At 43.6% G+C, this 60,948-nt stretch overlaps 1 protein-coding gene across 1 annotated transcript; it reads right to left on the minus strand.

The window, feature by feature from the left end:
- Positions 1-26,324: 26,324 nt before the first annotated feature.
- Positions 26,325-44,784, minus strand: LOC104029710 (myosin heavy chain, skeletal muscle, adult-like). Its single transcript, XM_075719478.1, has 38 exons — positions 44,581-44,784; positions 44,354-44,497; positions 44,104-44,260; positions 43,741-43,768; positions 43,531-43,642; positions 43,345-43,437; positions 42,394-42,457; positions 42,129-42,227; positions 41,922-42,025; positions 41,706-41,844; positions 40,376-40,494; positions 40,130-40,279; positions 39,230-39,400; positions 38,152-38,461; positions 37,975-38,060; positions 37,368-37,455; positions 37,156-37,273; positions 36,861-36,984; positions 36,639-36,775; positions 36,283-36,538; positions 35,053-35,295; positions 34,669-34,845; positions 34,437-34,582; positions 34,258-34,348; positions 33,779-34,168; positions 33,502-33,628; positions 33,240-33,358; positions 32,590-32,786; positions 31,996-32,179; positions 31,744-31,909; positions 31,445-31,569; positions 30,927-31,235; positions 28,101-28,304; positions 27,607-27,732; positions 27,341-27,511; positions 27,150-27,254; positions 26,911-27,006; positions 26,325-26,480 (listed from the first exon to the last, which is right to left on the minus strand). Exons 1-38 carry the CDS (start codon positions 44,782-44,784, stop codon positions 26,325-26,327), a joined length of 5,835 nt encoding a protein of 1,944 aa, XP_075575593.1.
- Between the last annotated feature and the right edge of the window lie 16,164 nt (positions 44,785-60,948).

Below are 60,948 nucleotides of genomic sequence, written 5' to 3' on the forward strand. Positions count from 1 at the left end.
TTTGATTTAATCACTTTAGTACCAATTTTACTTTTTGGCATCCAAAGAGCTGTCTGGCAATGAGATTTATAGTTTAAATTCATTTATTGAAAAATACTTTCTTTACTTTAGTGGTGCTTATTTCCCTGTCAATCCCTAGTTCTTCCCATAATAGAAAAAATCAATAATCCCTTGCCACATAACAAGGCAAATAGCATGTATCTATTTTATCTCTCCTTGTATGGAAATCATTATTTAGTTCTCATTAGCTTTGACATTCTCCCCTATAATTTTCTAGTTCTACCTTCTCTCTCTCAAGGTCTGATGACATGCAGTGTTAATACTGCACCTCCATAGATCTGAACATTGTCCATCACTATGTTTGATAGTTAGGGTTTCTTCTCTTACGTACATTGTATTTATCAAGATTTTTTTTCCCAGTGTAAGTATCGCAAAATTCTTTCACAGCTCTTCTCAGACTGCCTTTTGTCACTGAAAATAATTTTGTGTCATCAAGGACATTCTTGAAATGCCTAGACATGCTTTTTCAAGGCCGGAAGTATTTCATCCTTAGCTGACAGAGCTCTAATATGTAAGACTCAAATATGTGAAACTCCATGCGTAATGACAGGTAATTTTACCATTTGCCTTTATTGAGGCACATGGTCAGGATGGAGTAATAATTCAGGTAATGAAAATGCCAGGAGGACTGCATGGATGAATAACGAGCTCATGGCAAAACTCAAGACACAAAAAGGCAGCACAGAGAGGGTGAAAGCAAGGACAGGTAACCTGGGATGAATACAGAGACACTGTCTGAGCATGCATGGATGAGATTAGGAAAGCCAAAGCCCAAAAGGGACTGAATCTGGCCAAAGATGTCAAAGACAGCAAGGGCTTCTGTAAGTACATAGGTGACAAAAGAAAGATTAGGGAAAATGTGGGCCCATTGCTGAAGGGGTCGGGGGCCCTGGTGACACAGGACATGGAAAAGGCTGAGGTACTCAATGCTGCTAACAAGACCTTCAGGAATTCTAGGTCCCAGAGAGCAGGGAGAAAGTCTGGAGCAAGGCAGACATACCCTTGGTGGAAGAGGATCAGGTCAGGGAATACTTAAGCAAACTGGACATAAAAAAGTCCATGGGCCCTGAAGGGATACACCCACAAGTTCCAAGGGAGATGGCTGGTGTCATTGTGAGGTCACTCTTGATAATCTTTGATCAATTATGGCGATTAGCAGAAGTGCCTGAAGGCTGGAGGAAAGCAAATGTCACTCCTATCTTCAAGAAGGGCAAGAAGGAGGGCCCAGAGAAATACAGGTCAGTCAGCCTCACCTTGATCCTTGGGAAGGTGTTGGAGCAACAAATCCTGGAAATAATTTCTAGGCACCTGAAGGACAAGAATATCCTCAGGAGTAGTCAGCATGGCTTCACCAAGGAGAAGTTATGCTTGATCAACCTTATCACCTTCTATGATGAAGGTGATATGACTGGCCTGGTAGATGAGAACAGAGCAGTGGATATTGTCAGCCTTGACTTCAGGAAGGCCTTTGACACTTTCTCCCATGAGATTCTTGTAGAGGATCTGTTGAAGTGTGGGCTGGATGAACAGACAATGAGGTGGATTGAAAACTGGCTAAATGACCAGGCTCAGAGGGTGATGAAGAGTGGCACAAAGTCTAGTTGGAGATCAATAATTCGTGGTGTACCCTAGGGGTCAATACTAGGTCCAGTCCTGTTTAACATCTTCATTAATGATCGAGATGATGGGGCAGAGTGCACCCTCAGCAAGTTTACTGGTGACACAAAACTGGGAGGAGTGGCTGATATGCCAGAGGGTCAGGCTGCCATCCAGAGGGACCTTGACAGGCTGCAGAAATGGGCTGACAGGAGCCTTATGCAGTTCAACAAGGAGCCTGCCACCTGCAGAGGAGGAACAGCCCCAGGTGCCAATATTTTCCAGCGGTGACCCAGCTGAAAAGCAGTTTTGCCGAAAAGGACGTGGGGGTCCTGGTGGACACCAAGCTGAACATGAGCCAATAATGTGGCCTTGTTGCAAAGAAGGCTGACAGTGTCCTAGGCTGCATTAGGAGGAATGTTGTCAGCAGGTTGAGAGAAATGATCCTGCCCTTCTGTTGCATCAAGAGAGGCTTTGGAAGGTACCCAATTTATCATTATAAGTCCGGTCACGTTCAGTACACTGAACTATCATGATTACGGATTCACAAATAACGTAGGCACCTTTTGTCTAGTCTTGCTGCATGAACTATCATGGCCACACTTAAAGCGTCTGGTCGCGTTCAATGACCACTATCATGGCTAGACCAATAAATCAAAGCAATTTATTAAAGCAACAGACACACAGGTTCCTTGGATTACCGGTGATAAATTCACTGACTGCAAGGCACATGTAAATACCAAAGCTTTGTATAATACAGATGCATCAAAAGACATAAAAGTGACTCTATAGAAGTTTCTAAGTTTCCCAGGGAGGCACTTGGTATAACCAAGTGTTAGATTCTTACCCAAAGGCATCCTGATGCGGGGGAAGAGAGGCTCAGCCCGTCGACTGATCCCAGAGGTCAGAGTAGTACACGGTGGTATCTTCCCCAACATCCCCTCTCTCTTTAGGCTAATTTATATTATTTTTTTACTTTTCAGGTGGAGCTTGAGGGACTCTAGTCATACATACTTTGTTACAATTGGTGTAAAGTTTTCTCGCTTCGTTTTAAAGGTATAGGCTCAGAAAAACTCAGAGCGCAGGCTCAGTGAGGAGTGGTCTCACCTTGGAGATGGGTAGGTTTTGGGATGGAGGTGTGTTTTGGTATTATAGTGATATTATAATGAGCAAAGTTTACCAAAAGGACAGCATTTTGTCAACATCATGACAGTTTGTTGACTCAGGGTATCACTTATGCAGCTTACCAGTGCCGTGGTGCCCCTCCGAGTTCCCTTATTGCAGGGCTTGGCCGTGATGTCTCCACACCACTCCATCCCTGGGGCAGTTCCTCTTAGAATCAGCACACCAGGCTCCCCTGGGTTGCGACATCCAAGATTACAGGCTCAGGGAACTTCCAATTCCAGCTGCATACCACCTGGGCAGCTTCTTCAATGCTGTGTTTTTCTTGAAATCGTAAATCTAAGTTTAATGTCTAAGTCATCTCCAGCAATTACTCCACATAATCCACCCCATGACTATAGTCACTCAAGCTTCACGATATTTGGAATGTATTGGGTGCATCACATGTTTTTGTAGTGAGGATCGTCAAGTATATACACATCTTGTGGGGATACTAGATGAGACAAATGTTTCATCATAATCCAAAGCTTAAAATATAAAGCAATGGTTAAAATGAGACACGATACAGCAAGTATTAGTAAAACGACTACAGGGTGAAGCATCCTATTTAGAACTCCTGTTGTGGTTGGTGACCATCCAAATAGAGTATCCCACCAGTGGTGTTCTCCGTCTTTCTTCACTCTTTCCAAAACATGGTATATCTCCTCAGCATCCTGATGAACAGTGATGAGAGTTCTGTGTCCATTTTTTTAGATGTGTTTTAGCAGTTGGTCCAGGTCATCGTGTTGCAACAGTTTCCTCACCAATGTGAGATTCATTCCAATAGGAGTAGGTAGTAAATCGATAATGTATAGTTAGATCATAGCAGTTCATAAGACGTAACAGGAGCTGATAATTGAAGTCACATCCTACAATTTTAGTAAAGTTGCAAACACAAATATTTGAGTAATTGCTCATATCTACACTAATGTCATCTACTAATAAAAAATCATAAAGGGTTCTCATACAAACATATCCTTTCCCAATATATACTAGTACAGTTTCAGGGGCTTCATTGGGTTGTATTTCAAAATGACAAACATTTCGTTCAGTGTCAAGACAAATGTCCTGAGCTTTGATGGTATTACTCTCACAAATGAATCCTTGCTGTTCGCGTACAATGCATGCATTGACATCAACAGTTTGTCATAGAATCATAGAATCATAGAATCATAGAATCATCTAGGTTGGAAAAGACCTTTAAGATCATCCAGTCCAACCATTAACCTACACTACCAAGCCCACTCTAGACTAATCAAGGGTAGACCAGACTAAACCATATCCCGAAGTGCCACATCTACCCGTTTTTTAAACGCCTCCAGGGATGGGGACTCCACCACCTCTCTGGGCAGCCTGTTCCAATGCCTGACCACCCTTTCCGTAAAGAAATTTTTCCTAATTTCCAGTCTAAACCTCCCCTGGCACAGCTTAAGCCCATTTCCTCTTGTCCTATCGCTAGCTACTTGGGAGAAGAGACCAACACCCACCTCACTACAACCTCCTTTCAGGTAGTTGTAGAGAGCGATAAGGTCTCCCCTCAGCCTCCTCTTTTCCAGGCTAAACAACCCCAGTTCCCTCAGCCGCTCCTCATAAGACTTGTTCTCCAGACCCTTCACCAGCTTCGTTGCCCGCCTCTGAACACGCTCCAGCACCTCAATGTCTTTCTTGTAGTGAGGGGCCCAAAACTGGACACAGTATTCCAGGTGCGGCCTCACCAGCGCCGAGTACAGGGGGACAATCACCTCCCTGCTCCTGCTGGCCACACTATTCCTGATACAAGCCAGGATGCTGTTGGCCTTCTTGGCCACCTGGGCACACTGCTGGCTCATGTTCAGCCGGCTATCTACTAACACCCCCAGGTCCTTTTCGGCCAGGCAGCTTTCCAGCCACTCCTCCCCAAGCCTGTAGCGTTGCATGGGGTTGTTGTGACCGAAGTGCAGGACCCGGCACTTGGCCTTGTTGAACCTCATACAGTTGGCCACGGCCCATCGATCCAGTCTGTCCAGGTCCCTCTGCAGGGCCATCCTACCCTCGAGCAGATCGACACTCCCACCCAATTTGGTGTCGTCTGCAAACTTACTGAGGGTGCACTCGATCCCCTCATCCAGATCATTGATAAAGATATTGAACAAGACTGGCCCTAAAACAGAGCCCTGGGGAACACCGCTCGTGACCGGCCGCCAACTGGACTTAACACCATTTATCACTACTCTCTGGGCTCGGCCACCCAACCAGTTCTTTACCCAGCAAAGAGTATGCCTGTCTAAGCCGTGAGCTGCCAGCTTCCCGAGAGGGATATTATGCGAGACGGTGTCAAAAGCTTTGCTAAAGTCGAGGTAGATGACATTGTCATTTGTTTCCATTTCGTTGGGCCCACACTCTATGCTCTAAAGGATAGAGTATGGTACCATTGTGATTCAACCCTAACGCAATGATTGGGTATATGGTGTATACCGAAGCATCGTGTATTGTTAAGAAAAAAGCTGTGGCTTTGCCATCAGTAGGGTTATGGGTGAAATTAACTGGATACCACAAGGACTGGAATTTTCTCTCAAATTCAGTTGCATTATCCCAAATGACCTTTCGGATTTCAGTGGGCAAGGTGCCTTCCTCACCTTCCCGTATTATTGCAACTACTATAGATTGCATCCACAGTTGAGTTTGGATACAACTAAGAGCTAGAGAAACATTATTTTGGGCAGTGCCGAGTACCTCTGCAATCAACTGGTGGTCTTTCTTATTTACCTCTCCCCACTGAGGCAGCATGTCTGATAAGAGCCATTGGTTAGTTCCTAGAGCTGAAAGAGAAGATTGTAAGGGGTGTTTCAGTGCACTTAAGTCACTGGTTACTGTGGCTAATTCATTAGCAAGTATTTCAGCATCTATGCTGTTTAGGAATCCTAGTCCTGTTCCTAAGGCACCAGTCACATCTCTCCTTGATTGTTCAGGAGAGATGGGAGTCCGTTTGCATAACCATGCTGACCATCCTGCATAAGATGTATTCGGGAATGGTGAGCAGGTAGGTTTAATTGCAGAGATATTAATCTGCACTGCTAATTCCACTCGTCTGAAGGAGTATGACGGATTAAACACCATTTGTTGCTGACCCGTATTTTTAATTATGTAAGGGCCTGCATTGAAGATGAAAGGAGTTAGACTAATGGGAGGCCGAGTCGGTACATTTCCAGAATCATAGGTTTGGTATAGGTGAGATTATACCAACAATCCGAATTGAGTTCAGTTATTTTGTAACAATCGGTATTATAATTTTTTGGTCTGGAAGAGTCAGTGTAGATTGTTTTAATTTCAGTCGGCCGACGGTAAGTAGATCCATTAGTCACTCGGCAGCCAATTTGTATTGTCTGTCCTGGGATGGCCTGAAGTTTAGCCATCTGAAGAGAGTTATCCCAACTCCACTCATCTCTGGAATATACCTCATTTCCATGTATAACTAGAGTGGATAAGTTTAAGTTCCTTTTGTTTTGTAGTGTTCCAAAGCTTGCACTATATTGTGACAATGCATGGCTCCAAGGATCATCATGTTCAATCATGTCTATTTTGAACTGGAATGACATCCCTGTACAGTGTTGTTTTGACAGCCCTGGCCCTTTACAGTGTTGTTGCCATATACAAGCCACAACAGTGGGCTTTACCAGAGTAAAATTGTACCAGCAATCCCACTTGTCAGTGGCACAAGACTTTTCTGTTATTGGATCTCCGGAAGCGTTGGATATTATCATGAATGTGACTTTTTCATGGGCTGATCCGTTGATCATTCTACACCCTACTTGGATTTTTTCTCCTGCTTTTCCCTTCAGGAGTGGAAGCCATCTACTGTCCCAGCCCCACTTGTGCTTTGAGAATACCTTGGCTCCATGCATAACTACAGTAGCTATGTTTAAATTTTCTTTGGTGGCACATGTTCCCATAATTCCAGTGTATTGAATATGGGCTTGGGACCACGGCCATCCTGGGTCTTCTTGGCTACACATCAAAGGGAGTTGTATTAGAATCAAAATGAAACCCCACATCATATTTTCATGCATTCACAAAATCAACAATCATAATATACAATGGATTCAGCAGTATGCCAGGGCATCCACTTCAGTCGGAGTCTTCTTTGAAATTCCTGTGAACACAAAAAGAAACAAATGTGCTCGGTTGTATTTAATCAGCAGGGTTAAAAAGAGGGTAAGATCCACCGGGTGCTAATCCGGTGTATTTTTCCAGAACAATCTTTAGCTTCCCATGCATAGGGGTTTTTGACGGTAGTTAATACCATTGGTACCATTCCAATCTGAGGCATTTTCACCAGTACAGGTTGTCCAGAGAAAAATTCTATAGAAGGTTCCTCTGGTTTACTATGAACTCTTGGGGTGATTGTATAAGCAGATGCACAGAAGGCTTTCATTTTGGTGCAACCATCTCCGCTCCATCGGTTATTTAACTGGTAGATGGCATCATACAACCACAAATGCCACCCAGGTTTATGAGTGTTTGCAAAATGCTTAACCAATCCGTTGGTGTGTTCCACAATGCCATTCGCCTGCGGATAGTAGGGGGTGTGAAATACCCACCGAATCCCTTCTTCCTTGGCCCAGTCTTGTACCACTGTAGCTGTAAAGTGTGAGCCATTATCACTTTGAATCTATTCTGGCAGGGGAAGTGTGCTGAACCATCCTTTAAGGCCTTTTACAGTGTTTTCCCCAGTAGCTGATGTGAAGTCAGCAGCCATGGTGAGACCAGATATAACTTCTACTCCCACCAGGACACATCTTTTCCCACCTGAGGGTCACAATGGGCTAATATAATCAATCTGCCAAGAGTGCCACAATGTTTTCCTGTCCCGAATGTGCAGGGGCAGCGCTTTACTTGGATGGTCTTTGTTAAGTCGTAAACAGCACTGTGAACAGGCAGTTACTACTTGTTCACATAGTTTAACTGATACGGGCCATCCTCGGGCTATCCCTTCCTGATATAAGTCGGCCCATCTGGTGTGACCACACTTAACATGCAGCCATTTGAGTAAATGCTCCCACTCTTGGTTATCATTTACAACATCAATCTGTCGCAGCCGCGTAAGGCTGTCTACCTGTTGATTGAACTGAGCAGAGATAGAATTTGATTGATCATGTCCTTTTACCCATCCAACATGTAGAATCCACTGCTCTCCTATCTCTAACAATTGCTTCCAGCTATCGGTTTGCCAGACTGGAATCCTGTTCACCTGCCAATCATTTGCTGCCCAGTGACCTATTCATTCAGTAGCTCATTTAAAGACAGCATACTAGTCAGTGTAGATGTGGCTAGCACCCTGTTGCACGGCTAATAGGACTGCTGTAAGTTCTCCTACCTGTGCACTACCTTCACCTGTTTCAATCGATTTTTCTCCTGTTGCTACTTCTAGTGTTACAGCTTTGTATTTCCACTTATTGCTCTCCCTATAGGATGATGCATCAGTAAACCACACTCCTGTAAGATCACCACCTTCCTTTAAAGGGGGTGCTTCCCGAATTGGGGATGGTTTGTTTGGTGGGGCCTGGAACAAGAGAGTACTATCTATGTCTTTTTGCAGTTTAGATATTTTAATGTTACCCTCAGTGATTGGCATAATTTCATTAATGCCCTCTAGATAGGCATACCACTTACGAACTGTGGGCTTCTGGGCAATGCCGGCAGGCGGTATTGTTCCCTTATGGACTTTATCCAGGAGGCCAAAAGGTCCTCGAATGATCATATTCTGTTTTCTCCTTATTTGTTCTGTATGTTTCATTGCTCGCACCAGGGACAGCAAACCCTTCTCAAGATCTGAATATCTCCTTTCAGTATCATTAAAAGAGTGGGAGCTAAATTCCAGTGGTTTTTCTGGTCCCTCTGGCCCCCTTTGCCACAGGTTACAATGGGAACCATGTTCACTGAACCCCCATTCCACATGGATAGGGTCAGTTGGATGTATAAGACCAAGTTGCTGGAATATCCTCAGTTCTTTTATTAACAATTCTAATGCACTTGTATGGTGTTCGGTCCATTCCCAGGATTTTCCCTTTCTTAACAAATTGTACAGGGGATGTGCAATAATAGCAAAGCTGGGAATATGTTTGCGCCAGTAACTTAAAGCGCCCAGGACTTGTTGTAATTCCTTTATGCTAGATGGCCTTTGTCCATGGTCTATTGTTTCCAGGGTGTCCGGAGGAACAGAAGCGGCTTCTTTAACCCACCAGACTTCCAGGAATTTAACTTCCTGTGCAGGTCCCTGGCACTTTGAGTCTGGGATTTCCAGTCCCAAGTCAACCGGTGTTCCCTGAATGCTTTCCATTGCGTCTCTTACACTGTTTTGGCTCTCTCCCCCTATTAAGATGTCATCAACATACTGATATACGGTACTATCGGATGAGATAGGAATCTCTGCTAAGATATTAGCCAGAGCATTGCGAGCAACAGTGGGGGAATGTTTATATCCTTGCGGCAGCCTGTTAAAGGTGTATTGGATCCCTTTCCATGTAAAAGCAAACTGCTTTATCCTGTTCAAGGAAAGGAATCATAAAGAACATATCTTTAACATCTAAGGCAGCCATCCAAGGATGGGCAGCTCCTTGTATCAGTGTTACTATTTCTGCTAGGTTTGGGGCTGCGGCAGTCAAAGGGGCAGTATTGGCATTTAACTGTTGGTAATCCACTGTAAAATGCCATTGCCTGGTTGGTTTTTTTACTGGCCACACTGGGGAATTGTAAGGCGAATGAGTCCTTTTAATAATGCCTCTTTTTTCTAAATCCATTACCACCCCGTCAATCCCCATAAGTGCTGCTGCTGGCAGCATATATTGCTGAACATTAGTGATTTTAGAGGGGGGTAGGGGTATGGATGTTTGCAACAGACTCAATTTCACTATGCCTGATTCTTTTTCATTTCTCGCGAAACTCCACACAGTTCCATCAGGGAGTTTCCACATCCATCCACGTAATATATCAAATCCTAGAATGTTAGTATTTGAGGCACCAACTAACACCTCTTCTCTGGTTAATCTTTGTTCCTCTGGCAACCAGAGTGAAATCTTTGCAGTAACGCATTCCTTTTCCACACCATTAATTCCGGTGAATTTAACCCTATGTCAGTGTCCTGGTTTTGGCTGGGATAGAGTTAATTTTCTTCCTAGTAGTAGGCATAGTGCTGTGTTTTGGATTTAGTAGGAGAAGAATGTTGATAACACACTGATGTTTTTAGTTGTTGCTGAGTACTGCTTATGCTAGTCAAGGACTTTTCAGCTTCCCATGCTCTACCAGGTGCACAAGAAACTGGGAGGGGACACAGACAGAATAGTTGATCCAAACTGACCAAAGGGCTATTCCATACAATATGACATCATGCTCAGTATATAAACTGGGGGGGGGGGGTTGGACGGGGTTGGACGGGGAGCAGCAATCGCTGCTCGGGAACTGTCTAGGTATCGGTCGGCGGGTGGTGAGCAATTGCATTGTGCATCATTTGCTTTGTATATTATTATTGTTATTATCATTATTATATTGTTATTATTACCATAACTATTTTACTTTATTTCAATTATTAAACTGTTCTTATCTCAACCCAGGAGTGTTTCTCACTCTTACTCCTCCGATTCTCTCCCCCATCCCATCGGGGTAGGGGGGGTTAGGTAGCGGCTGCATGGTGCTTAGTTGCTCGCTGGGGCTAAACCATGACAGTCAGCCAGGTGTTATGCCCAGAGTTTGTGCTGTTTCATTTGTGATTACTGACATTTGGGCCCCGGTGTCAATGAGAAAATTTACCAATATTTTTGGGGGTCCAACAGGAATAATAATAATAGGATCAGAGTATTCATTCGAGAGCCATTGAATTGCTAATACCCACCGGGCAGGGTGGCTCACTGCTCTCCCCAGGGATGGAAGTTTTTTTGCTGAGATTGCCCCTCACCAATCAAGCTTGGTGCAGGGGATGTACTTTCTTTATGGGTTGGAGGTTTTCCAGTCGGGCAATTCTCCCAGGCTGGGTTATTCCTTTTACGCAGAGATTGGATCAATGTACGGAGGTCCTCTGTAGAGACGCCACGCAAAATTTGTCAGGGTATACCCAAATCTAGGGCTTTGCACCTGTCCTGGTTTCGGCTGGGATAGAGTTAATTTTCTTCCTAGCAGCAGGCATAGTGCTGTGTTTTGGATTTAGTAGGAGAAGAATGTTGATAACACGCTGATGTTTTTAGTTGTTGCTGAGTACTGCTTATGCTAGTCAAGGACTTCTTCAGCTTCCCATGCTCTGCCAGGTGCACAAGAAACTGGGAGGGGACACAGACAGAATAGTTGATCCAAACTGACCAAAGGGCTATTCCGTACCATATGACGTCATGCTCAGTATATAAACTGGGGGGGGGTGGCCAGGGAGCAGCGATCGCTGCTTGGGAACTGTCTAGGTATTGATCGGCGGGTGGTGAGCAATTGCATTGTGCATCACTTGCTTTGTATATTATTGTTATCAGTATTATATTGTTATTATTATCATTACTGTTTTACTTTATTTCAATTATTAAACTGTTCTTATCTCAACCCAGGAGTGTTTCTCACTCTTACTCCTCCGATTCTCTCCCCCATCCCATCGGGGTAGGGGGAGTGAGCGAGCGGCTGCGTGGTGCTTAGTTGCTGGCTGGGGCTAAACCATGACAGCGCCACAGCTCACCCCGTTCCTTATTAGGTTTGAACCTCCCATTAAATTTAGGATTCTGTGCGTGGACTTGGTGGACTCGCCAGGCTTTGCTGGTGACCATGGGATTGTTCGCACAGTAGTGCGGACTTCATCATCATCATCAACAGTGGTCTCAGTTTTAATCAAAGGTCGTAAAGAAACCAACTGAGGCTCAGGGTCAGAGGTCCCTTCGACCTCATCATCATCACTGTCAAACCAAATATCACCATCCCAAGTTTCAGAGCTTGCACTATGCATCAATCTGTGAATCTGCTTAACCGTAGCAGAAGGCCGATCTAACAGCCAATTAACCCTTTCCAGCAATGGTTTGAGATTATTATTCTTATTCATGAGTTTATCAACTCGGGTTCCTAGCATTTTTCCTGTCTCCCTCTCAAAAACCAATGATGACTTCAACACCTCATTTTCCAATTTTAAGGCTGTATATTCCACATCAGAAACTAGTTTGGGAGCAGGGTTTTCTTTAGCCTGTTGCTGAGCACAAGATAAACAAGCTCCTAACACTGCACAAATCACACCTTTACCCTTTTTCACTCCAAACCTTTGCGCCACCTGACACTGCTCAATACGTTCTATCACTTTCTTTTCATCCTTCCAAAATTTCTGAGCCCACTCCTTCCAAAATTTCTGAGCCCACTCCTTCCCAGCCTGGGAAGGGGCACATTTGAATCTTTGCAGCAGTTTATCCATGGTAATCCTGCCGACTACACCAATTTTTCTGTTGCTTTAATAAATTGTTTTGATTTATTGGTCTAGCCGTGATAGTGGTCATTGAACGCGACCAGATGCTTTAAGTGTGGCCGTGATAGTTCATGCAGCATGACTAGATGAAAGGTGCCTACGTTATTTGTGAATCCATAATCGTGATAGTTCAGTGCACTGAACGCGACCGGACTTATAACGATAAATTGGGTACCTTCCAAAGCCTCTCTTGATGCAATATCTTCTGCTCAGCACTGGTGAGGCCACATCTGGAGTACTTGTTCAGTTCTGAGCTCCACAGTACAAGAGAGACATGGACATAGTGGAGAGAGTCCAGCAAAGGACTGTGAAGATGATTAAGAGACTGGAGCATCTCTCCAATGAGGAAAGGCTGAGACAGCTGGAACTGAGGGTGCCTGGAGAAGAGAAGGCTCAAGGGGACCTCATCAAATATATAAATACCTAGAGGCAGGGTGTAAAGAAGATGGAGCCAAGATCTTTTCAGTGGTGCCTAGTGACAGGGACAAGAGGCAATGGGTACAAAGTGAAACACAGGAGGCTCCATCAGAACTTTAGGAAACACTTTTTCACTGTGAGGATGACCAAGCACTGAAATAGGTTGCCCAGAGAGGTTCTGGAGTCTCCATCCTTAGAGATATTAAAAAGTCATCTGGACATGGTCCTGGACAGCTTCTAGGTGTCCTTGCCTGAGCAGGGGGGTTGGACCAGATGACCTCCATACATCTCTTCCAACCTCAGCCATTCTGTAATCCTGTGATTCTGTGAATGATTCTAGGAAAGTGAGTTTTCATACCTGACAAGCTGGTTAAATCTGTAAAAACTCATTTTATGGAAATAAAGATAGATATAAAAGAGAAGAACATTTTCCTTACAGAGGAAATCTATGCCTCATAAAAGTGGATTTTTTGAAGGAATACACAAGCACATAGAGAATAAAATCTGTTTGAAATTGTGAGGCTGGATAGTCAAAACATTTTCAATGAAGTCCCTCATCATAATCAGTTAAAGAAAGAAGCCATCATGCGAAAAGATGAAAGGTTATTCTCAGGATTTATGACATTTAAAATGTAGGAAACTGGATATAAATAAAATTGTAAAGCCTAATAGAACTGGTTTTCACAGTGGAGGAAGATTTTCAGTAGAATTCCACAGGAAGCTGTGCTGGAATATGTGTTGTTATGCACTTATTTATAAATGACAGGTAGGTAAATAGTGAAATAACAAATTTTGCTCATGACAGAAGCATTCAAGATACCCATAAATAGAGATCATGGTAGATTTGCTTGACCTATAGCTGAATATGTCCTTCAGTGGCCTTCAGTGGCCTTCCACAACTGCCCGGTTTGGGGAAATGAGGTGCCAGGCCAAGAACAGAAGTATCAGACATAAGTGTCCTCAAGGAGACTGTGGATCCTGCTGTACTCATGAATATCTGATGTGTTTTCCAGTGCATTCAATCCTGTTTTCCTTAGCTGCATCCTGATGGAGGAAAAGTGGGTATACCACTGCGGCTGGACTGCCTAAGTTTCATGTTCTACTATTTCATTTGTTTATTCCTCCGACATTAGATAGGACCCCTCTTCATGGAACAATACTTGATGGTGGTTGCTTTGGCTGCTGAGCAGTTCAGCCAGTCATGAGTGGTCTTACTGACATTTGAATGGTGCTTGTCCAGTCCAGCAGAGGTGGCAAGAAACAGTTGGAGCTTTTTCTTATTTTCTATACTTGGACATTCTCTGTGGGGTGTTCACCAGCATTGGTCCAGACATCACTCAGCTTTCAACTACAAAGAATAAGTGCAATTTTTCAGATCCGTTTGGCCCACAGTTTGATCTAAATGCATGGGGATTTCAATGTTTTTCACTTCTTGCAGTAGCCTGGCTTTGTTGCCCATGACCATCTTGCATAACCCAGGGGAGTCAATGTAATTTTTGTTCCTCAGCATGAACTACAAGGTTAGAAAGTAACATAAATATGTCTTTCCTAGCATCTAGGCACCACATCCAGCCATCATTTCAGGGCCAGATAATAAGGAACAAGAGGCTAGATCTTGTTAGTGAGGGATGTAGGGAGCAATAGCTTCATTCTCCTCATGTTTTGCACGGAAGGCTTGGAGGCTTCAGAAAGGCTGAGAGACAGAGAGAACTGGTGCTTGAACAGTTTTGGCAGATGGTGTCATGCAAACTGAAATAAACAATATGGATAAGATGGGTTGCCATTACTGTTGTTCCAACATTCGAGTTACCTGGAACTGCTTCTCCCCAAGCAAAGGGAAAACCTTTATGTGTGCCCTTGAAAACCATAGAAAAAGTACAAACATTTCCAGCAGAGTGGTACACTTCCTGCTGCATGCCAAATGCACCCTTTCAGCTATCAATGCTATATGCTGCCATCAGCATTCACTGCTTGTATCACACCCTGATATAACATTTATCCAGTCTACATAGGAATAGTTAAATTTACCATTGCTGTGGTGTTTCATGCCTTGCAACCTCTTGTTCTCCCTCAGGATGTCATAGTTGTCACCATTTTGGTTAGATTAACCCTATACCCCATTTTTCTGCTTTGGCTTGCAATTTCAATCCCAAGGAATTCTCTGCTACTTAACATGTGCCTTTTCTTCATAAAGTGTGACTCTACTCTTTTGTTTCATGCTTCCCTGGTGTTATGTGCTATGCCAGTGCAGGGTCCTTTCTTTTTCCTGTCTTTTGCAAAAGTCCAGGAATCCCTAAGGCCTCTTATGGGCTACAACTTTCTGTTATTTATGCTTACAAATGTGTTTATGGCTTTCTCTTCTCCTCCTGGGAAGATTCAGTCAGATTGTTCACCATAGGGCTACCATAGCCACTATCTCTCACTATATGTCACAATCTGTTTACCTCCCCATTGGATAAACTTAGGTATTGCTAAGATAATTGTGACAGTCTACTGAGCCACTGGAACATCTTACTTCTGATGAAAAAAAGGAGATTTTGTTCTCCCTGTTCTTTGCCCTGCTCTTCATCATTTTTGTTCAATCCTGGAAGGGGAGGAATTGGAGAGAAGTGGGATCTCCCACTGTATGCAGACGCAATTTGCCATTTCAACCTACTTTATATTGAGGAGCTGCTTCTTTAGGTTCAGCTAAAGTTTCAGTGTTTACAAAATCTCTGTCATTGTTAGCTTTAAGCAGCTAAGTGAGGTTGAAAGGCCAAGTCAGGTTCATTTGTGAGAGTTCCCACTGAAACAGCAAACATTTAGGCTTTTTTCTAAACCTACTGAAAAAGAAAAGAAGTCAAACATTTATCACTTAAAACTGATGCATTCATTTGAGCAATGTTTCCTTTCATCTTTTAATTCTCTTAAATGGAGAAGTTAAATTCTGTTAAATGTTTAAGAGGAGTCTGCACTGTTACTACACTGAAGTGTAACTACCACTGCTTGTTGTGTTTCCACACTTGTATAATGTGATTGAGCACAGTGGGATAGTAATGGGGAAGCAATGACTTACCATGTTTATAAAATGCACCTAGGTAAAGGGTGACCAAACAGTACATCAGCCCTCTGTTATGGGAAGCATCTAATGAATGAAACAAACTTTGAAGCAAAAAGAAAAATGAAGTGGTTCCTGCCAACCATTATTTTTCTGCCATTGTTGTTTCCATCCACCTCTGCAGGGCTGGACTCCACCAACACTGGAAGCAAAACACAGCACAGCTGAAAAAGAAGAGGCAGATTGAAAGACATCTCTGGATATAGACTGTCCTGATATTCCCCATGGAGGAGAGGGTATTCAGGCATGCTGAAAATAAATCCTTCTTGAGAAGATCACAGAATTACAGAATGACAGAGTGCTTGAGGTTAGAAGGGACTCCTGGAGGTCATCTGGTCCAACCCCCCTGCACAAGAGGGCCAATTAGAGCCAGTTGCCACCTAGAGCCAAATCAGGCAGCTGCCTCACTTTCTGCCAGACACAACTGCTTCTCTCCCATGTTCTGTGGTAATTGAAGAGATTCTGAGAGTGAAAGGCCACATTTTAGTGCAAGTTGAATCATGGAAGTAAGTGGAAATGTCTCAAGAATGCCTGTCTGACCCCGTGAAACTCCCCCTGTCACATTTGAGTCCTAGTAGTTGTTGATATTATGGGAAGGAATAAGAATATCTGTATCAAGCTCTTCCTAGCCCAGGATCTCACCTCTGACACTTGCCAAGCGGAGATTGCTAGTAAGAATATGTGAACACAGCAAGTGTGTAGTAATCTTGCTGTGAGTACTCCCACAGCCCCTCTGATTTGTTGCTTGGAGACTTTCTGAGCCAGTGCCAGTGTCTTTGTATTTTACATCTAAAACTAATTTTTATTCTATGAATTTGTCCATTTCCTAGAATTGGGTAGTTTTATACCAGAAGGACATGTTGTACACCACTCTGGTGCAAAACTTAATGTATTCCATAGCAAAAGTTCTCTGTTCTCTGTTTTGTGAACCGGTGAAAAAAAAAAAAAAAAAAAAGGAAATCACAGTTATACAGTTTCAGCATGGCAAAGAACATGGAGATGTGACTGAGATGGAGAGATACAGCTACATCTAGCTGTGTTATTGTTTTAAAGCTCCCAGAAAACCCAGAGGTTGTCAACTCTAAAAAAGACTCTACCACTACAGGTGCAATGATGGGCCAGTGCACACAAGAATGTTTTCAGCCAACCCTGGAAGTGGAGGTCTGATTGGATCCATAGGTGAAGTAATTTTGCAAAATTCTTGCCCCAGAAATCATATCATGGAATTGTCACTACAGCTGCTTATACCCAGTTCACAAAGTTATTTCTGCAACTCTGAGGCCTGCAGACATGTCTTAAATAAAAAAAAAAGAAAGAAGAGAAAAGGAGAGCAGGTATAGCTGTTGGAGAGCTATAACTGAGCTTCCTGCTCTAAATGATAAAAGGAAAACATAAAGAATAAGGTTGCAGGTGTAATAATAGTAATTATTTTAGGGCAAAAATGCATGGAATTGTTCATAAATATAACCATTACAGATTCAGAGAAGTCAAGATTATAAGATTATAGATTATAAGATAAGATATATAAGATTATATCTGCAAGAAACTGGAACAAGTTAATGTCAAGAAATTCAGAATCCCAGGCATGGGCACATTACCTCCAGCTTGAAATGAGGACATGTAAAAATTGTGTGATTCTTATTAAGGTATTAATCTGACTGCAATCTCTGGGATAACAAAGTAGGTAATTTTTCCTATTTCTCAGGAACTGGGATATTGACAATCACTGTATCTGAAGAGTATTCTGGCATGAATAAGACACAAATATCTTCCTAGAAGCAAAATTCTGTTTTTCCTGGAATGTGTATATACTGAAGGCTAAAATGAGAGCTGAAATGATAACTTGATATTTGTTCCATGTGAGCTGTGTGACACTGGGGTAAATACTATCCTCCTATATCAGTTCTGAGGTAGGATGAGAGCTCGTCAGCAAGAATGGCAGAGAGACTGAGTTCAGAGCATCAGTGGAAGTCAAAGGAATGCTACAGGCTTCACAAAGATACAGGACAATGCTGAGTGCATCAGATGACTTTTGGAAACTGCTGGTGTAATGGCACTGTATAAAACCCTGATGATACCTGCTCAGAAATACTCTGTACAATTTCAACCAAACCTACAGGAGGGATAAGACATCCTTGAGCTTCAGCTGACCCCATACAGCAGCTGCTCACCAAACTGCTGCTCAGCTCCAGACCGAGGGCAATGTGCTGCAGGGTGACCATGTCTGCCCAGCTGCCACATATTCATGCCGTCATACTCACTCCTGCCTCTGTCTGATGTGGCACTTGCTGGCCCCTCAACACTCCCAAAGGCAGTTGAACATGTCTCAGCCTGCCATCAGTCCTAGTCATTCATCTTCTCCTCTCTCCATGATGTGCTAGCATAGCGTCCCTCCTCTGGAGCTGCTCCTTTGCTTCTTGGTCATGGCCAGTACCCAAGAGGCACTGACAAGCCACCCACTTGCTTTCAGATGGGACAGATCCTTACAAAGCAATCCTATGGGGTGTTGCCTGCCTGGGCTCTCTGTCTCATGCACTTCACCTTGATGACTTGCCAAATTTTAAATCAACAGCAGCCTGTAGCCAGTATCACTGGGCATGGCACGAGCTGCCTTGACCAGACGAGAGCCCCAGCTAGCCCTGGCTCCAGTAGCTTTGCTGAAAGCCCTGCTGGTGTGTCTCCACTGCCCGTAGGAGCCCACGAATGGGATTTTCTCAGCTGTGAGCAGGCCCAGCTATGCTGTGGTCACACATTGGCCAGTGAGAACCCAAGACTGTGGCTCGACAGTCATGGGATGGAGGCATCAACTGTTTCACCTCCCATGTACACACTCTGCCCAGAGCCACAAGCAGTGGATGTGTCTGATGCTGCCTGTACTCAGCCTGCCTGCCTGTGCAAACAGAGAGGCATCCTCCTGCCCAGGGACCAGAGCCTGCCCTGGCTCTGGAGCAACAGCACCTGGGCTCCAGGCGCTTAATGACATGGACTTTTTGCCAGGTGCTGACCCCAAGGGGGACCTACCTACCTTGCTGCAGCATGTTGGCTGGTTGTGACAGGCATGCCAGGACACGGCAATTGCTCTGCATCAACCCAAAAGCCATCCCAAAGTAGTGTCTCTCTAGCAGTGGCTGAGAGCCTCACTGGTGTTTGAGGCTGTGTGGCAATGTATAGCGGTGCCTGCACACACCTTCTACATCTTCTACTGTCTTGAAACAAATGCCTTCCCATCTCTACTGCTACCTGCACTGCCACCTGAGGCTGAGCTCTGTGTGCAAATGCATGTGAATTTCACTTGGAAATTACATTTTAGTGTGGTTTTCCCTTTGAGTGCTTGTTCTTTTCATGTGGACCTGGGAAATGTCCCAAATGAACAAGTCTGGATACCCTGTGCCAAAGGTTTTTACCAATAGTTCTCTCAGGGCATATTGGGCTGGACACTGATCACAAATACACCTTTTTGGTCAGCTTCTCCCCCTTTTATTTTGATCAATTTGCTTTCCATCAAGCTTCCTCCTTGTCAGTGCTGAGCAAGTAACACATGGCTAATACAGAAAAGGAATAGTGAAGTTTGTGCCTTCCCAGACAGGTCAGCCAGAGGAACTTGCCAAATACACTTGTCATTCACTTGTTATCTCAGACACTGTCAGAATATTTTGAGCAGCAAAAGCCCCTGCAGCCCTTCCAGCTGAAGGGGGTCAGCTGGCAGGCTGGCTGGCTGGTAGGGAAACAACTCACAATGCTTAATACCTGACTGTTTTCCACCTTAACAGCAGTTTCCCTGCTGGCTTTGTTCCGGAGCCTATCTGTTTTAGTCCAGCTAGATCAGAAATGTCACAGCTCCTTTGCCTGGAGAGTTGGACATCTTATCTGAGGAAGATGACAGGTTAGTCTGTCTTGGCCTGCATTTGACTAACTGCCTTTCATCCACTTTTTCTTGTAGTGCAGACTCTATTACAGAACATTACCTCTTGCTGAAGGCCAGAGCACGTTCCCTGACCCTCTGGACAGTCATTCCTTCCCCAGACCTTGTCATTACTAGGCCTTGCTCCAGCCCATGCATGGTGTGTGCATGGTGTAAGAAGGCAGCTCTGGAAATTCTTCCTGAAGATTTTTTAAAAATTACGTTGGAAATGTGGTTAAATGCTTTTTCACCCCTGAAGTGAAATGCAATACCTAGTAAACAATGGTAACTTTCTAAAGAGGATTCTTTCACATTGGGCAGGTGTCAACTCAAGGTATGGTTCCACTAGAACAAAAGTTCTCCCCACCTTGTCTTCTGTCCCCACAGAATGTTGAACTCTAGCCTGGCCACTGTAATGGCCACAATAGGTCCCCACAGGAGCACTGCACTCCAGCAAAAGGAGTTTTCAATGGGCAGCACTAACATCCTCTCATGATTTACAGAGGCTGGCATGACTGGTGTGAGAATCTTCTCCAACCTCACTGAGAATTCCTTGACATTCAGGATCATTTAGGCAGTCTGATGTAAATTTGAACCAGAATGGAGTTCAACCAGAACAGGGGATGTAGGGAAACTTCTGTCTTTTTGCTAACAGGCAGGCAGAGAGATTTGGCAGCAGAAAGGAACTGCCTTTGTTATCATGAAAGTTTACTTATATTTTTCATAAGAGACTTTCACTACATATGCCTAAGCCTTGGACTTCCTAAATATAACTCCCAGCCCTGAGATAACTCTAAGGGGTAGAATGTGATTAACCTTAAATATTGTCAGTGATTGGTGAACAGTGATGTTTTGTTTGAATGGGAAGCAAATGCTATGTCTTTCCAGGGGAGGAACCATGTATGTATGCTGTATGTTAGGGGCTGATGTTGTGTGTGGGAGGGATTAAGGTGTTTGCGTTTAGTGTGGATGCAAAAGAGACTGTGTCCTGGAGGAAGAAGAAGAGTGTTTAACGTACCCTGGGCAGGGTAAGCACTTTTCAATAGCACATCTCCAGTGTACTGTTCTTTGTAGTGTAAGGTTTGTTCTTGCCTGAGTCATATATTTGCATACACTGCATTATCACTCATCTCCCATCCTTGGAACCAAGGCCTTTGGTAGAAGGGGTAGGAAGTGGCAAACAGGTATTCTGGAGTGTATTATCCCACTGTTTACACCTCTTTCTGCAATACCTCACCTGATGATGTAAGTCCCACAAGCCACCAGTGGTGGTAAGAACTCATTAGAACCTTGTGGCTTAAAAACGAAAGGTATGTGCAACCTTGGCCTATCATGCCTTGTTGAAGAGGCAATGCCTGTTTTGGTAACTCCATATGACTCAGGGAAGGAGGGGATGCATGCTATCACCACCACACACTGTGGCACTTGGCAATTGCAGGGGCTGCAGACATTCTCAGAGGAAGGTGATGTTGACCTATCTGTGGAAGAAGTTGATCAGAGAACACAAAGCATCATTATCATAAACTTAGCTATTCTATAGTTGCATCACCCATTAATTTTCTATAATGCACAAAGGCCGTATAAAATAAGATAACAAAAGGCCTTTCATTTCTTTACAAGAGCAAAGCAACAGTGCTGCAAACGTAGGAGTATATCACCCAGTGGGGGAATCTTTTCTAAGTGAAGCTCCTAACAAACTCATACAGACCACAAGAAAAAGCATGGTCTGCAAGATGTCACCCACCAGTAGGCTTATGGTGGACTTGCTCATCCAGTCAGATCAACACAGGTTCTTGTGAAAGACACGCCTAGGCTCCAGAAAAGAACTCACATTTCCATGGAGAATAGAATCACAGAATCATAGAATCATAGAGTCATTTAGGTTGGAAAAGATCTTTAAGATCATCAAGTCCAACCATTAACCTAACACTAACAAGTCCACCACTAAACCATTTAAGGGTCAAGTAATAATTAATTTCATGTTTCCTGGCTTGGTGGCTGGATTATTTTTTAATGAAAGTAAAACTAGGAACCATTAAGGTTGGAAAGGACCTCTAAGATCATCAGTCCAACCATCAACCCAACACCACCATGCCTACTAAACCATGTCTCAAAGTGCCACGTCTACACGTCTTTTGAACACCTCCAAGGATGGTGATTCCATCACCTCTCTGGGCAGCCTGTTCCAATGCTTGACCACTCTTTCCATGCTTATAATAGACATATAAATACAAAGATACATATTGATGCTTGAGATGAGACCATTTGGATCATCTTTTAGAACCTTTGCTCACATTGGAACAGATTTGTCCCAATGATGCTGTTAATGGGAGCACTCCAGTGATAGATTTTGTCACTTTCAAGGTTAAATGTTGAAGCTGTCAGAAATGTAGCAAACACTCAGACATGCAGAGACATATCTGCTTTGTAATAAGCTACATTAAAACGCTCACAGTTAACGCAGACAGACATACTAACATTTCCAGTTAAATTGAGTTTTGTACTTCTTGGGATTATCTGATACATCAGATTATTTTATTAAAAAATGTCCCCCATGGGATTTGCAGCTTGCAAGTCCTGTTGTCGTCCACTCTCTCAGTATGAGAGGGCATGCTGGAAGTATCAGTGCACCCTGTAGACCCTGATTAACTCTCTGACAGGGAATACCCAGCCTCTGCTGCAGCAGCATTTCTGCTGCCCTCTGTGTAAAATGAGAGCTCCCATGAATGTTAACACAAGCTGAAAAGAAATGCCAATGCTCTAATCTGCTAGAGCAAAACTTCTCATCCCTACCCTTCTGCTAAGATGCAGCTGAGTACTGGACTGTGGCAATGGTAAGAACATACTTTACGTATAAAAATAAATAAGAATTAGGTCAGATTTAATTAAAATGAGGGAATCTTTTTTGCATTTCTTGCACGCTGTTTGTGTGCTATACTATGACTGGTACGAGGTGTTTCCTGGTAAGGAAACATTTTTTAGAGACCTGCTCTGGCATCCCTAATAGAGAATTCCATGTTGGTACAGAAAAAAACAGGTGGGAAACATAAACTGAAATGGGTGAATGGACAAGTACGTTCACAAGAGCAGTGTGGATCCCCCTTCTGGAGTGTAGGTACAGCTGTTACAATCACTCCCAAGTGAGTTCCCTGCATCCCTGTGTTCTTATCACACCTCTGGCAACTGAAGCCATGATTCTGCAGGTAGGAATAGCAGCTACCTGCACTGTGACACAACTACTTGAAGAGGGTTGATGTTGTAACAAGCAAATGCTCTCACAGATGATCAAAAACAGCAGAGTTAAGCCCAGGGTCAGGTAGCAACAGCTAGATGACATTAATTTGGTTGTTCCCTCCCTCCCTCCCTCCCTCCCTCCCTCCCTTCCTTCCTTCCTTCCTTCCTTCCTTCCTGTCTCTTTCCCCCTCCCCTTCCTCAATCTTTTTCTCTCAATCTTTCTTTATTTCTTAATAATTCTTAATCTCTTCCTCTCTTCCTCTCTTTTGTCTCTGTCTATGTTTGTTTGTTTGTTTGGTTGGTTGGTTTCTTTGTTTGTTTGTTTGTTTGTTTCTTTTCTTTCTTTCTTTCTTTCTTTCTTTCTTTCTTTCTTTCTTTCTTTCTTTCTTTCTTTCTTTCTTTCTTTCTTTCTTTTTCTTTCTTTCTTCCTTCCTTCCTTCCTTCCTTCCTTCCTTCCTTCCTTTCTTTCTTCCTTCCTTCTTTCCTTCCTTCCTTCCTTCCTTCCTTCCTTCCTTCCTTCCTTCCTTCCTTCCTTCCTTCCTTCCTTCCTTCCTTCCTTCCTTCCTTCCTTCCTTCCTTCCTTCCTTCCTTCCTTCCTTCCTTCCTTTCTTTCTTTTTCTCATTCTTTACCTCTCCTATTCTCTTTCTTCTTCTTCCTCTCTCCCTCTCTTTTTTTTTCTCTTTCTTTCTCTGTTCCTCTCCTTTTCTGTCATTGGGCAGGAATGCACTTTTTGATCAAGGCAATGTTTCTGTGGCCTGAACACAGGGCCACTAAATACCTAGAGAACTGGAAAGATGAGTTTGGCATTCTTGGCAAGAAGTGTCTGTAAAGGAACTTCTTTCTGCAGGTCAGAAATACTTTCTCCATGTCTTAGTGGCTCTTACAGGGCTGATGTTTTTGTGCTCAAGAGACACACCTCACTCTTTCATGCCCAAGCTCTTTAAGGTCAGATAACTCCATAGTGCACATGCGACAGCAGCTTTACTGGGGATCATCAGCTGCATCTGTTTGAAACCTTCTCCTAGAGATGTTCCTTTATGTCTATTATGGACCCGTGTTTTTCCCAAGATCAGTTACCTTTGCATCAGCACTTATCAGGTCACAGGCAGTCTGACTCCAGAAATAGTGTGTCAATGCAAAATGACTCCTGCCCTCCCTCTAAGGCAGCAAATCACAAAGTGAGGAGAAATTAGTTTTCCTTACCCCTCCCATTAATATTCCACTCTGATTCCGGGAAGTCTCCAGTCATGCTTTCCAGGATAGCCAGTGGCAAGGCCAGCCCAGTGCAATGTGTGGGACTTGTCTCCATTTCCCACACATGCAGTTTGAAGTAGATAATCGGACCAAGATGTTGTCATTTAAGGAACCTGCAATGTTACTTTTCATCGGTTGAGCATTTAGGAACAAATTCTCAAGCCATAATTTCTTACAGGTGAGAGAAGAGCCCTAACATTTTCAAGTGCTTCAAGTGCATCACGCTTCTTCCACAGTCAGGCCAGGATGGTCATCGTAATATTGTCCAAGGGGAACAGGGATTTTAGGCGTCAAAATATGGTCCCCAAAGTTGTTGCGGCATTTGCCAGTCAGCAGGTTTATAAAGGTATCCACGGAGCTGGAAATACTTCTCCATGCTTTTACTGAGCCACAGTTGCAACACACTGACTTTGGAACTAAGCTTTTGCATTTGGTATCATTCGTTTGTTTGTTCATTTAAAGAAATATGTGCTTTAGTACAAACAAAATCCTTTTGCTTCCTTTCAAGGTGTGGAAACAAAGGTTTTGTCTGGAAAGAAAGAATCCCACCTATTTCTTGGGAGCATAGTGTGGGAAGGGAGAGAGGAGAGGGGTGGTTTCCCTTCTTTGGTGCCCAGATATTGCTGGCATTGATGCAGATTTCACAGCTTCACACATAAAGATGCTGTCTCTCAAGAGCATCACTTACAGTGACACAAGAGTCAACACAGGGTGTCATCTTTTCCTTAAACATATTTAGCTGCTGCCCAGCGAAGTAATTCCATATTTAGGTATAACATGGGAGTTTTCCTTGGGTGTAAGCCTCAGCATGCCTGGGAGGAGGACCTCCTAATCCTGAGTGCTGTTGCTGCAAACACACTGACCACTGCAGTCAGTGCAAAAGGTTTCCTTCCTGTTGTCTCCTCCCCACCTCCCCTCCAACAGTTCCAGCTCCTTTCCCCAGCAACTTCACAGCTTCTTGAAGTACTCCCTGGAAATGTAGTGGTGTAGAGCTAGCCAGGAACCTCGAGGGACCTGTAAGTGTCCCAGTAGTGAGAGAGAGGCAAGTCTCCTTTACCATTCCTGACATCTGCTTGTAGAATCTGCCCTTAGCAGCTACACAATGCACCATGGTCCAGTGCTGCCAGAATGGCTGTTCCATATTTTAAGCTGCCGTGCTGCTTCCTGTGCAGGTAATTAGGCAGTTGCCTCTGTTAAACACCTATTCCAGCTAAATGAAGCACTAATGTTAGAGTCATCGTGATCTCCCAGTGGGTACAATGCTCTCTGCTTCAGGGTGGAGGCACCAGTGGCATCCAGACTTGCCATCTGCTCAGACTGCACAGCCCCCTCATTCATGAGAATGCCTGGGGTCAGGAGCCATCTTTTCTGCCTTGAAGCATTTCCTCATGGTCAGCTTTTCCTCATTTTTGTCCTGCCCACACATTATGTTCTGATTTTAGTTGTTTGCATTGTTACCCCCATGTGGGATGAAAAGAAAAGTCATTTACTATTGGCTACTTCTTTCCACCCAGCATTCAGTTCACTTCTACAACAAAACCCATTAATTGCTGCAAAAGGCAGACAGGAAGCACTGGTTGGCAGTGTGGAGCTGCCATGTTTAGTGTTTCCCTATATTCTCAGAGTGTCAGGCTCGGAGGTTTCTTTCATGCTGTCATGTTCCCAGAGTTGTTCTCATTTCCAGTTTTAGATAATCAAAACCAGTTCCTTTTGATATGTATCCTTGTAAACCTTGTAAGACATTGGTTTACAATTTCTCTTCTTATAGAAAATAATTCTAACTTTAAATTACAATTCCATTGCTGGGAAACATGCACTACATTGTAATGTAGTGCAAAAAATGTTGTTTGCTCTGATGGCTGTAACTGTCACAGTAGCTGGAGTAGTACAGTTTCTGGATTTTACTCCAGAAAACAAATTGATTTCTGGAGCTTACGCCTGAAAATCAATTGTTTGAAAACAACCAAAACTTAAGTAACTGCAGAATTGAATTCTAACAACCAAAAGCACTGCTTCTGCCGTGTATGCAAAGGAATCTATGGTTTTTATTCTCTAGACATTGACATAGTTACAAAGACTAATTACAGAGGAAAGTGACAGAGGGTTCACATTTTGTGCTTCCCTCAGGTCACTTTGCTGCCTCATGACGTCCTCACTCTTCCTCTCCTATCTTCTTGCTGTGAAACTCCCGGCTCTTCACTCGGAGCTTGTTGACCTGCGACTCTGCAATGTCAGCCCGCTCCTCGGCTTCCTCCAGCTCGTGCTGGATCTTGCGGAACTTGGAGAGGTTGACGTTGGACAGCTCCTCCTGTGCGGGGAGAGGCAGTTGGTGGTGAGGAGCCCAGGGCGGGCGTTTCGCTGCTGCTGCGCCTCGGCCTTGCAGGGCTGCGGCTCTTCCCGGGGGGAAGGCACAAACTTCCATCCCCCACCCACCACTGCTTACACATAAGCCTCACACAGACCGCCTCATCCCCCCTTATTGAGGACCCCACTGTGACGAGCTTCACCAGTACTGTGTCTCACTTCAGGAGCTATTTTGTCACTTGGATTTGTCATTTGTGTACTTATTCTCCCACTTGTTTGGTGCTCAGGTATCGGGGGGGTTATCTGGACAACAAAGACCCTAAACCCCTCGATTGTTGATCACCAGCATTTTCAAAATTTCTGATATTCATCTCCTCAGCACCTGTGTGACACCCACAGAAAGCAACGCTTGCCTATTCTCAAGCAATACTTACAGCCTCCTCAGCTTGTCTCTTGTACGATTTCACCTTCATTTGCAGCTTGTCCACCAGATCCTGGAGCCTGAGAATATTCTTCCGATCTTCCTCAGACTGGAGTGGTTGGTAAGCAGGAAAGAGAATGAATTACTGGTTTCCCACCACATGAGGTTAACAATTCCCCTTGGGGATGGTGTGTGCAAAATTTGACTTGCTGTGAGAAAACTCTGTCAGCCCAAGGAGGCCTCCTGCCTTACCTGGTAGGTCAGCTCCTTCACCCGCCTCTCGTACTTGCGCACACCCTTCACGGCTTCAGCGCTGCGCTTCTGCTCAGCATCAACCTCCCCTTCCAGCTCCCGCACCTGCAACGAGAAGCCCATCTGTGGAGCTCCCCTGGTCGTTACTCACATGACATGCTCACTCATGCACAACTGAAAGCCCTACGCACTCTGGCCTCCAGCTTCTGGATTTGCTTCTTGCCTCCCTTCAGCGCCAACTGCTCAGCCTCATCCAGACGGTGCTGCAGGTCCTTCACTGTCTGGTCGAGGTTCTTCTTCATCCTCTCCAGGTGGGCGCTGGTGTCCTGCTCCTTCTTCAGCTCTTCTGCCATCATGGCTGCCTGATGAGAGCAAAGGGTCAAAGCCGTTTTGGGGCTGGAGACGGTTTGGGGGAGAGTATATCCACCATCAGCAGTGAAAGGAGCCCCCAACTCACATCTGTGATGGCCTTCTTGGCCTTCTCTTCAGCATTGCGGGCTTCCTGGATCGTATCCTCCATTTCACTCTGAATTTGGGCAATGTCTGTTTCCAGCTTCTTCTTGGTGTTAATCAAGCTGGTGTTCTGTTGAACAACAAAAAATACTGTCCAGTTAGTTCCAAAACAGAGCACTTACTTAGAAATTTACTGTTAAATTTGAAGTTATCATCTATATATCTAATACTAGCATCCTCCTTCAAATTATGCATCTTGTCAGGTCATACACAGCTAGATAGCAGAGAGTCCTTAAAATTTTAAGCAGCACTTCTGACTCCTGTTAATGCAAACCTACTCATTTAGCTGTAATCCAGTTCTTTGTACAAGGGTAATAATTCCAGCCCAGGTTAAGTTTTTCATCACAAGAGATTATTTAAGAATTTACACAGATGAAAAATCTGGAAAGGAAAAAAAAAAAAAAAGGCTCTTGAGATTTTGAATCTCATTAATCTAACCTGAGTGTGGAGGAGCTGAACTCTCTCACTTGCATCCATCAGTTCCTGCTCAGCCACTTTCCTTGACCTCTCTGTCTGCTCCAGGGCTGCGCGTAGCTCCTCAACTTCAGCCTGCAACAGGTTTGCTCTGCGCTCCACCATGGCCACCTGCTCCTTCAGGTCCTCCTGTGTCCTGAGAGCATCGTCCAAGTGTATCTGGGTATCCTTTAAGAGAGGAAAGAGAAATTATAAGGTGGCACAACACTGTTGCACAATGGCAATTACCACCAGTCTAATAATTATTATGTCAGTATAATATGTGTATTTTTAGATATAGTATATATTTATATGCAGAATGATTATGTCAGTATATGCACAGTTATCTAAGAATGTGAGCATGAGACCGATACATGGTATTGCACACTGCCCCAGGCTGAGTGACAGCCCTGCCTAAATTTAAGGCTGTGCAAGGGGAAGGTAAGCCTGAATTCAAACTCCAGCTGACTGACACAAGCTACTTACAAGATGAAGGAAACTGGACCTTTGTCCCTGCTTGTGGCAGAAGAAAGAACCTTCTCCCATCCTCTGAAGTGCCCCTACATAACAGACATGGTGACAGGAAAAGTCAACCATGTAGAGCTGATCCAACCACCACCACCCACTTGCATTAGAACTAGTGCTACCAGAAAGGTACATAAGGTATTAGTAATTGGAGATTCCCCACTGAGAGGCACCAAAACACACATTTACCATCCAGACAATTTCTCTAGAGAAGTTTGCTACCTACAAGGACCTCGCATTTGTGATGTCACTGAGAGGCTGCCAAGTCTGGTGAACCCTCAGATTATCATCTGCTCCTACTATTCCATGTAGGCTTTAACGATATTGCAACTTATAAGCATCAAAAGAGACTATATGTCCCTCGGAACAATGTTAAAAGGATCTGGAGCACAGGTGGTGTCCTCCTCTATCCTCCCAGTCAGAGGAAGACGTTCAGGAAGGAATAAAATATTGAACAGGTTGTCTAGCTGTTGACCTGGCTGTCTAGCTGGTGCCATATTCAAGGTTTTGGCTTCTGATGATCATGGATCTACCTTTGAGGAGCTCAGTCTGTTGGGAGCTGATGGGATTCACCTGACCAAGTAGGGAAAGGGGGTCTTTGCCAACAAGCTGGCCAGAGCTTTAAACTAGACTTAGTGGGGGAAGGGGATGGAGTTTTGAGTAACAGAGAAGAGCCAGGGGCTGCTGATGTGTTAGGAAGCAACAAGGAAACATCTGTGAAATGCCCCAAAGGAATTAGGGTTTGTTCCTCTAAAAAGGTAATACAGTCGACAGCCAAACTGAAGTGTCTCTATACCAATGCACATAGCATGGGTAACGAACAGGAGGAGTTGGAAGCCACCATGCAGCTAGAAAGCTGTGATCTAATCACCGTCACTGAAACCTGGTAGGATGAATCACATGACTGGAGTGCTGCAATCAGCGGCTATAAACTGTTCAGAAGGGACCGGCAAGGAAGGAGAGGTGGGCAGGTTGCCCTCTGTGTAAAAAATGGATCAATTGCCCAGAGCTGTCTTTGAAGAACGGTGATGAGCCAGGTTGAGAGCTTATGAGTAAAGATTAGAGGTCAAGCCAACAAAGAAAACCTAGTGGGTGGTGTTTGTCAGAGGCCACCGGGCCAAGGGGAGCCTGTTGACGAAGTGTTATTACTTCAACTATGGGAAGCATCACGCTCGCAGGCTCTGATCCTGCTGGGGGACTTCAGTCACCCTGACATCTGCTGGAAAAGCAGCATAGCAAGCTGTAAGCAGTCCAGGAGACTCCTGGAGTGAATCAAGGGCAATGTCTTCATCCAGGGGATAGACAGCCCAACCAGAGGAGAAGCGTTACCGGACCTGTTGCTTACCAACACAGAAGAACTAGTTAGAGATGTCAAGATTGGTGGCAGCCTGGGATGCAGTGATCACACCCTCGTGGTATTCACAGTCTTGAGGGATATGGGCCAGATGAAGAGTAGGGTCAAGACCCTGAACTTGGAGAGCGGGCTTTCAGTTGTTTAAGGAATTACTGGGTGGGACCCCCTGGGAAACTGCCCTCAGGGATAAAGGAGCAGAAAAGAGTTGGCAGCCCTTTAAGAACATTTTTCTCAGCGTGCAAGAGCTCTCAGTTCACATGTGTAAGCAATCAGGCAAGGAAGGCAGGAGAACAGCATGGCCGAGTAAGGACGTCCTGGTCAAACTGAAGTGTAAGAAGGAAAAGCGTGGGCAGCAGAACCAAAGACGTGTAACCTGGGAAGAATATAGGGATGCTGCCTGGATGTGTAGGGATAGGATCAGGAAAGCAAAGGCACCGCTGGAGCTGAATTCCTGTTGTATTAAGCTTTGGTGTGGCCTCACCTTTAGTATTGTGTGCAGTTCTGGGCCCCACAATTTAAAAAGGTTGTTAAGGTACTTGAATGCATCTAGAGGAGGGCAACAAAGCTGTTGAAACGGCTGGGAGGCATGTCCTCTGAGGAGCAGCTGAGGACACGGGGTTTGGAGAGAAGGGTGCTGAGGGGTGACCTCATTGCTCTCTTACAGCTTCCTGAGGAGGGGAAGTGAAGAGGGAGGTGCCGATCTCTTCTTCCTGGTATCCAGTGACAGGACATTGTGGATGCCCCATCATTGGAAGTGTTCAAGGTCAGGTTGGACAGGGTCTTCAGCAGTCTAATCTAGTAAAAGATGTCCTTGCCCACGGCAGAGGGGCTGGACTAGATGATCTTTGAAGGTCCATTTCAACCCAAACTGTTCTATGATGCAATGATTAGACAAGCTAGACACCTACAAGCACGTCCTTAGCCTAACACACCTTGAGCACTGCCTGTGTGTTTCTCAGGTTCTTTTGTGCCTCTGCAGCCACGCGGTTGGCATGGCTCAGCTGGATCTCCATTTCATTCAGGTCTCCCTCCATCTTCTTCTTCAGACGCAGGGCTTCATTCCTGCTCCTGATCTCAGCGTCCAGGGTGCTCTGCATGGACTCCACAACTCGGAGGTGGTTTCTCTTCAGCTGGTCAATTTCCTCATCTTTCTCTGCTATCTTCCTGTCAATCTCAGACTTCACCTGGTTGAGCTCAAGCTGGAGGCGCAGGATCTTCCCCTCTTCATGTTCTAGGGAGGCCTGAATAAGAGAGAAACACTGTATCAATAAAAGGATTTTTTCCTACAGCTGTTCTCTTCCAAACTACCTCCTACACAGAAAAATGGGACTATTTTGCGCTGGATGATGTGGAAACTGAGGCCTTGACTTTCCTTGACAGTCCCAAGCTTTTATCTCTCACACTGCTCCTCAGTACCCCTCTCTGGAAAACAATGATAATGGGCATGTACCTCAGCTTCCTCCAAGGCAGCCTGGATTTCAGATTTCTCCTGCTCAATCTGCTTCTTTACTTTCTCTAGCTCGTGAATCGCTTTTCCTCCCTCAGCAATCTGCTCCGTGAGGTCGGAAATCTCCTCTGCAAGGAAAGGTGAAAAGTGGCATGGTCAGGCACAGTGCCGAATGGGGAATGGCCCTGGTGCACCAAGGTGACAGGCATCTTCTTGTCACTGCAAGGCCCAGACCCACCTAGTGTGGTAGATAGACAAGCTTGTGGGAAAGCCCTGCCAGGAGCAGAGGGCCAGGGACTTACGCTGCAAGTTCTTGTTCTCACGCTTCAGCGTTTCCAGGTGATCCAAGGACTCCTCATAGGCATTCTTCATCTTAAACAGCTCCGTGCTGAGAGAGCGAGACTCCTTCTGGGAGGCTTCCAGCTCAGCCTGCGTTTCCTCATACTTCTGCTTCCATTCTGCCAGGATCTGGAGAGAAACAGGGCCTCAGCATGGATGTGGCAATCAGGAGGGGATGCTCTGCCCAGGAGCCCCAGGTCTGGAGCCCAAAAGACCTTGTCAAAGTTCTTCTGCTTCTTATCCAGAGCTGCGCAGGCAGCATTTGATCGCTCCACGTCAATCATCAGGTCCTCCACTTCATTCTGCAGCCGCTGCTTTGTCTTTTCCAGGGAGGCACATTTGGCATTGACAGCTTCGACGTGTTCCTCTGCATCCTGCAGGCGCTGTGCCAGCTTCTTCCTGGGAGGAGATAAGCACAGCTCCAGGTTAGAGCTTAGAGGGGAGCCAATTTTGTACTGTTCATGAGAGGGCCTGTTTGGGGGCTTTGAGCCTAGCGCTTTTCACAGTGTTTTTTCTGTTCCAAGACTGCGTGCAGCCTAAAGGGTCTATCACTTCTGTGTCCTAGCACCTACTGAGTATTCGGCTCATCTTAGCCTTTCTAGCCCTAATGGCTACGTTTGTCCTTCCAAACTACACTTTTTCCACCACACACTTTTCCTCTCTCTCCCTCTCTCCGCTTTACCACACAGACAGTATATCCCTGCCTTCGTCCCACTGCTGTCCCAACCCACTCTCAGAGACTCCAATTTCCAGTTTCCCTTGACAGTCTCAGTCTTCTCCAGGCATTCGACTTCCCACTTCCCACGTACTTGGCCTCCTCCAGCTCCTCTGTGCGCTGAATAGCATCTGTCTCGTATTTGGTTCTCCACTGGGCCACTTCGCTGTTGGCCTTGGACAGGGCACGCTGCAGCTCCCCCTTGGCTTCCTGCTCCTCCTCATATTGTTCCCGGAGCAAGTCACAGTCATGGCGAGCAGACTGCAAGGCGTGGGCCAGGGCGTTCTTGGCCTGTGGGGGCATTGGGGTTGGTAACCTGAATACTTGTCCTGAGATGCCTCTTGACAGTGAAATTAGAATGAAACTCTAATTAGGCAAATGCAAAGCTGGGCGCTGATGAAGCCTTCATCAACGTGTTCTGGAAGACCAGGATGTGTTAGTGACAGGTGCACTGGGGACAGTAGTCTGCTGTTTCTGTAAATGTTTTGACATATGTGTCTGAATCCTGTCTTAGAGAGTATTGCCAGATTCTCACAAAAGCCTTGTGGACGACTGCCTCCAGCATCAAAATCATTACGCGTCCTTCCCCCTCTAGCTTATGAGTTGGGGTATGTGCATTACTGGTGTTCCATCCAGTACTACGTGTGTTTGGGTAAAGAATATTGAACCGATCTTGGGTAAGACAGGATTCCCCAGATGCGTTTAGGGGTGATGTACGTTGTGGACAGTAGGGTACTTCCAGACCTTTATTTCTTCCTCCAGATGTCTCTTGAGTTCCTCAATCTGTTGGGTAAATCCTTGCTTGCCCCTGGACAGCTGAGAAATCAGAGCGTCCTTTTCCTCCACCTGGCGTGAATATTCACCTGGGAAGGGTAAAGTGAAAAGAGTAACTAGACTATTAATAATATGACGGTTTTTGCCTGTAAACCCATGTAATCAGGAGTGGCCTGGTATCCTCATGGAGTGCAGATCCTCGCATTGCACCTCAGGAATGCAGATGTCTCACCTGATTCTGTCTGCAGACGAGCTCTTTGAGTATTGAGGTCATTGATCATACGCTGATTCTGCTCCTCCTTAGTTTTGATCTCACTCAGCTGGTCTTCCAGAGTGCGGCACATCTTCTCCAGATTTGCCTAGGTAGCAAACACAAGGAAGGAAAGAGATGAACACCTGGACTCTACCTTATCCTCACAGCAGGGATTATTTTATGAGAATGTGGCTGGTAGATGTAGCCTGTGTGCCGTACCTTGGCCCTGTGAGTGTGTTCTACTGCAATTCTATACCTTGGCTTTGGAGACTGACTCCATGTTACTGGCCAAGTCGTCAATCTCCATCTTCAGCTCACTCTTCTCCTTCTCCAGCTTCTGCTTCACTCGTTGCAGGTTGTCGATCTGCTCCCCGAGCTCAGCTGTGCTGTCCGCATGCTTTTTCCGCAGGGCGGCAGCCGTGGCTTCGTGCTGCAGCGTGGCCTCTTCGAGGTCGCGGCGCATCTTCTGGAATTCTGCCTCACGCTTCTTGTTCATCTCGATCTGAGCTGTGGTAGCCCCTCCTGCTTCTTCCAAGCGCTCACTGATCTCCTCTAGCTCCCTCGAGAGGTCAGCCCGATGCTTCTCTGCTTTTGCCCGAGAGGTTCGCTCTGCCTCAATTTCCTCCTCCAGTTCCTCAATGCGAGCCTGGGGAACATTTAGGGACCCTTCACACCCATGGCCTCCTCCTACCTGACCTGAGACTGGGTGGGAGAGGGGAAGGAACACAGACTTGCCTGCAGCTCCTTGATCTTCTTCTGCAATTGCATGCCCAGGGCTTGCTCATCCTCGATTTTGCTCTGGATCTGGCTGATTTCAAAGTCTTTCCTTTGCACAAAGCAAACCGTGTTAGTGCCTGAACACAACCACCCAAGTGCGCCAGCCCAGCACTCAGGTGCCCCACAGCCACACTTACTTCTTCAGTTTCTCATCCAGCTGCTGCTTATCATTTTCCAAGTCCATTATGCTGTCATTTGCCAGCTTCAGGTCTCCTTCGAGTTTCCTCTTAGCTCTCTCAAGGTCCATGCGCAGTTTCTTCTCTTGCTCCAGGGACCCTTCCAGCTAAAAAGAACAAAGCCATCAGTGCTCTGCTGCCTACGCTTTCCTCTACAAAGTTTTCCGTTTCATTTAGCTATACATGTGCTTACATCGTCCACTTGCTGCTCCAGCTTGGTCTTAGCTTTGGTCAGAGTATTGACTTTGTCCTCTTCTGCCTGCAGGTCATCCAGTGTCTGCTGGTGGGCCTCTTGGAGGGCTTTCTTCTCTTTTGTCAGCTTGGCAATGGTCTCGTCCAGGGCTGCCATCTCCTCTGTGAGGTTTTTCACCTGTTGATTGTAAGAAAGTGCCAAAAGTCTGCTAGTGCAGTGACCTTTTCACTTTGCAGTGCTTAGCCAGGAGCTTGTTTTTTATTTGGGCTGCCCAGCTGCCCCGCTGTGACGCTCCTGGTACGCTCCAAAGCTAGCTTCATTCTGAGGATACAATGTGGGAGGCGTCTGTCCCTTCACCCTTTACGTGACTCCCTGTGTGTGTACCTTGTTTTCAGTGGCATGCTTTTCCTTCTCCACTTTGGCCAGCGTTAACTCCAGGTCGTCAATATCTTTCTTCAGCTCTGAACATTCATCCTCCAGTTTCCTCTTCTTGGCTGTCAGCTCAGCATTAATTTCCTCCTCATCCTCAGCCCTTTCAGTCACCTCCTTAATTTTGGCTTCCAGCTGGATTTTGGTTTTGATGAGCTGGTCACACCTTTCCTCAGCATCAGCTAAAGCATCAGCTTCCTGGTGGGAAAATACAGGAAATTTTATGTAATGCTGAAGTAATAGGTGTGCATCAGTAAGAACATCAGGATTACTTTTTGGGGAAAAGGTTACTGTGCAATTACATTACACATTGCAAATTTAGAATAAGTTTTTAATCAGTTTTTTGTTGGTTTTTTTTTTTTTTTTTTCCCCCACGACCTTTCTCATAATCAGATACTGGTCCTAGCTCCATTACATTTCACCTTGTTTATTTCAGGTATGTCAGTGGGTTACTTGGGTTTAACTGATGTTTCCCTTTTCTCCTTTAGAAGTGATTGTATTTTATAATGTATTATATTAACATTTATGTGGAAGTATTGAGAAATGTAAATAATTCCATCATTGAGAAAATATTTGAAACTCCCATTAGTAGATTTATACCCAGCCAATACAGTCAGCAGCCACTAGATTCATCTTTCCCTGAAATGGACACTTCAACTCAAAGGTATTACCTAAATGTTGCCTAAATTTCCGAGAAGGCAAATGGCATTAGAGACAAACATACAAAGCTGGCATTTGTGTCGTAGGATGTAACGGGCATGTGTGCCTTCTGGGAGCAGTAGCTACAGGACCTCAGGTGAGATATGCCATAAGAAATGGTGCTAGGCTCTTCATTTTGTCAAATGAATTAAGGCACAGTATTTGGTCAATTGAATCACTGTCCCCACTCCACTAAATACACTACAGTGACTATAATAAGGCTTTATGTCATGACAATCACATAGAGACATGTACATGTAGGCATTAAGGCTAAAAAGTCATTCTTTAGATTAAACTCCAGTTTAAAATAGTCAGACTGAGTGGGGAAGGAACGTGGACAGAATTTTACATTTAGTTACATGATATTCAGCTTAAAATATTTTGTAAGACAGTTTAGTGTGCAATTTGAGATTTCTGTAGCATGAGAGAAAATTGAGATCTTATTTACTTATTTCCCCTATTAAAAAAAAAAAAAAAGTTACTCACAGCCTGCACTTGGAGCTGCAGGTCATTTTTTTCCTGCAGCAAAGAAACCATTTTCTCCTCCAGCTCCTTCCTCTTTGCCTCAGACTTTGCAAGATCTTCCTTGGTTTTCTCAAACTCTTGTTTCATGTTGGCCATCTCCTTCTCAGATTCTGCACTCTTCAGCAAGGGCTTGATCTTGAAGAACAGCTTCATCCAGGGCCAGTGCTTGACGTTCATGAATGCACGAATGTTGTACTGGATGCAGAAGATGGATTCCCTGAAGCATAATTAAAATGTAAATTGCATATTTTCAGTATGATGAGTGCCAACACTTTCCCCCAAGTACAGTAATTTAACTGAAGATGAAGAATGTCTACCTCCTCTCCACCATTCTCTGGTACTCCACTCTCATCAGGAAGCCCCTGCACCTGGCCTGTGTGCGAGTGATGAGCTGTGCCAGTTTCTCATCCCTCATCTCCTCCAGGAGTCCCAGCAGCCCAGCTTTGAAGAACACCTTGAGAAAGGGAATGTTTCCACACATCACTGTCAGGTAGAGCAAAGCAGAGGCACACAGTGAGTGAGTCAAGGAGGGTTTGTACCTTGGTGTGGCCAAATTTGTACTGGGTGTGGTCGACATCGATTGACCCAAGAAGCTTCTCAGAAGCCTTCTTGCTATCAATGAACTGTCCCTCTGGGATAGCACTGGCATTAAGCACCTTGTATCTGTGAAAAGAGAAAGAAAGATAAGGCTGGTTTTTCCCAGCCAACACACACTAGCTAGTGAATACTACCAGCTCATATGTAGCTATTTTTACAGAAGAGTCCAGCCTGAAAGAACTTATATGAATGAACTAACATTGCTTTTAGTGATGCTGAGAAGTGCAGTGCTCTTACCTCTGTTTGAAGTCAGCATAGAGAACTCTGCTGGGGAAACCTTTCCTGCAAATTCTGATGCCTTCCAGCACACCGTTACACCGCAGCTGGTGAAGTACCAGTTCATGCTCCATGGCTCCTAACAATTCAGAGCATAAGTGAATACCACGGTTTCCACTGTAGAGGGGAATGGTTGTATCAGAGGAAGTTTTCTTTCTGCCTGAGCATCTTACCAGGTGTTTTTGTTTCATTTGGGATGATGCAACGGACAAAATGGGGGTGAGTGCTCCGTAGATTGGTCATCAGCTTGTTTAGATTCTCCTGTGGGACCATGTGTAGCACCTTACATTAAAAGAATTTACTTCTGTATACTCTCTATCTAGATGCCAAGGAACTAATGTAATGAATCGTAGGAGGAAGAAGCTTTCAAATTCAAAATTTAGATTTAATCAAACCTTCTATATACTTAAGTATTCACATTAAAAGAAAGTTTAAAATTCTGCACCTTAGTCTGTAGGAAATAAAACACTACTCTATAAAAAATTTAAGACAAGCCTTTATAGGATTAATATTTATATTATATCCTGGATTCTGAAACATGTTTTTCACAGAGTGTAAGTGAACTTTTAAAAGAAATTCTGGGGGTCAGCTGAAGACTGCTTGAAACATATTCCAAATGTGAACAGATAATTACTAGGAAAAGGCAGTGAATAACTTCCTCTCACTTCATACTTACTATTGTTTCATCATAAAACCAAGGTAATGAGAAGAACAGTTTATATAGCTCAGATTTTAAAGTATGTTCATGTCACTTTACAGATAATGAAATTCATACTTTACCCGGAAAAGAGCCGAGACAGTCTGGAAAGAAGAACCCTTCTTCTTGCCACCCTTCTTTCCACCACCAGCACCACCGCCACTAGCCTCTTCAAAAGCAAAAAGAGTTTTTTAATATTATCTTTTTTGTTGCATCTTTACATACCATAAAGGCTGGGAAAAAATAATTTTAGACCTAACCTGTTTCTGCTCCACCATAGGAGGCAAAAAGTAAAGCCAGTGTCTTCACAGATGATTTCTGGTACAACCCAATAACAGTTTCGTTCAAGGGATCCTTGTTCTTCTCAAGCCAGCCAGTGATGTTGTAGTCCACTGTGCCAGCATAGTGCACCAGGGAGAAGTGGGCCTCAGCCTTGCCTTTGGCAGGCTTGGGTTTCTGGAAGTTACTGGACTTGCCCAGATGCTGGTCATAGAGCTTGTTCTTGAAAGAGGTGTCAGTTGCCTTGGGGAACATGCACTCCTCTTCCAGGATGGAGAAGATACCCATGGGCTGGAAGATAGTACAATAAAGAAGAGAGAATGCCTGTAGAATAACATGATCACAACTTGGTCTTAAAAGGAATATAGTAAAAGACAAGAAGCTGAGAAACAAACAAATACCCTTGCCATGAAGAAAATTTCTTTCTACAAAGTGAGTTTAAAAGATTCACCTGCTTGACTCACACTTTGACACAGTGATTCAGGAATGGCTTTTATGCCAAAACCCATGTTAAAAGATCATGAGGAGAAAGATTATATTTAAAAATGTCTTTCACAAATGTGTACATTGTTTATTTACTTCAGGTTTTTTACTTTTAATCAGCTCCCTAAATTGTATGGAACTACAAGAAATCTCTTTCAGTTTATTGCCCTCAGAGGTCAGGCAGCGACTCTATTGGCCTGTACTTACTTTACTATGAATGATCTAGAAGAAAATGTATTGTCCAGCTAACTTGATTCCAGAATCTTAAGAAAATATTTTTATTTTATATTGGGAGCTGCTCTGTTTTTGAGAAAAATATCCTTTAATTAAGCAAATGGAGATACCTTTCACACACAGAAGGTGTGTGAGGTATGACTTCCATAGTTATCTGTGGACTTTGCAGTATCTCTAATGCATAATAAGCAATAGTACAGATCAGGAGATATTTCAACAACTAAAACTGAATGCATGAAACTAACCATGGAAGACACCTTTTTTTTTAAATAGTATTTAAGCATTTTCAATTTAAACTAATGAGTTCCTGAATATACAAGGTATTTTGAATTAAAAATTTACCTTTTCAATGAGCTCAATGCAGGCAGCCAGGTCCATCCCAAAGTCAATAAATGTCCATTCAATTCCTTCCTTCTTGTACTCCTCCTGTTCCAGCACGAACATGTGGTGGTTGAAGAACTGTTGCAGTTTCTCATTGGTGAAGTTGATGCAGAGCTGCTCCAGGCTGTTGAACTTCCCAGTGGAAAAAAACCCAACAACCACCCATCATCAAATGCACAGTTCTTGATCATTCTCAACCTTTTATAAATCTCTTCAGTTAAAACAAACTGTATTATCAGGATGACACCATAGCAGGACCTACATACAGCTCCCCAGAGAAATACCTACATAATGAAAATGGAAATTTTTCCAGAGCAGATACTCCTAGTCAATCTCCTAAAATTCACAAAGCACTTCGGCATTTTCTTCTTCAGCCAGAAAGATGAGTTTATGCCTTCATCTCCAATTTTTAAACACTTGATATCTCTGATTAAACATTTATCTAGTCATTCCTTGGTCTTTTAAACAATTTACACATCTTTAACCTGTGTTATATAACATATAACATCTGTTATATGGTTGTCAGTGTTCTCCAAATCCTAGTTCTGCTCTACAAGCTCTTACATAAAATTATTGTAATTATGTTCGGGTTTCTTTAATCATTAATGTTAAGCTCAAACTGTTAAAATATTACAACATATAGAATTCTATTTGCTACTTCTACACAATCAACATAACTCTGTTCTTGTACTGATGAAGCTTCTTAGGGTTTTGGTCTATGCTACAAAAGAAAATGAAGACTTTTTTCCCACAAGATTGCAAATGACTAACATGTTAAACCTTCAGAACTATATTACTTGGAAGCCCTCTAATATAACAATCTCCCCCTGCAAGTGCAGTCTTCAAAACTGGAATCCTTACATCAAAGATCTCGAAGCCAGCGATGTCCAGGACACCAATGAAGTACTGTCTGGGCTGCTTCGTATCCAGCTGTTGGTTGATGCGAACAACCATCCACAGAAACATCTTCTCATAGACAGCCTTTGCAAGAGCACCCACTGAATTGTTCACCTAAAACAAAGAAGAATGCAGCAGAAGAAAAACAATATCTGGAGCAAATAATAAGAGACACAAGCCAGAGGTTCTCAGTCACCAGCTGTTTGTTACCTGCTGCACGGTTTGACCCTTGGTCACATATTCATTCCCAACCTTGACTCGGGGGTAGCAGAGGGCCTTGAGCAGGTCAGCTGAGTTCAGACCCATCAAGTAGGCGGCCTTGTCAGCAACTAAGTAGAAGGACAAGGAGACAGAAGAATTAAGACTAACAAGACATGAAGCATTTTGAGTGATGAACCCTTTCCAAAGCAACTACAATAGTGAATGTCCTTGCAATCAAATTCTGCTTACTGGATCTCAGAGGAAGCATGACAGTCATTAAAACAAAAATCATCTTTGTTTTGAAAGCTTTTCAGAGTAGTACACCTAAATGCTATTTGTGCCTTTAAAAATCTCCACAGAAGCATCTCAAAAGAATGTATTTATTAAAAATTCCTCCTGAAAGCTGAACTTCATCACTTCAGTCCAGTGCTAATTGGTGTCTATAAGCCAGGCAACAAAAAACCAAAGTATTAGCAGGCTGGCCACCTGAGTGTAATCCAAAACATACACTTAGCTACTTGGGCTACCTGTATTCTTTGGCAGCAGCTATAACCCTAAAGGGGAATGTATTCCAAAATTAGAGGTAACTATTAAGGAGTGCCCCTTTCTGGAGACTTATTGTTATAGTCATAGCAGAAAGGCAGGCATATTCATTCATTCAGGATCAAAACCTAAAAATTCAGTCCTGAAGCTGTCCATCTGAGGGTGTTCTTTGGAAGAAGTAGACAGGGCTTAGTAATTTTAAACCATGTATGCATTATATAACATTTAAGTGATTAAGTAGCCAGCTGAGAAGTAGAAATTTAAGTCAGTTCTTCCCTAGCATAGTGTACCTATGCTTCACTTAGACTGATGTTCAAATAATAATACTATGTAGTGACAGTTATGGGTTTGAATCTCCAAAGATGAAAGAAATTGAAGTAAAGTTCCCTTTTACCTGGACAAAATTCCTAAATAACATGTGATTTATGAAAGAGAAGTTCTAACACTGAATTTAATGCCTCCATTTTCTTTAAAAAAGCAACCAGAAATATATTTTCTGAAAAACCTTTCTCTTCTCAGTAGGTCTTTAGTCTAAACACACTGAGCAGGCTGTACTGTCCAGAACTGTGGTATCCCAGGAGAGAATTATGGACACATATGCAATTTATATTTAAACTAAAGATTAGGTAGTAATTGAAAAAAGAGTATATTTTGGATGGCAGTTTCATACCTATATACTAGCTCCACGTAAACACTTTTTTACACATTTCCACTGTTCTCTTTCTCCATCTTCCAAATACTGAATTATTATTGCTACTTCTAATTCTAACAGGTCAACCACAGACTTTGCTAATACCTTCTGTGCCATCTGGCTCTGCCTGCTCCTCTCGTTGTTTCTGCTTGAACTTCAGGTTACCATAGTGCATGACAGCTCCTGTCAGCTTGTAAATGGCTGTTTTTTCATCAGCAGTGAAACCCAGGATGTCAATGGCGCTCTGCAATGTGAACAAGAAAAAAAAATCTTTGTCTGGCAGAGATGACAATAGGTACAACTTTTTAAATTGTTACTTACATCGGTAGCCATCAGCTCCTCCTGGTCATTAATGCTGGCAACAGTGATCTCACCCTGACTCACAAAGTGGTAGTCATATGGGTTGGTGGTAATGAGAAGCATGTCTGAAAGTAAGAAGAGGGGACAATGCAGGCTTAGTTTAATCAAGCAAGTAATAGTGTGAGCTGATGTTCAGCAATCTTCCTCCAAGTTAGTCATTCTTCCTACCTATGAGTTCTGGCTTCTTGTTGGACATAATCTGATAAAATATGTGGTAGCTTCTTTCTGCTTTGAGCTGGAAAGTGACTCTGGACTTCTCCAGCAGATCTGGAGGGAAAGTTTAGGTAGAAACAAGAAGAAACAGCAAAAAAGAAAGCAGGGAGAAGATAGGAAGAAAACCAGGGAAGGCAGTATAGAAGGTTGGGTGAAAAGGTGTTGTATGGATAGATGGGCGAAAGGATGGATTTGCAAACTGTTCAGGAAAGTGTCTTACATGTTTCAATATCAGCAGAAGCTAGTTTTCCTGTGGCACTGAAGTGAATTCTGATGAATTTGCCCTTTAAAGGAATAAGAGTGTCTTAAGATTTACATCATAAAAATATATCTGAAATTAAGAGTTTTGCCATTTACTCCACTGGGTACAAGATTTTTACTTAGAGACATTTTGTTAAGAATCAGCTGTATTTCCACCTTTGACATAATCTTTTACATTTTTGACCATGAAAATAATCAACAGTATCACAGCTGTATATTTTATGTATGCTGAATGTACAAATGGGAAGGAATGGGTGGATTTCATTAGCCAAACTCTTCTAAATATATCTTGCATACAGAAAGCAGTCATCTTAATGATATGGAAATAGGCATTTAACCAGTTCAGCTGCTTAAATCTGTCTTGCTATCAAATAAGCCTTTTAACTTCTGATTAATTAGATTTGACACAAAGCAAACATATTATTCAAGTAGAAAATCTCTCTCCCCACACCCCATTTCTTTCTCTCTTTCTTTCTCTCTCTCTTTCTTTCTCTCTCCTTCTTTCATTCTTCTTTTTCTTTCTCTATCTCTCTTTCTCTCTTTATTTCCCATCTCTCCTAACCTCTCCCCACTTTCTTCCTGGCATTCTGTCTGTCTTTCTGTCTTTTAGCAAGCGAACAGAAATATAAGTAAAAATAAACAAAACTATTGTTTAACACTGCAATACATTATCAGAGAAAAAGCATGTAATATGTTATTTTATTTGCATCTCAATGCAAAATGGAATTAATTTTTTTCATGGAATCACTGTTTTTGTAATCTGGAGAATTACCTTTAGGATAAGTGCTAAAGTCATGATAAGAAAATCCAGTCTTACTCTCGAAAACACAAAGGCTGAACAACAGGAAAGAATGACTGCCATACACACCTGTTTACTATTTTTCAGGAATCATTTGGTTAAGCAACTTACAAAGCGTGAGGAATTGTCATTCCTCACGGTCTTGGCATTTCCAAAGGCCTCCAGCAGTGGGTTGGCGCTGATGATTTGATCCTCAAGCGTTCCCTACAGGACAATAATTATTGCTGGTTATCCTTTCTAAAAATCATGTCGGGAACAGAGAAAAGCATTGATTCAAGCCAATGTCTATTAATTTGCCTTCATTTTGCCTGACTGCTCCTCTTTCTTCTTATCCCCACTAGCTGCAATTGTTGCAAAGTACTGGATGACACGCTTTGTGTTCACAGTCTTCCCTGCACCAGATTCTCCACTGTGAAAACAAAGAGAGAAGCAGAGGGAGTGTGGTCAGGCAGGACCTGCCTTAGCACCTGGCAGCCCCGCAGGGACCTGAGCAGGGAATGTACATACGTGATCAGGATTGACTGGTTCTCGCGATCTGTGAAAGAAGCAGAAATACAGTACCTAAAACTCAATGAACCACACAGAAAGAATGAATTGTAGTCAGGTAAGTTTAATATTTTCAACTCCATGCTGTCAGACTGACTTAAAAAAATCAACCAACCCAACAAAAAACCCTCCACAACACCTCACTGGAGGGATGTCTTTCATTTAAAATAGTAGAAACAATGTGTGAAGATAGCAAAATACACAATAGTACGTATTTGTCAGAACCATGAAAGCTTTGAAAAAGCCTCCTCATCTTACTGAGACAGGGTATCCCTTCACAGAATTTCATGGTACAATCCCTCTGAGACAGATAGAGCTACTCACCAGTTAGCATGAACTGATAGGCATTGTCAGAGATGGAGAAGATGTGTGGAGGGGCCTCCTGGCGCTTCTTGCCTCGGTAGGCCAACACCACTGCCGGGTTGTACACCGGCAGCCACTTGTAGGGGTTGACAGTGACACAGAAGAGACCCGAGTAGGTCTGCAAGGAAGGGAGACAGCACATGGGCTTCCACTTATCCTGGCAGAGCAGTTCCTCCTAGCTACCCAAAGGAAGACTGCTGCTGGTACTTACGTAGATCATCCAGGCTGCATAACGCTCTTTGAGGTTGTACAGCACAGCGGGTTCGTGAAGGTGGGTCATCATGGCCATGTCCTCAATTTTATCGTACTTGGGAGGGTTCATGGCAAAGATTTGATCTTCCTTCACGGTCAGAGTCTGTCAGAGGAAGAAGGAGATGCATGTATGTCAACTAAGCTGTGACTGGGAATCAAATGGTGTCCTTCAGCCTTGTTTCTTACCTCTCCTGCTTCAGACTTGACAGTGACCTTGCCTGATTCTTTGCTCTGGATTGTTCCTTTCACAAAGGATTCCTTAGCATGTACCACGAAGACAGATGTCTTGGCATCAAAAGGTTTATTCTGGGCCTCAATTCTCTCCTTTTCTGACTTTCGGAGGTAAGGAGCTGCCTCCCCAAAGATGGCCATCTCAGAGTCTGATGACATGTCTGCACTTTATGGAGGGGCTCGTCAGCAGAGATCACTGAGGAAGAGCAGAAATATTGCCCAAATGTGTCAAAAAGGAAGTGCTTGTTAGTAGAAAATATGGGAAAAGAAACATACTGTATTAATATTATTCATAGCGGTTTTCAAAGTAATTGTATATTTTTGCATTGGTGTGATTCAACATTTATGGAAAATGTGAATATTATATTTTGGGAGATCTTTTGGGTTAGGGTCCACTGTGCTGAAATCACATTTGAAATACTCCATGGTCACTTAGTAGTCAAGTATTTAGGCACTGTAACTGTGGAGTTAAGAACCTCAAAATTCCTTTCAGCTGCTTAGGCAATCTTTTAAAATTCACTTGAAATTATTATAATGCAGTTTCTTCCCAAGTGATACTAATTCAGAATGGTTAGAACGCTCATACACCACTGTCTTGAGTGGCATACAGACAATTGGAGCATCTTAATGGCTCAGTTTCAGTCTCTAAAACATTTGTATCACTATATGAATGATACAGTTACTTGCTAATTCTAGTGAGTTCTTTAATCCAGACATAAATGGCTACAATGCCTGTCAAAAGAAGAGTAATGCTGTTCCAGAACACACTGACATAGCTCCATTTCTATTATTTTCTTTTCCTTTTTTAAAATTAATATAATTTTAGGGGAAAACAAAGTTAAACACAACGATTCAAAGCTCAACTCAGGAATTTAAAACATAATGAATTTCATATCATAAAGATTATCTGAAAAATTGCTTTTTTTCTCCACCCCCCCCCCCCCCAAAAAAAAAAAAACACCAAACCACCAGTGGGCAGCTTAGGAAAACATTTATTTATTTCTATCCTGTATAGAGACAGGTACTTAATATTTACACAACCTTTAATATTGTGTTATATTTGTACTAAAATGAGAGAGGAACATGACAATTCTTTATTTGTCCCTGCACAACAGGTGGTGGCTTACAGAGGGCTGCAGCTTTCATTTCTTGTCAGGTACAGAACAGGCAGAGCCGTAAGGGGAACAAACAACAACATTGTGTTTTACAAAGATGATTGCTCATACTGCAGCTCTTTCTACTCTTGCTTCTTTAGTGATTTTATGGCAAATTTTGGACAAAATAATATATTAATTCATATGCTCTGAGACACAATGTTGAATTTTGCACTTTTTCCTACTGTGTTCATCCAGTTCTGCTGCTGTGACAGCAAAGATGGGAAGCCAGCATACCTCACTCCTTGTTAGGTCAGTTAAGCAGAAGTGAAGAATGTCTCCATGGAGATTTTCTGGTCTGGCATCAGCGGTCAGAGACTTCAAACACAGCCACTTAAAGATTGGACCAGATGATCTTTCAAGGTCCCTTCCAACCTGGGCTATTCTATGATTCTATGATTCACTTGAAAAACTTACCAGCCTTGGGCACCCCACCACCTTCTATTGTGACCACACTGGGTTTGAAAATATGGGGTGAAACAGTGACCATTCACTTAGCCATACAGAAATCCCACCCAACAGGATCTTTCTCTGCCCTCTAATAATTAATAAATCAGGTTCTTACCTCTCGTGACACCAAGAGGGGTGGCTTGCGGGCTGGCAGCTGGTCAGTACTGTAAAACAGAAATGGCAACTCCCTAGTTGCTGCTGCACAGAAATCCAGAGTGAAAATGTGCAGGTGCCTTGAAAGCAGATTTAAAACCTGAGCTGAGAAATTGAGTTCCCTCCTGGAAATGAGCACTGGAGGCAGCAGCAATGCTGTAGAACATAAGGGCACCATCCCCTTCCTGCAAGCCTGTGGACCCCATACACTTACCTTCAAGCTTTCTGTGGAGACAGGGCAGACTTGTCACAGGGACATTTTATACCATCTAGTCTGCAGATGCTACAGATGCCTACTCTTTCTTCGGTCAAAAAATTTTTGGCAAACCTTCTTTGGCAAAGCATTGTCTGGCAAACTGAACTAAGGGCATAATTGTCATTTGACATGACTAGATATAATTAGAAAATTTTGATGTCTTAGTAACTATATGAATACATCTCCTATAAATAATTTGACAAGGGTGTTAAGGAGGGAATCTGGACTAGTCAAGGCACTTAGAGAACTTGGATGCAAGACTTATGGATTCTATTGCTGGCTTTCCCACCGACTCACTGTATGACCCAGGGTGGATTGCTTGGTATGTCTGTGCTGCAGCTATCCCAGCTGTACAATGGGGATGACAACATTTATCTTCCCCATGTGATGGTGTGAAGCTTATAATAAATGCCTAAGGGCAATATATTAAGCAGGCCACTAAGAGGGAAATAAGTATTACTAAAAGCATTTGGTGGTTGTGTGGGTAAAACTCTGAAAGTAGAAGAGTAATCTGGGTCCTTCAGTGTACTAGTGCTGGTGCCTGACAGTCACAGACATAGCAAGGTGACTGGCCAAGAGACAAAGATTTGGGCACAGCAATAGAAGGCTGGGATCTAGCTGAACTACTGGGTTGGAGTCTGAGAGAGAGATGTGAGGTCACTTCTGATGTATGAAGGAGAGCATACATACACTCGTGCACATGTGCCCACCTGTACACTTGAAATTGCAGAAAAGTGGGAGATTGTCCAAGAAGTGTTGTTATAAGCCTGTGCACAAATTTGTGCTAAGGGAGATGTCATAAGGTATGCTGTGATTTCTGCTACCTAGGTCACTACAGCTGAACAACATAGGCTCCTTTCTTAAAGATGTTTTAATACATCAGAAAGTACCCATATTGGCAATTCAGGAAAGGACCTCCATTCTTTCTTATGTCCTTTTTCCAAGTCTGACCTGTCAATCTGTACCATAAATAAAGCAAATTGCTGAGGTAAAGATTTGGGCCTGTAGAAATCTATGCCATTTGAACGTTCATTCCCCTTTTGAACAAGGAGCAGTTACAGCTTGTTACAGAGTCTAGATATCAACCAAGTTTTTTTCCATTCCTGCATAAGTTTCTGTTCCTGCAGAATTCCAGAGCCCTTCCACCATCCCAGAGCTCAGCTCACACATCCAAAAGACAACCTATGTAAAAAGACTTGCAGTCCTCAGTTTATCCATCAATACACAGCATTTATTTCCAATTCCTCTAACATAAACAAACTACAGTCTCAGCTAAAGCCTGTCTCCCATATGCATGCTCCCACTGTCAAACTCACCAACTGGGAAAAAAGCAAAGACCCGTTCAGCCCTTCCCTACCCACAACTCCCAGAAACAAATATCTTGCGCATTTACACATCCATACAGTTCCTGCAACAAAAGCTATCAACATGTTGCTGCCTATATCAGAACACTAGAGGTGGTAGGCAGTCCTGATACTCTGAGAAAGGGGGATTTGCTGGTAGTCCTGGAGAGTGGCTCATCTAGTTTTGGGGAAAGGGCACAGTTATTTGAGCTGCTTTAAATGCTGTCAAATCTAAGCACACTCTTCTCCTGGTCACTGGCATTTTGGTTATTGAAAGAGGTCAGGGACACAAGGACAAGGTTAGAAAAATGATGCATGGGGTCCAAGGTAATATCCAGCATCAAGCACTACCCTGTGCATGAAGAGTTTGCACCAAGAAGGGCTCTGACATTTCAGCACTCACATTTTGGGTGGCTGGGCCCCAAGCCTGGAACCCAAGCCTGTTCCAAACCAAAGTGCTGGGGTGCCAAGTGGTGTCCAGCAGCCCAGTGGATTATTGGTCCTGGCTGAGGAGGGAACAGGAGGGCCTTGGCAGATCAGAGCATGGGGTTAAGAAGACCATGGGAGGGGCAGGGATGGCTGAGACCTCTCCCACGATGTGAGAGCTGAGTGTTTTCTCCCATAGGGTTGGGGATGGAGCTCTGGTCTCCTATTCCCAGGAAAGCTGTAATATCTGAACTGTAATGGCAGCATCCTCTGGCAGCAACAGGTTAAGTATTAAGTAGAATAATAGAATGGCTTACATTGGAAAGGACCTTCAGAGATCATCTAATCCAACACCCCTGCCGTGATCTTTCACTAGATTAGGTTGCTCAAAACCCCATCCAACCTGACCTTGGACACTTCCAGTGGTGGGGCATCTGTAACTTCTCAGCGAAACCTGTTCCAGTGTCTCACCACCCTCATTGTAAAATATTTCTTCCTTATATCTATTTGAAATCTATGCTCTTTCAGTTTAGAACAATTGCTTCTTGTCCTGTCACTACAGGCACTGACAAAATGTCTTTCTCCATCTTTCTTATAAATCCCCTTTAAGTACTGAAAGGCTGCAAGAAAGTCTCCTCAACCTTTCTCATCTCCAGGCTGAACAACACCAACTCCTTCAGCCTTTCTTCATAGGAGAAGTGTTCCAGCTCTCAGATAATTTTTGTGGCCTCCTCTGGACCCACGCTAACAGTTCCATGTCTTTCTTGTTCTGGGGACCCCAGAACTAAAGGGAGTACAGCAGCTGGGGTGTCACAAGAGTGGAGTAGAGGGGGAGAATCACCTCCCTCAACTTGCTGGCCACACTTCTTTTGATGCAACCCAGGATGTGATTGGCTTTCTGGGCTGCAAGCACACATTGCTGGCTCATGTTCGATTTTCATCCACCAGTATCCCTGAGTTCTTCTCTGACTAGCTGCTGTTGCTTTTCTGTGGGGTCATGCTCTCAGTAGTACGTAGCAAGCCTGTCTTATGAAGTGCTGTCAGGCTGGAACAAAGTGCCCTCAGGATGTGCCTGGATCTCCAGGGGCTATATGGAGAGTCTAGCTGAGTGTGACTGTGAGGACTGAAAATCTTTGACTTCCCAGTGGCCAATGACAAAGCCAGTCTTCTCAGTAGAGCTCTTCTGGGGTTTTGCTGTTGTGTTGCACAGGAAGTGGACCCAGCTGTGTAACAGGCAGGAATGAGGCACGTGGCCAGGCAGCTCTGGGCATGCAGACAGCCGAGGAAAAATCTGGTTTAAAAAAGAAGCAGCCAGTGAGTCGATGTGTCTTCAGGCGTTCACAGTCACTCAGTGGTGCATTTAGGATGGTGAAGTTCAATGCAGCATCAGGACTGTTCACAAGACTTTAGAAACCAAAAGTCTTCTGTAGAACCGGTCCCAACACCACAGTAGCTTCTCACATGTGAGCCAGGCTGTGGGAAAGAATTCCTTCCTCACTCCCTAATATTCTCTCAGTAGTTAGATGACATTTCCTCTTGCTGCAAATAATTCAGGATTTTTTTAGTTAAAATTCAAGCAGGTTTGGTCAGTGTTCCCAGGAGGATATAACTGTATGTTGTGTGCTTTTCCACAGCTGTATGGCAGAAAATATCCATACGTACTTTTATGAAGGTATTGCATTAAAGGTATATGAAAGATATGCCAATTCCCAGCTTTACTTAAGGAAAAATTACAGTATTGTGTATATTTCTTTTCTGTGTAGTATACTATGAATATCAGGGAAGATAATTGAAACAATATTCATAAAATTTCTGGAAAAATAGTTAAATATTATATCCTTGTGTTGTATGCCACAGTCCTACAATATCTAGATGTAAGTATATATGGATATTCAGGTCTTCACTATGGATATTCAGGTCTTCACTGTTATATTGCTTTACAACTTACCTGTACATGAGCAACATGCTGTTTGCCAATATATTTCACAGTCCTAAACTCCGGTGACACCCTGTATTGTTACAAATAGAGTTACAGTGCTTTTTCTGTCTTTTCAAATACTCTAAATTCTCTGGAATTTTTTTCAGTCTTCATCTTTACTTAAAAGTCTAGTTTACATAACTATTTTTCTACTGACTTGTGTTATCACATTCAAACTATAAACAGTTTTCCCCACTCTGGTTGTCTTATATTGTCCAAAGACAATGCAAAAAATTCAAAGTACAAAATTATGAAGAACTTTTGGCTAGCTTATGGAGCCTCACACAATTTCTACACATTGAGTGAAATGGATTTGGAGGGAGTAATAACAATTTAAACTTGAGGTGTATGTGCACTCAGGCACAATGCCAAATTCAGTTGATTTTGAATCTTCAGGGAGAAGAATATAATTATCTGTGCTCTGCCAGCAAAGTTGAGGAAAATCCTATATACAGAGCTCATCTAAAATATGACAGCTTCTCATAAAAGAAACTGTCTTGTTGCCTTTTCCAGAAGCCACAGGGTGGTCAGTGCAGCACTGACCTGTCTTCTCAATATCACCTTGTCCTGGTTTCATCTGGAATAGAGTTAATTTTCTTCCTAGTAGCAGGCATAGTGCTGTGTTTTGGATTTAGTAGGAGAAGAATGCTGATAACACACTGATGTTTTAGTTGTTGCTAAGTACCGCTTATGCTAGTCAAGGACATTTCAGCTTCCCATGCTCTACCAGGCGCACAAGAAACTGGGAGGGGGCACAGCCAGAATAGTTGATCCAAACTGACCAAAGGGCTATTCCATACCATATGACGTCATGCTCAGTATATGAACAGGGCGGGGAGGTTGGCCGGGGAGCAGCGATCGCTGCTTGGGAACTGTCTGGGTATTGATCGGCGGGTGGTGAGCAATTGCATTGTGCATCACTTGCTTTGTATATTATTGTTATCAGTATTATATTGTTATTATTATCATTACTGTTTTACTTTATTTCAATTATTAAACTGTTCTTATCTCAACCCAGGAGTGTTTCTCACTCTTACTCCTCCGATTCTCTCCCCCATCCCATCGGGGTAGGGGGAGTGAGCGAACAGCTGCGTGGTGCTTAGTTGCTCGCTGGGGCTAAACCGCGACACACCTTCAAGTGAGCCTTTCAGGGCTCTTTTTTTTTTGGAAGTTACAGCAACAGCTGAGAAAAGAAGTAGCTGATTCCCACTGCTGCCAGGACTTAATGGAAACTCAGCAGGGGATGGCTGGAGAAATTAATTCCTTTGTATGTCCTCTTTCTGATATTAATATCCCCTGCTCTTTGCCCCCATTCCCAGGGTGATGTATAACTGAACACTTTTCCTTGTCCCTCTCAAGTCTCCTTCTATGTACAAGCATAGTTTCTGAGGGAAATAATCCCATGTTGAACTAGCATGGTGAAATTTTGTAGTGCAGCAGTCTTTGCTTCACAAGATCCAGGATCCAAGGTAATGGAGATGGCCACAGAAGGATACATTAATAAAACTGAAATTCTCCAGTATGTTTATTCTTGGCCTAACTCTGGCCCTACTCAACAGCAGTTAATTTTTGTTCACTCAAATATGTACAGTTGGGGCAGTAATATGTGTATTGAAGAATGTGGTCTTACATTTGAGTGAGTTATGTCTGTGCTATAATTCAAAGAGAAAATTCATTGCAATTAAATTAATGATGTTCTGGTAACAGCATCCTCTGTCCACCTGAGTAGCAAGGAAAGCTACAGTTCTCAAAGATGGATCATATGAGGAAAACTGCACCATTTCAGTAGGCAATGCTATAAACATGCTTCTGCAATGCATCCAGCATCTTGGCAGGAATGGGAAGCTCTGTTTCTTCCAAAAGCAGATGACAATTTAGAGATAGCTTAGCTAAGAGCTTGAAAGGAAATCAGCCTCATGGCTTGGAGGAAACGATCTGATTAACTCAAGGACCAATTAAACTCTTGCTCCCTCTTAAGCTACATGTACTTCCCTGTGCAATGGGATTTAAATAATGATGGTTTCAATGTCAGAACAAAGAAATAGCATAATTTAAATAGCTGGAATGCAAATTAAATTCACTGGTCCACATTTATCTTATTCAATGTTGTGTGGTTGACACAGATGCCAAAGTCAGAAGCTCAGCCATCATCAGTTCCCTATAAGCTCCAACAGACCAGGAAGAATGAAAAGGCATGGGCAGGCAGCATATATATCCATTCACTTTAAGCATACTAGAGGAAAATCTCGTTGCTGTATTTTGACTACCATATAATTACATCCCAAGCTACTAGAAAAACTTTCAATGTAAAAAGACATTTGATGTCTTAGTTATGTAGGAGGACCTTCATTAGTCCTTGAAAATCTGGTCATCTTGGTCTCACAGATCACAGCTGATAGCCCCATCTCAGTGACATCTCACAGTTAATTTCTTGTTCTAGAAGGATCCCCTTGCTGACATTAAATTTGACATGCTGAGAAAATAAAAAAGAACATGTTAACATTTTTATTTTTTGATTTGCCAGTTGTCCTCTATCTTCACCTGAATAAAAATATATAAAAAGGATAATTCTTTATATTATAGTAGTCAGCTGTAAAACAGTGTTCATTGAATGAAAGAGCTGTAGACCATTGAAAAATGTTGCCAACATCTGACATTTTGACTAAACAAAACAAAAAGTATAAAAGAAGGGAATAAAGATGAAAAATGTAGCTTATGTACATATCTTACTTGAAAGTGTATTGGTAAAATCATTCCAGAACGGCATGCTTTAATGAATAACTTGGATGTATGTCAGAAGTTTGCCAGAACTATTAGAACAGTGCTGCATAAGTCCTCCAAGAGTAGATTTATATATTAACAGCCTCTCCACAGAGACTGGCTGGATATTTACAGTCCTGGGTAAAAGCACTTGGTGTCCACAACAAAAACTTGGTTAGCAGGGACTTAATGAGTATTTTAATTAGTGTTTTGAACTGGGAGAACACACAAAGACAATAGAAACACAGGCAAGAAATACTGAAGGGTAATTTGGCTGGAAAAATTGAAGTAAAACATATGAAAAGAGTAGCCTGAAACATTCTTAGGTAATCTTTGCCAGAATACCAGTGATTGTTTTTGCTTTCTGCAGCTTTCAACCAAAAGGAAAAATATTTCACTAAGGTTTATTTTGTCCATCTCTGCTCCTTGGTTACAGGCTGAGGATTTCAGAAAGTAATCTCAATGATTGCTACCAAGGAAAATAAAGTAAACATTAGATTCAAGTTTTCAAGGCAAAGTGGGCAGGGAAAAGTAATTTGGACTATGCTTACAGAGATCAAAGATGGAGATGAGCATCAGATGAACACCATTGAAAAACACTAGATATCCAGGGCTTCTGTGTCACTGAAACTATCAATACAGATAGCACTTCTTTAATTTCCTGCAGTTGAAAAGGCATGGTAAAATCAAAGAATGTTTGTAGGCAGCCTATTCTGGAGTGTTCTTCTATAAGAAACAAAAATTGCAAAGACTCATGTTCAGTCACTCAGCCACTCACATGAGCATACCCTGAAGGGATTTGACCTACTGATCCTTTGTGGCAGCTTTATTTTCTTTCACAAAGCTATCTTTCTCCCACCAATGATTAATTTCTATTTCTTGACATGTTGACCTGTAAGCTTCTTGCAAAGAAGTCTATAATCCAAAGTCCTTGATTCTATTTCTTGTCTGCTTTAAGTTCACAGACATTGGTGAATTACAGTGGAGAAAACTCCGTCTCTTGCTATGGCTTTGCTAGTATACTGTACTATGCCAGGGAACATTTGCAGATACGGGAAGCCAATCACTTATACTGATAAAATATTAGTGGATTCCCTGTTAAGCTTTTGACCTGTGCCAGCTACCAATTTCCTAAGCAGTTTCAAAGGCATAACTGCATAGCTGGCATTTTCTGGGACCATTCCCAATAGAGTCTGCATCCAGCCTCACCATTCTTGATACAGAAATAGTTTACTCCTACAAGCATAAGCAGTCCTATGCCAGTTGGCCTAAGTTGCTGGACATGTTTAATTTACTAGTGTAGCTGTAGTGCTCCTGTAGAAAGGTTTGGAGCAGCCACAAAGGTAAAAGGAAAGGAAGGACCTGCTGGAAGAAGCAACAGTACCTTGATGTAAAAAAGGAAAGGAAATGGATCTTGCCTCTGTTAACTTTCTGCCAATATTTCCATCTCTGCAGGTCAGGACTCCACTGCAGCTGAATGCATAGCACAGCAGAGTCAAAACAGAAGAGATAGAATGAGAGTAGACTCTGGATACAGGCTGTCCTGCACAGAAATGCAGCATAGGCAAGGCTCTGCAGTGGCTGACGTTCCCATGGAAGAGGGAGGATTTGGGCATGCTGAAAATAGAACCTTCTTGAAATGGAGACCAGGAAGCTGCCTCACTTTCTTCCACCCCTTAAGACATAGCTTCCCCTCTCCCATGTTCTGTGACTCTCTGTGAGACCAGGAGCAAGAAGTCACATCTTAGCAAGGCAGCGCAGGTTGAGTGGGTAAGTGGAGGCATCTCAAGACTGCTAGTCTGTATCCCATTAGGAAACCCCACCCCACACCCTCCACCCATGCTTTTTTCTTGATGCTGTTCATCTCATGAACCGGAAACTTTACTTTAGCTGAAATAAGTGTGTGGATGAGGAGACAGACCTTATGAAATACCATGCTAAACAACTTTAGGCTCTGTATAAAGGTGTAAGGATTTTCACAGTATGTTTTGCAGGTCTCTCATTTGGAAGCTGGGGATGTATGGGCTGGACAAATGGGTTGTTGTGGCATTTGAAAATTGTCTGGACTGTTCAAGAGATAGAAATCAACAGCTAATTATTAGCTGGCTGGCAGCTGTTAGTGAGAACAGTACCCCTGTGTTCAAAATGAGGCCCTGATCTTCCAAAATCTTCACCAATACCCTGAGTGATGACAATGACACAGAATGCACCTTTGGCAAATTTGTAGATAACACTAATCTAGTGGGAGTGGCTGAACATCACAAATAACAGAGTGGGCCCTTGATAAACCTGAGGGTGAGACCAACAGAAACCTCATGAAGCTCAGTAAGAAGTGCAGAGTTTTCCACCTGGGGCAGAATAACACCATATGGGCAGGGAAGTGTCTTAGCATTAGCCCTGCTGGAAAGGATGTGGGGGTTTTGGAACATGCTAGTTTGAATGTAAGCCAGCAGTGCTTTCTCACTGTGAGGAAAGCAAATCCCATTATGGGCTGCATTAGGAACAGTGTGTCCAGCAGACTGAAAGAAGTTGCTTTCCCTCCTGTACTTGGGGGTGTTGCAGTCACACCTGGAATACAGTATTACATTTTGGGCTCTGGAGTTCAAGAGGGATGTGGAAAAACTGGAGAGGGTCCAGTGAAGGGCTATCAAAATGGCGAGTGACCTAGAGCACATTACCTGGACTACAAACTTCCAACAAGTAGAGGGCAATGACCTGCCTTTACCTCTTCCACTATTTCCTATCTGCACTTCCCTCAAGCCCTCTGTTCCTTTGGTCAGAATGTGTCCCCCCCTAAAGAAGAGGAAAAGAAACATGGTGTCAGAGATGAGTCTGCAACTCCATGGTTTCTCCTTTGTGAGAGTGACTGAAGAAAACTGGTATTGTATTCAGTAACTAAAGTCTCTACACCTTCTTTGAGCCAAAACACACTGTTAAAGGCTTTGCTGTATGGCAGTGTCCTGGTTTAACCCCAGTAGGCAGCTAAGCTCCACATACTCCATCCCAGTGGGATGGAGGACAGAATTAGAAGAATAAAAGTGCAAAAAGCATGTGGGCTGAGATAAAACCAGTTTAATAGGTAAAGCAAAAGTCATGCACGCAAGCAAAGCAAATTGGTGCCAGATTTCTTCCTGCCCTGGGAAAAAAAAAAAAAAAAAAAGCCTCAAAATTCAAAACCTACTAAACGTAACAGGCAGACACTCCTGGCTTCAGAGCAAGACACAGCTTTATTACAAGAACACAGAATGGCACTTGGGTGTTTAACTAGGAGAGTCAGTTTGGCGCCAATCTGTTCCAGTTGCACAAGAAGACAAGCCTGAGCTCACTGATCTGTGCTGCCTGTGTGTGAAGATGCAGCAGCAAGTTAAACCTTTGGTTGTGTCCTTTGGAGCTGAACGCTGGGAGCAGTGATAAGTTCTCATCCCCTTTCACGTGAGAATTGCCAGAATATTGCAGTTGCACACGAATGATCCTTGGAAGTGAAGTGCAGTCTGTGGAATCCAAGCTGGTAAGGACTTGCGCTGGCACCTGACTTAGTGGCACAAAAATAAAAAAATAGATCAGGCAAATGATGGTCTGGCCTCAAAACTCAGACCGTATCTCTGTAAAATGTCTTTTCTCCACTGACTTTCTGCATAATGTTTTCTTACTTAAATGTTCCTCTGTGGTTCCATCTCTAAGAGGCTGGACCTCAAGAGCTTTCTGCAGAGCACACATCTCTCCTGTGGGACTACATCTACATTCTCTGAAGATTATATAGTGTACAGACTGAAGTCTTGGGGGTCTCCTTTACTCCTGTGTCACAGTTATGCACTCATTAATGAAATGGTAAACCATTAGCTGCAACTTCCAAAGAATGGGGCTTGTCAGGTAAAAACTATTGCAGTTAAGTGAGTTATTCTCCTTTCTAAAGCCAGTTTGGTAGATTCAAAATGCATTCACACTGTCCTCCAGCCCTTGCAAATACATACAGGTCTTTTGTGTGCATCCAGGGACATATAATTCCCAGCTCCATCATTTACTTTTTGTTGCCCTTGCATCCAGATTTCTTCTGCTCATAGCTTTGCAGGCAATCCTGTAACACAGTGAACACAAAGAGTCATGGTGCAAAACATGCCAGAGATCTTCCTAACTATCTAATGCAAACTGGAGCCAGGTGATGACAAAACAAACTCCAGTGATAACCAGGGCTACCACCATGCCCACCACTGTGCTTGAGCTACTGTAGTCCCAGCTAGACAAGGGAGAACTGATTCTTGATGGCAAGCAAGCCCATGGCCTTTCTCAGCTGGGAATTCAAGCTCTCAACAAGTATAAGTCAACGACCTGCCTTTACATCTTTCACTATTTCCTATCTGTAGCAATAAAATGAAGCCTTTAAAGAGAGCCACAGGATCAAAGCAGCTGTGTCACAGGCAAGAAATCTCTCAGCTGGGCTTCTGTATCCCTACAAGATATTGGGATAGCAGATATTATTTGAGTGTTTATGGGAGGTGGTCTCAGCATAGGTGAATCACAAAACTCCATCATCCAAAGGATCCATTTATTAGCAAAATAAGTAAGCAGCTGTATTTTGGTGGGAAAATGAGGGCACTGGGCTACCTGCTCAAGCCTTTCCTGTCAGCGGCCGGCTGCTAGTTACCTTAAGAAAAAGAAGGTCACACACAAAGAGAGAAAGTTTTTGCTGAAACCATCAGCAGGGCAGGTGGACACCAGTCCAGAGCCACAGACCATAAACTTATCTGATGGGGATGGCAGGGAAAAGTCAGCAGGGATTCCACGATCCAAGAATAAATATCTTTTTTCCCATGTCATGAGGAGGCCCTCCCTTCACACCCACATGCACAGTCCTTCCATAATTGCTAGAGTTATTAGGGTCCTGGCTTAAACCAGCTGCTGCCCTCCTGAGTGATGGAATTTTGGAGAAGAGGCAGTCAGAATGTGCAAGAGGCTTCTGTGGTCTGTGTTTCCAGACTGGCTGCTGGTGGACAGAGAGGCCCCTGAGGAGCCCCCCAATACACGGGTGTAAGTCCTGCCTTGGTGTGCCAGGGATGCATGTGGGGGCAGCCCTACTGCTGCCCATTGCTGGCTCAGTTATGCTGTGGTTGTCTGGACTTGAAGTGGTGGAGGCTTGTAGTAGGTATAGTCCTGCCCTGCTGAGAAAATTTCAGGTCAAGATATCTTTCCTGGTCTGAAATACAGGAGGATGAAAAAGGTAATGAAGAAGAAGGATGGAGGATAATTCATGTGCTTTTACTGGACTGGCAGGACAACTTGTAAGTCCTTCAGCCTTAAGACATATCTTGGGCACCAGCAGTCAATAGGTGTTGCTGAAAGTCAGCAAATATGAATGTGTTAATTAAAGAAACTAGTAGGCAATCCCAACATAAAAGAGCTTGGTTTTGTATCTCCTCCATCTTGAACAGTACCAGTTCACCAGAAGAGAATGTCACGTTTCCCTGTTGCCCCGTGACAGACAAACCATCGAAGTTTTTTTTTGGAAAATGACTGGGTTTTATGTGCTGCCTCGTGATGAAGCAACAAGAGGTATGATGTCACTTTGAATTGGCAGAGTTCTTGCAATAACACTGATGGGACATGGGGAATGCCTATCAGCCTTGTGGGAAAAGCCTCTACTACTCATTAAATTCCTTGCACCTAAACATAGTCACAGATGTACCAAAATAGCTGTGATTGCTAAGTAATCTGCACCATAACATGAAAATCTGGATTGAGTTTGTTGCTGCTGTGACAACTGAGATGGTAACTTAATATTTGATCCACATGTGCTGTGTGACACTGCAGTAAATACAACACTTCCCTGTAAGTTCAGAGGTTAGATGAGAGCACAGCAGAAAACAGTGACTGAAAATAAGAGGTCAGAGCATCAGTGGAAATCACATGTGCTGTGGGTTACCCAAACAGGCACAGTGATGTTGAGTGCACCAGCTGTGGTACTTTGGAAACTGTTAGGCGAGCACTGATGATTCTGTATAAAGCTCTGGTGACACCTGCTCTGAAATATTCTGTACTGTCCCAGCCATACACATTCAGAAAATACTGACTCAAGCTATATGGGGTGCAAACAGAAATTGTGAGACCACAGGGGAAAAGAAAAGCTCCCTTGAGGCCTGGAAGGCCTACTATTGCAGGGCAAAGGCTGAGGTGGGAACAAGCACTGTGAAGAAATCTGCATAACTCTCCCAACAGCTCTTGTCTGGGGCAGCAAAGCTTGGGTCCAATCCTGGAGATCACTGCTGGATTCCCATCTGATGTCCTGCTCAGGGAAACTGAAGCTGTGAATGAGCTGCCACACTTGCAAATGATGATGCCAATGCCCAGGCAAACAAGAGCTGCATGCCAGGGTGTCGTGGTTTAGCCCCAGCCAGCAACTAAGCACCACGCAGCCGCTCGCTCACTCCCCTACCCCGATGGGATGGGGGAGAGAATTGGAGGAGTAAGAGTGAGAAACACTCCTGGGTTGAGATAAGAACAGTTTAATAATTGAAATAAAGTAAAATAGTAATGCTAATAGTAACAGTATAATAATGATAATAATAATAATGATACACGAAGCAAGTGATGCACAATGCAATTGCTCACCACCTGCCGACCGATACCTAGACAGTTCCTGAGCAGCGATCGCTGCTCCCTGGCCACCCCCCCCCCGCCCAGTTTATATACTGAGCATGACGTCATATGGTACGGAATAGCCCTTTGGTCAGTTTGGATCAACTATCCTGGCTGTGCCCCCTCCCAGTTTCTTGTGCACCTGGCAGAGCATGGGAAGCTGAAATGTCCTTGACTAGCATAAGCAGTACTCAGCAACAACTAAAAACATCAGCATGTTATCAACATTCTTCTCCTACTAAATCCAAAAACACAGCACTATACCTGCTGCTAGGAAGAAAATTAACTCTATCCCAGCCGAAACCAGGACACAGGGAGAGGAAAGTAGGAGAACATAAACCACCTAACTCTTCTTTCTGAAAGGACAGCTTATTGAGATAACTGGCAGGGGACTGCAGTGACTACCCTATGCCTAAAATAACAAAAACTTCCTTTGTAATGTGTGATTGCAGGGCCCAGGGATCTGTGACCTGTCTTGACAGGAGACAAGACATCTTTGAGCTTCAGCTGACCCCATACAGCAGCTGCTCACCAAACTCAGCTCCAGACAGAGGGCAATGTGCTGCAGGGTGACCATGTCTGCCCAGCTGCCACACATTCATGCCGTCATACTCACTCCTGCCTCTGTCTGATGTGGCACTTGCTGGCCCCTCAACACTCCCAAAGGCAGTTGAACATGTCTCAGCCTGCCATCAGTCCTAGTCATTCATCTCCTCCTCTGTCCATGATGTGCCAGCGTCCCTCCTCTGGAGCTGCTCCTTTGCTTCTTGGTCATGGCCAGTACCCAAGAGGCACTGACAAGCCACCCACTTGCTTTCAGATGGGACAGATCCTTACAAAGCAATCCTATGGGGTGTTGCCTGCCTGGGCTCTCTGTCTCATGCACTTCACCTTGATGACTTGCCAAATTTTAAATCAACAGCAGCCTGTAGCCAGTATCACTGGGCATGGCACGAGCTGCCTTGACCAGACAAGAAGAGGGCCCCAGGTAGTTCTGGTTCCAGCAGCTTTCCATCTAGTCCATGAATGCACAGAGTGCTTTGCCTCCCAGGTGCACGCTCTGCCCAGAGCCACAAGCAGTGCCTGCCTGTGCTCAGCCTGCCTGTCAGTGCAGAGAGGCATCCTCCTTCCTAGGGACTAGAGCCTGCCCTGGCTCCAGAGCAGCAGCACCTG

Source organism: Pelecanus crispus, chromosome 12 (assembly GCF_030463565.1).
Source record: "Pelecanus crispus isolate bPelCri1 chromosome 12, bPelCri1.pri, whole genome shotgun sequence".
In the NCBI taxonomy this organism is placed as follows: Eukaryota; Metazoa; Chordata; class Aves; order Pelecaniformes; family Pelecanidae; genus Pelecanus; species Pelecanus crispus.

Bases quoted from the DNA above. Each gene is read 5' to 3' on its own strand.
- LOC104029710 (XM_075719478.1), bottom strand. From the start codon at position 44,784: ATGTCATCAGACTCTGAGATGGCCATCTTTGGGGAGGCAGCTCCTTAC. The intron at 43,769-44,103 runs GTGAGTAGCTCT...CTTCTTTCACAG, and splicing joins CTATCAGTTCATGCTAACTG to ATCGCGAGAACCAGTCAATC. The intron at 33,629-33,778 runs GTATAGAATTGC...TTTGCTACCTAG, and splicing joins AGTCAGTCTCCAAAGCCAAG to GCAAATCTGGAGAAGATGTG.